Source organism: Arachis stenosperma, chromosome 6 (genome assembly GCF_014773155.1).
Source record: "Arachis stenosperma cultivar V10309 chromosome 6, arast.V10309.gnm1.PFL2, whole genome shotgun sequence".
In the NCBI taxonomy this organism is placed as follows: Eukaryota; Viridiplantae; Streptophyta; class Magnoliopsida; order Fabales; family Fabaceae; genus Arachis; species Arachis stenosperma.
In genome coordinates, this window is record NC_080382.1 from 145,524,143 (window position 1) to 145,596,231 (window position 72,089).

At 31.6% G+C, this 72,089-nt stretch overlaps 7 protein-coding genes across 10 annotated transcripts in view; 5 read left to right on the forward strand and 2 right to left on the reverse strand.

Annotated features, from left to right (window-relative positions):
• The window catches only part of LOC130935491 (LEAF RUST 10 DISEASE-RESISTANCE LOCUS RECEPTOR-LIKE PROTEIN KINASE-like 2.1), a 3,124-nt gene extending 1,277 nt beyond the window's left edge, over positions 1-1,847 (forward strand). Inside the window, exons 3-4 of the mRNA XM_057865256.1 lie at positions 89-112; positions 498-1,847. Of these exons, the coding sequence (XP_057721239.1) occupies positions 89-112; positions 498-1,765 (1,292 nt within the window). The 3' untranslated portion in view covers positions 1,766-1,847. The remainder of the gene's footprint in view (positions 1-88; positions 113-497) is intronic.
• Positions 1,848-2,252: 405 nt separating this feature from the next.
• LOC130935492 (protein TUNICAMYCIN INDUCED 1) lies at positions 2,253-4,608 on the reverse strand. Its single transcript, XM_057865257.1, has 3 exons — positions 4,373-4,608; positions 3,924-4,256; positions 2,253-3,199 (listed from the first exon to the last, which is right to left on the reverse strand). Exons 1-3 carry the CDS (start codon positions 4,490-4,492, stop codon positions 2,450-2,452), a joined length of 1,203 nt encoding a protein of 400 aa, XP_057721240.1. The 5' UTR covers positions 4,493-4,608; the 3' UTR covers positions 2,253-2,449.
• A 13,753-nt stretch (positions 4,609-18,361) lies between these two features.
• Positions 18,362-22,111, forward strand: LOC130936579 (B3 domain-containing protein Os01g0723500-like). 2 transcript variants are annotated; one of them, XM_057866671.1, is made up of 7 exons: positions 18,362-18,542; positions 18,683-18,885; positions 19,493-20,039; positions 20,176-20,321; positions 20,510-21,023; positions 21,289-21,467; positions 21,568-22,111. In XM_057866671.1, the coding sequence occupies exons 2-7, from the start codon at positions 18,796-18,798 to the stop codon at positions 21,883-21,885; spliced, it is 1,794 nt and encodes a 597-aa protein (XP_057722654.1). In that variant the 5' UTR covers positions 18,362-18,542; positions 18,683-18,795; the 3' UTR covers positions 21,886-22,111. The 2 variants fall into 2 exon arrangements, with proteins under 2 accessions (XP_057722654.1, XP_057722655.1); XM_057866672.1 differs by having other exon boundaries at positions 21,292-21,467.
• Positions 22,112-28,192: 6,081 nt separating this feature from the next.
• LOC130935536 (B3 domain-containing protein REM16) lies at positions 28,193-32,044 on the forward strand. The gene is made up of 4 exons (XM_057865323.1): positions 28,193-28,518; positions 29,523-30,198; positions 30,880-31,079; positions 31,491-32,044. Exons 1-4 carry the CDS (start codon positions 28,402-28,404, stop codon positions 31,827-31,829), a joined length of 1,332 nt encoding a protein of 443 aa, XP_057721306.1. The 5' UTR covers positions 28,193-28,401; the 3' UTR covers positions 31,830-32,044.
• Positions 32,045-37,978: 5,934 nt separating this feature from the next.
• LOC130932900 (cytochrome B5-like protein) lies at positions 37,979-42,901 on the forward strand. Of its 3 annotated transcripts, XR_009067559.1 has the most exons (8): positions 37,979-38,206; positions 38,643-38,752; positions 39,086-39,205; positions 39,298-39,341; positions 40,218-40,295; positions 40,449-40,540; positions 40,910-41,007; positions 41,575-42,901. XR_009067559.1 is itself a non-coding variant. In XM_057862354.1 (7 exons), the coding sequence occupies exons 3-7, from the start codon at positions 39,124-39,126 to the stop codon at positions 41,639-41,641; spliced, it is 363 nt and encodes a 120-aa protein (XP_057718337.1). In that variant the 5' UTR covers positions 37,979-38,206; positions 38,643-38,752; positions 39,086-39,123; the 3' UTR covers positions 41,642-42,387. The 3 variants fall into 3 exon arrangements, 2 of the variants coding, with proteins under 2 accessions (XP_057718337.1, XP_057718338.1); XM_057862354.1 differs by lacking the exon at positions 40,910-41,007 and having other exon boundaries at positions 41,575-42,387; XM_057862355.1 differs by lacking the exons at positions 38,643-38,752; positions 40,910-41,007 and having other exon boundaries at positions 38,015-38,206; positions 41,575-42,386.
• A 17,775-nt stretch (positions 42,902-60,676) lies between these two features.
• On the forward strand, positions 60,677-67,137 carry LOC130932940 (probable transcription factor KAN4). Its single transcript, XM_057862406.1, has 6 exons — positions 60,677-61,824; positions 62,279-62,355; positions 63,328-63,364; positions 63,706-63,847; positions 65,856-65,955; positions 66,819-67,137. Exons 1-6 carry the CDS (start codon positions 61,299-61,301, stop codon positions 66,999-67,001), a joined length of 1,065 nt encoding a protein of 354 aa, XP_057718389.1. The 5' UTR covers positions 60,677-61,298; the 3' UTR covers positions 67,002-67,137.
• Positions 67,138-70,442: 3,305 nt separating this feature from the next.
• LOC130934942 (uncharacterized) lies at positions 70,443-71,060 on the reverse strand. The gene has a single exon (XM_057864460.1). The coding sequence runs from the start codon at positions 71,058-71,060 to the stop codon at positions 70,443-70,445; it is 618 nt and encodes a 205-aa protein (XP_057720443.1).
• Positions 71,061-72,089: the final 1,029 nt, after the last annotated feature.

Here is a 72,089-nt window from a genome sequence, read left to right on the forward strand (position 1 = left end):
GTGTCAAATGTGGAAACATGTGATATCTATATTAGTTTTTTTATTGCCTTCACCATGTTGCTAACTTTTCACTGATTCTTTTCGACAGATTTTGCATACGGAATTTTGAAAGGTAAGTTCTGATTCCTTACTATTTATGTACAATTGCATGGTGTAATTTTCCTATTTGTTTGGCACAAGTGTCATGAGGAGTATAAGAGAGATTTAGTTATTTTAGTTAACACTAAGAAAGCTTATTAGTAATATTAAATCATTTATAAGTTGGGTTGGAGTAGGTAAACAAATGAGGCAAATGGTGAATTATCTTTTAAAGACTAATTTGTCAAACTTGTATTCTAGTCTTGTGTGTTCTAAGTCTCAAATGTCTGATTCTTTTTACATCTACATATATTATATGTCAAATAATAAATTCCTTGTACATACTTTGAATAAAGTTTTATATGTGTTCGTTAGCAGCAAATATATTTGGATTGATCCATATTCTTATAATTACACAGGACTTCGCAAAGTGGTAGACATGGATAGTGGTGAACACTTCTCTAAAAGAGATGTAATACCTGTTGTTAAGGTTGGATTATTCATGGGATTGTTTCTGATGTCATACATAATCCTCAAATACTCCATAGGTGTCATGTTTTTCTTTGCATTGTTGATCTACACGTTTCGAAGAAGGCATATATCAATGTATGAAAATATTGAGGATTTTCTACAAGGAAACACTCTCATGCCAATAAGATATTCATATAAAGAGATAAAGAAGATGACGAGAGGTTTTAAGGAAAAGCTCGGAGAAGGAGGATTTGGTGCAGTGTACAAAGGAAAACTACAAAGTGGGCCTTTTGTAGCCATAAAAATATTGGGTAAAGCCAAAGCTAATGGCCAAGAATTTATCAGTGAAGTTGCTACCATTGGTAGAATACACCATGCAAATGTGGTAAGGTTGATTGGATTTTGTGTGGAGGGTTCAAAACGCGCTCTTATATATGAATTCATGCCAAATGGTTCTCTAGATAAATATATATTTTCCAAAGAAGAAAGTGCATCTCTAACTTCCCAAAAGATGTTTGAGATATCTCTCGGAGTGGCACGCGGTATGGCTTATTTGCATGAAGGCTGTGACATGCAAATTTTGCATTTTGATATTAAGCCTCACAACATTCTTCTTGATGAGAACTTCATTCCTAAGGTCTCAGACTTTGGTCTCGCAAAACTATATCCTCTTGATAATAGTATTGTAACATTGACTGCAGCAAGAGGAACGATTGGTTACATGGCCCCAGAACTGTTTTATCAAAATATTGGAGCAGTATCTTACAAGGCTGATGTCTATAGCTTTGGAATGCTTTTGATGGAAATAGCAAGTCAAAGAAGAAATTTGAATCCACATGCAGAGCATTCAAGTCAACTTTATTTTCCATTTTGGATATATGATCAGTTGGCTGCTGAGGAAAATGATGAGATTGAGATGGAAACTTTTATGCATGAAGAAAGAAGTGAGTTAGAAAAAAAGATGTTTATAATTGCATTGTGGTGCATACAACTGAAGCCAAGTGATCGTCCCTCAATGAATAAAGTAGTGGAAATGTTAGAAGGAGATGTTGCAAGTATTGAAATGCCTCCAAAACCTTCATATTGTCCAAATGATGTGATTCAAAGAGATTCGGAAGTTGACTCATCAGGAATAGATGCTTCAAATAATTCTTATGTGTCTTCAAGTTTTGAGGAGGAAAGTACATCCAATCCCTTGTTAAAGTTTTCTGCTTGATGACCAACATGGTTTACTTCTTTACAATCTTGTTTCTTAGTTAAGTAAAAGGACGAGTAGAAACAGTTAAATTTTTAATGAAGCTGTACGTGTGTCTGTGTTTGTTTAGTCAACATTATTCATTAATCAGAATTGTAAATCCAATATAATTATCATACATACAGCAATAAAGAGAACAAACCAAACTTACAATTATAACCAATGCTGGAATATTAATTTTCAACATGTACTATGATAACAATACAAATCTTTCACATGTTAACAATGTCATAATAATACAGTAATAATGATAAGTTACTCTTGCATATTGTATTCATAACCAAAGATATATAGAGTACACTGAAACAGCACATTCAGCACCTTCCCCGCTATAGATATATAGAGTACACATTTCCAAAATAATACACCATCTTTAGTACAAGACTTCTCCATCGTAGCGCTAATCAAAGAATTGTTTTTCAAATCCAATATCACTACAAAAAGCATGTAAAAGCAAATTCTTCTTTCAATTTTTTTCTTTTTCACTTTCTTTTTTGGGATATTTACAAAGCCAATCATGAGTGCATGAGTGATATATTTTACAAGAGTTAGTTAACTCCTTTATCTAACAGCATCAACAGATGAATCTATGAAAAGGCCTATTAAAGTTTTGGAAAAAAATGTTACAACTTACAAGAGCATCTCCTACCACTTCACATCCAATGTGAGAGCTTCTGGAGGAAGAAGAACCGGTCGCAATTTCGTATATGACATATTAGACATCAAATTAGCCCATGAAGCTGAATCGGATTCGATAAAAGGCTTCACTTTCTTTATCAAAACCGGCTTTAGCCTGTCTGCCTCGACTTTCGCCAATATCTCGAACCAAAACCTCTCTACACTCGGTCTTGTTCTCCAATCAGGTAATGTGCGACTAAGTGTGACATTACTCCCTATGTCTCTTTCCAATTCTAGAGGGAACTTTACGGCAGCTGATGCTTTAATGTTTGCTCTCACGAAGCCAAAAAACTGATCTTGAAGAATCTTATGACCAACAAGACTCCTCAGAATTTTCTCAAACACACTTAATTTAGAGCTTAATTTATCAATGGGGCATGCTCGCTTTCTACGTGTATGGCCATGGTAACATTTTTCTGGAAGCAGCTCAACTGTGTCCTCTGAAATTGATGTAGTTTCTATTGGTGAATAACGGTTCCTAGCTTTATAAGCTACTAATGATGCAGACCCGAATATGCGTATGGGAATTAACGGCATGCACATTGACTGCAGAAAGGGCCAAAATGCACTTCTTCCCTTGCTATATAACGCAGTCCCATTTATTCGCAGATCAAGATCAGATGAGTAGAAAAGAGATATTTCTTGTGCTTGTTTTACTTCTATTGTAATACCTTCACCAACAAGGATGTGTTTCAAACCAGTATAAGAAACATTCATCTGCAAAATCAAAAGGTAGTGAGACATCAAAACAGATAGTAACTAAACGAAAAATTCAAAAGATATATGTTAGCTTGCTATTTGCTTAAGAAACAAGAATGTTATGTCATTGATGGCATATAAATGTTAACTCTAACGACATCACTAATGACAGTAAGATTTCTTTGACTTTGAAGCATTAATTGTCACAGATCAACGTCAAATGAAGATAAAATGCTTAACATATGTGGCAAAAATCAAAGTACAGGTTCAATGGTTCATAAATATGAAACAATAAATGAAGCCGTATTTAAAGGTACAACATATCTAAGAAATAACAGCTAGTTACTTTCAATAACAAACACAGTGAAATAATACTTGCACCTTGTTCTTCATCTCAAATTTAAATCCACATGAAGAATATTTAGTTCAAATCTGTTACAGTTTAACATTGCAAAAATGTTTTTTATTGATTTCAATCACTTGCTATATTAGTAAAAGCAAATTACTTAGGAAATGGATTTAATTGGATAACAGTGTAAAAAGATTATCTTTAAACTCTTAACTCCCCTAACAACTCCTTCAAAGTTCAAACTCTATAAGAAAGAGAAACAACAACTTCCAAGTGAACAAGAAAAGAAACGTGAACTACAAGTTCAACTACTTCTGCCACATAGAGATCTGAATAGAACAGCAACAGAAAACTACTAAAAAACTAAAATTTGGATGAGAAATCATATCATACAGGCAATGATAGTGAGAATCTGTGAGTGTCATCAACAACCAACTCAAAAGGACCTTCCAAATTGATTGAATCAAGAACAGCCGTGGAGCTAACACGATGAATCAGAGACCCTAAATCCTCTTCCACCGATTTGGGCTTCCTCCTCAACTTGCTCCAACTCGCAACCTGGTCAGAGAATTTCACAGAAAAATTGCTCTTTTTCCCAAACCCAATTCTGAACTCGAAGTTCTGAAAAGTTCCGAACCTGAACCTGTTCCCAACAGATTCCGAATTAAGAACCCGCAAATCGTTCAAATCCCACTTCTGCTTCAACGATATTGCCTTCAATACATCCTGATTTCAACGAATCAGGTAATTAAAAAAAAATAATTATTTTTAGGTTTTTGTTTATAATGAATAATAAAATAAATGAACAGAAAGGGGGAAGGGAGTGAGAGGGGGTAAGGTACCTGTAAGATGAGAGTGAGGTTGGAAGAGGGGTTTGAAGAAGAAGAATACGAGAAGGGAGTGATTTGAAGAAGAAAGAGGAAGAAGAAGGAGAAGGAGAGTGAGAAACGACGAGAAAACATGGTCGTTAACGGCGGAAAGTGGCTGAGATATGTGTAAACGGTACGTCGTTTTGGTTAGTCGGTTGGATATGTAGATTGTAGTCTACTCTACTCTAAAAAAAATTGCTTCACTATCAATATCATTATCCTAATTTCTCTCAACTTACTTTAAAATAAAAAGGTTCTGAAACTAGTAGTTTTTTACAAGTGGATTAATCACATTTTCTTTTTTCTTCTGATTTTACTAAAATATATTAAATCAATAGGTTTATAGTTATAGGTTTCAAGTTGAATATTATTTTGTATTAAACTAGTTGAAACTTAGTGATATTTTGTAAAAAAATGCTCTATTGCATTAAAAATCAGTAGATATATTTATTTATAAATATTATTCATATTTTTTAACTAAATATTACTAAAACGTGAGTATATTAAAATTATTTGTAATAATATAATAATAATAATTTTTTGTATAAGATATCGAATATATATTTTTGTAAGCAGTAATTAGTTGGTGAAATTTTACATGTAATATGATTGTATTTTGGTAAGTATTCTAACAAAAAATGTAGAGACATTAGATAGTAGAAATGAAACTAATATTTAAAGATTGAATAAAATTCATGCTAGAAGTGATATATCTACTATATATAAATAGGATAAGAAAGTGTGGTGTTCATTTTTTAAAAAAAAAAATTGTATATTAAAAATAAGATTAATGTTTATTTTATTTTATATGTTAATATTTTTAATTATTGTGTTTATTTATGCAATAAGGAATCCAAGTATTCGACTACTCCAAAGCTTAGGCTTTGATAATTTTTATTTTTAAGGGAGTTTTTTTTTTTTTGCAAATTTTAATTTTTATTTAACATGATGAATATGTAAAATTATGATGACACAAAAAAAAATCATATTTGTATTATTATTTGCTACATTAGTAATTGTATAATTTTTATGGTAAAAACACACACTTTTTTATTATTTTTTATTTTTTATGAATTATTTTTAATAACAAAAGTAAAAAATATACTAACAAAATATACATAAAAAAGATCAATGTTCATTTTTGTTTATAAGTGGCTTGGCCCAAAGTCCAAAGGAAAGGAAACTATTGCATTACAATTTTGCTGAACTTCATCCTGCTTGTACAAGAAGATAATGGAATAAACATGAAGGTGGCTGTTCCCAAAATTTAATTTTTGGTTTATGTTTCTGTCTGAATTTAGTAAGAGTATCAGCACAGAAATTTATTTTTTTGTAGATGTGTCTAACTTCAACATCTTTCATTTTTATCAAAAAATTTTTGATGGAACAAATGAGGGAGGAGTTACCATGAATTTCTAGTGACATCTTCTGAATCAGCGTTATAGCACACTTTGAGTCTGATTCCACTACCAACTTCTTAATTCCCAACTCAAATGCTAGTTTAACCCTAGCATACATGCCCCAAATCTCCGCCATTGTAATGGTACAAACTTCAAGATTCATCAAGAAGCCGACAATAGTGTGACCTGTTCATCATGTAGTCTAAAATTGAAGTCATAGTTTAAATAGCTAATTTAGTTCCATAAAAAATCTATAGAAGTCTATCAGATCCAATCAAACTAATTTAAGAAGTTGTGCGAATTAACCTATTCGATTTATTTGGGGCATGGATATCAGAATATATGTCTGACCCAATTTGTAAGGCAAGCAAGACCTTGTAATCCACTACTTCAAATACCTTCTACAATTAAAAAATAAGGATGAAAAAAAAAATCTGCACCTGTGAATATTTCAAAAAATTATCTACGACGAAGGACTAATCAAGACCTATAAAACTCTCTAGAGGGACGAGGATCCGCCCGCAAATAAATAAGAACGAGAGTGGAGATTGAGGTATTCTCATAAGACCCACAAAATTAGGGTTGCACATAGATCGGATAATATCCGTATATCCGCGGTAATTATCCGCATCCGATCTGAATTTTGCGGATATTATCCGATCCGACGGCTCGGATCCGATCCGTACTATGGTAGGATCGGATTGCGGATTTGGCAGTGATATTTGCGGATCTGATCCGCAAATCCGCATATCCGCACATCACATATAAATAGCATAGTTTAAGAAAATAAAACCTAATGTGATATGAATTTTATGATATCTTGTTTTTTATTTTTTATGTTATACTACGACTAAGAATAATTAAAGTTAAATCTTGTGTTATTATTTTTTTTTTGTTATTCAAGAGAACTTTTATAGATAATATTTTAGAATTAAATATGTTTAAACAGGTGAAAAATGAATTTTTTTTTATAAAAATAGCCAAATAGAATTTGAAAACTTGTTTTTTAATTATGCGAATATACCCGATACCCGATCCGATCCGATTCGCATATCGGATCGGATCGGATCTAGCCTGAAAAATTGCGGATATCGTATCTGATTCGATCCGATGAGTGCAGTGCGGATCGGATAGAATTTTAGGCTATATCCAATCCAATCCGATCTGTATGCAGGCCTACACAAAATTTCCATAAAGAGAAATTTAGTTAAATATCCTTGTGTATGTGTATATATGGTTATATCATCCTAATTTATTTTCAACATTTGTGGAAAAAATTTTTATTTCATTTTATTTTAATTTCTGTTCATACCCTGGCCCAACGCAAAGGCCCAGGTCCAACTAAAAGGCCTAATCTGAAGGATTAAGCCTAGCTAAGTACCGACCTCCACGTAAGTAGTCGGTATCAACCACGACTTGGTCTGAAGAAGTCGGATGTGAGACTAGCTGGCAGATAAACACTCATTCAAATGAGTAACCGCCCCTAAAATCTCTCTAACCGCTTCATAAAGCCATATCTTAACCTCCCCAAGATAATGGGGACGGTTAACACCCTAAAGATACGGCACTACTCCAACGGTGGTTATTGGCTCACCACTATAAATACACTGACACCCCTCAGGTATCTCTAGACCCAATACTCTTTAGACCTGCTCACACTCTTGCTAACTTAGGCATCGGAGTGTCTTTGCAGGTACCACCCCCCATTCATCCACGTGAACAAGTCGGACGGAGCCTCCCGAGTTGCAGATCCATCCGGAGTCCTCCTCCTTCACACGTTTGGGCCACCCAACGTCATCCATCTATTTAATCTCCGGTTACCCACCGTAACATTGGCGCCGTTACCGGGGACCCGAGAGATCATCCATTGATGGAGGACATATCCCACGAAAAAGGCCATGCGGAAACAGATTCTGAACAAGAGAACCTAGGCATGGGTAATAACGATGAAAACCTGGCTCTACACCAGGAAGATAACAACCAACACAGAGAGGGTACCTCCGGAGTGAAGAATCCGAAGGTAAACTCCTCAGATGGGCGTGAATCAGAAAAAGGCGGACCATCCCACGTCGCTGAATTGATAGGATTAGTCCATAGCCGCCTGGAACAATTGGAGCAAGAGCGGGAGAAACAGAAGGAAACCGAAAGGTATCTCAAAGAGGAGATGGAGCGGCGAAAAGAGTTAGAAAGAAAACTCTTACAGCTGGAATCCTCCCTCAAGGGTCACCACTCCCACGACGAACAAGAAGACCAACTCTCGGGTGGAGAAGATCCTTTCAGCGAGGACATAATGAGGGCAAAAGTTCCGAGAAACTTTAAAAGCCCTGATATGGACCTCTATGATGGAACCACAGATCCTAAGCATCACCTAAGTAACTTTAAAAGTCGGATGTATCTAGCTGATGCCTCCGACGCTACGAGATGCAAGGCTTTCCCGACCACTTTATCGAAAGCAGCGATGAAGTGGTTCGATAGCCTCCCCCCGAGATCAATCACTAGCTTTGAAGACCTCTCAAGGAAGTTTTTGATGAGGTTCTCAATTCAGAAAGATAAAGTAAAACATGCACCGAGCCTCCTGGGAATAAAACAGGAGGTCGGAGAGTCTTTACGAGCCTATATGGAAAGGTTCAATAAGGCATGTTTGGAGATCCAAGACCTACCCACAGAGGCAGTCATAATGGGGCTAGTCAATGGGCTCAGAGAAGGTCCCTTCTCACAGTTCATATCTAAAAGACACCCCGTTTCTCTAAGTGATGTACAAGAAAGGGCTGAAAAGTACATCAACATGGAAGAGAATGCAAAATTAAAAGACCTGAGTTGGCAACCTGGACCCCCTCCCTTATCTAAGGAGAGGGAAAAGGAAGTCAAGAAGAAGGAAGAACTCGGTCTCGAGAGGCCCAGGAAATATCACTCTTATACTCCTCTAAAAACTTCTATAGTGGACGTATACAGAGAGATTTGCCACACCGAAAGGCTGCCACCCCCAAGACCTATTAAAAATAAAAAAGGGGGAAGCCGCAGCGATTATTGCAAGTATCATAAAATATATAGTCACTCCACCAACGACTGTTACGACCTCAAAAATGTGATAGAAAAGCTGGCTAGAGAAGGTCGGCTTGATAGATATCTCATGGAAAGGTCGGACACCCATGGAAAAAGAAAGCGAGATGATATGGATAGAAGAGATCCACCGCCGCAGACTCCAGAGAGACATATCCATATGATCTCAGGAGGATTTGCGGGAGGAGGGCTCACTAAATCCTCTCGCAAAAGACATCTCAAAAGAGTCTATCAAGTCGGGGAAGAGACACCCGACTTCCCCACTATCTCGTTTACAAAAGAAGATGGGCAAGGGATAATCCCCGGGCACGATGATCCCGTGGTGATAACTATGATCCTAGCCAATGCCCATCTCCACAGAACCTTAGTAGACCAAGGAAGCTCGGCGGACATCCTTTTCAAGCCCGCCTTCGACAAGCTAGGGTTAGATGAAAAAGAGTTGAGAGCCTACCCCGACACCCTATATGGATTAGGGGATACGCCAATAAAACCACTGGGATTCTTACCCCTTCACACCACTTTTGGAAAAGGGGAAAAATCAAGGACTCTGAGCATAGACTTCATAGTCATCAATGAAGGGTCAGCCTACAATGCCTTAATTGGCAGGACTACCATTAATCGCCTTGGAGCAGTGGTATCCACTCCCCACCTTTGCATGAAATTCCCGACTCCAGGAGGAATAGCAACGGTGAGGGGAGATCAAAAATTGGCAAGAAAGTGCTACAACGAAAGCCTAAATCTGAGAGGAAATGGCAAAGAAGTCCACACCATAGAGCTAGGCGGCACAAGGACCAGAGAAGAGCTGCGACCCCAACCGGGAGGAAAAACCGAGGAGATACAAGTCGGAGAGGAGGAAGGAAAAAACACTTACATAGGAGCCAACCTAGGGGAAACCCTAAAACAAAGGTTGGGTGAACTCCTGAGAGCTAATTCTGACCTCTTCGCATGGAAGGCTTCCGACATGCCCGGGATTGATCCCGAGCTCATGTCCCACAAGCTCTCGGTTTACCCAGGGTCCCGACCTGTACAACAAAGAAGACGCAAGCTCGGCCCGGAACGAGCCCTAATAGTAGAAGAGCAAGTACAGGCGCTCCTGGAAGCCGGCTTTATTAGAGAGGTCAAATACCCAACATGGCTAGCCAATGTAGTGCTAGTCAAAAAACAGAATGGTAAATGGAGAATGTGCGTCGACTATACCGACTTGAATAAGACATGTCCTAAGGACCCTTATCCCCTACCAAGTATTGATACCCTGGTGGACTCCAGCTCGGGGTATCAATACTTATCATTCATGGACGCCTACTCGGGATATAACCAAATCCCGATGTATGAACCCGACCAGGAGAAAACATCTTTCATCACGCCGAGAGCCAATTATTGCTACGTGGTCATGCCATTCGGACTAAAGAATGCAGGAGCCACGTATCAAAGGCTGATGAATAAAGTGTTTTCCCCCCATATAGGGAGCCTAATGGAAGTATACGTCGACGACATGTTAGTAAAAACCAAGCAAGAAGTCGACCTCTCACAAGTCTTCAACACTATAAGGTTGCATGGGATGAGACTAAATACCGCAAAATGCGCCTTCGCGGTCGAAGCAGGAAAATTTCTAGGATTTATGCTAACACAAAGAGGGATTGAGGCCAATCCCGATAAATGCAGAGCCATCCTAGAAATGAAAAGCCCGACTTGTTTGAGAGAGGTCCAGCAGCTCAATGGCCGACTTGCAGCCCTCTCCAGATTTTTGGCAGGATCGGCGTTAAAATCCCTTCCACTATTTTCCTTATTAAGGAAGGGATGCCAATTCAAATGGACTCCGGAATGCGAGGAGGCGTTCCAAGAGTTCAAAAAATTCTTAAGCCAACCTCCTATCTTAATCCGACCAATACCGGAAAAAGACCTCGTCCTATACCTATCCGTAGCAAACAGGACTGTCTCATCAGCCCTGATAAGAGAAGACGAGGTTGGACAACACCCGGTCTATTTCATCAGCAAGGTCCTGCAAGGCCCTGAACTAAGGTACCACAAACTAGAAAAGTTTGCCTATTCCTTAGTGATAGCCTCACGAAGGCTACGACCTTACTTTCAAGCTCACACAATAAGGGTCCGCACGAACCAGCCCATGAAGCAAATCCTCCAAAAGACGGATGTTGCAGGCAGAATAGTTCAATGGGCAATAGAGCTCTCCGAGTTCGATCTGACATATGAAACTCGGACAGCAATTAAAGCCCAATGCCTCGCCGACTTTGTGGCAATATACGCAGGAGATCAAGAGGAAAAGCCGACTACATGGGAACTCTATGTTGACGGATCCTCCAACAAAACAGGGAGCGGCGTAGGCATAATATTGGTAGATGAAAGAGGAACCCAGATAGAGGTTTCCTTAAAATTTGAATTTCTGGCTTCTAACAATCAGGCAGAATATGAAGCCCTGATAGCCGGATTAAAGTTAGCAGAAGAAGTCGGTGCTACAAAGGTGATGATATACAGCGACTCGCAGGTGGTGACCTCTCAAATAAGCGGAGAATATCAGGCAAAAGACCCTAATATGAAGAGGTACTTGGAAAAAACCTTGGAGCACCTCGGGCGCTTTGCAGAAACCGAAGTTAAACACATAACTCGGGATCTAAATAGCAGAGCGGATGCCCTATCCAAGTTAGCAAGCACCAAACCAAGAGGAAACAACAGAAGCCTGATTCAAGAAACCCTCCAAGAGCCCTCGGTATCAAAAACAGAAGATAAACAAGAGGTACTTGAGGTAGTCGGTTTAAACCTCGGATGGATGAATCCCTTAGTCGAATATCTGAAATTCGACATCCTCCCTAAAGAGGAGAAAGAAGCTAAAAAGATCCGAAGAGAAGCACAACATTACACTTTGGTGAGAAATGTCCTCTATAGAAGAGGGATATCAACACCATTGTTAAAGTGTGTACCGACCTCAAGAATCGCCGAGGTGTTTGAGGAAGTGCACAGTGGGATCTGCGGAAATCATCTCGGAGCAAGGTCACTAGCCAGAAAAGTGATCCGAGCTGGATTCTACTGGCCGACCTTACAAAAAGATGCCACCGAATTTGTGAAAAAGTGTCAACCGTGCCAGATGCATGCAAATTTCCACGTGGCTCCCCCAGAGGAGCTCATTAGTGTCACTTCTCCATGGCCTTTCGCAAAATGGGGAATGGATTTGTTAGGTCCTTTTCCCCAAGCGCCAGGACAAGTCAAATACTTGATCGTGGGAATAGATTACTTCACACAAGTGGATAGAAGCCGAACCACTAGCCACCATCACCGCTCAAAGGAGTCGCAGGTTCCTCTACAAAAACATCATCACAAGGTATGGAATACCTTATTCCATCACTACAGACAATGGAACCCAATTTACCGACGCCACCTTCAGAAGTCTGGTAGCCAGTATGAAAATCAAGCATCAATTCACCTCGGTGGAACACCCACAAGCCAATGGGCAAGCCGAGGCAGCTAACAAGGTCATACTGGCAGGATTAAAAAAGAGATTACAGGAAGCAAAGGGAGCTTGGGCTGAAGAGCTCCCTCAGGTGCTTTGGGCTTATAGGACAACCCCCCAATCCGCCACAGGAGAAACACCCTTCCGACTAGTCTATGGCGTAGAAGCCATGATTCCAATAGAAATCAATGAGCAAAGCCCAAGGGTAATCCTCCATGACGAGGTCGGAAATATACAGGGGCACAAAGAGGAGCTCGACTTGCTCCCCGAAGTCCGAGAAGGTGCCCAAATAAAAGAAGCGGCATTGAAACAAAGGATGACTGCCAGGTACAACAAGAAAGTCATTCGAAGAACATTTGCCCTAGACGACTTGGTCCTAATCAGAAACGACATTGGAGTCAACAAATCAGGAGAAGGAAAGCTCGCCGCAAATTGGAAGGGGCCATACAAAATCAAAGAAGTGTTAGGGAAAGGTTATTATAAAGTAACCGACCTAAATAGCACTGAGCTACCAAGGTCGTGGCATGCTTGTAATATGAAAAGGTACTACAGTTAAAAGCGAACTCTACTCCCTGATGTACTCTTTTCCCAACTTCATGATTTTTTCCCAAAAAAGGGTTTTTTCTGGAGATGGGTTTTTAACGAGGCATCATAGTAGAGACTAAGGGAAAATAGGCTATCAAGACCCTTAGTAGCAAGAAGGTACCTCCCCAATTAATAAAGATCTTTTTTATTCACAATATCTCTTATAATATCCTTCTTTATTTTTCTAAGTTTTTCTACGAAACGCACCGACTTAAGCTCGACAAAACGTGAAAATCCCATGAACCGACCTAGATGGTCGTCAGGATAAAACGACGAGGTACAAGTCGGCGTAAAGAGGTTATATGAGTTGATCGTGAAAACTCGGGAACGATCCGACTCTTAAGTCGAGACGAGAACCCGAGTAAAACGAACTCGAAAGTACTCCGAGTAGCAGAAAAACGCATCGCAAAAATAGCCTAAGTCACAGAAACTCACTAAAGTGAAGTTGAGTATAAAGGATAATGAAAAGAGATTGAAAAACCTAGGATTGAAGGCTGCATAAAAGCCCTCAAGTTAAAAGGCTCGAAAAACAAAACAAGCCAAAGAAAAGGTTTTCAGAGGAAAGATCAAAAAGGGTTTTTGAAATGTCAAAAACAGAAAAGCATACACGCATAAGGTAACTTAAACCCTTATCCAAAAAAGGGCGTTCACTTTCTTAAAAACCCTTATCCAAAAAAGGGCACTTATCAAAATATTTTGTTTACGGCCTTAAAAGGCCAAAAAGGATTGTTAGAGCTGCACAAAATAAATAAAAGTTTAAAAAAGGGGGGGACTCACAGGCCGAGTCCCCATATAACCATGAAAAAATAAAAGTCATCTTTTTAGAGGAGTAGAGGAAACACCACCACCAGATTCGGGAGGAGCACCACCAGGGCCAGGAAGAGAAGCTGAAGAGGAAGTCGGAATGACGATTGAAGAACTCGGAGCATCTTTGGAACGAGGAGGAGACTCAATAATCCTCTGCCCCCGAGTCTTCAGGTCTGACTCAGAAACGACCTCGGGGACAGGAGGATCAACGATGGCGCCGTCAATAACAACTTTATCAGGATGCAAAGGAGACAGATCCAAGTCAGGAGCGATAACTCTGACCTGCTCCAGAAAAATCCTCCAAGATTCCTCGGCGCCATCGGCAATAGAGTCTTCTAACTCCTCATATGCCTTCCGAGAATTAAACAGGTCAGTTTTCACAGACACATGATCCTTGAATAGGCTTTGGTAGCTGGCCTGTGCCGTCTTCCTCAATTCTGCTTCCATATTACATTGGGCCTGCAAAGTTTTTCCTTTCTCCCGAAGGGTATCCCTCTCCTCCTTTAACTTGGCAATTTCTTTCTTCAACTTCCCCTCATGCTCTTCATATATACGGAGCCTCCCCTCCAGCTCCTCGACCTTCGAGGACGCCCCTAAGGAGCTGAGAGGAGCCCTATCAAAGATATCTAGGAGCTTGCCGCAGACCCCCGCCGCCTTAAGACTCTCCTCGACCATGGTGGTAAGGTGGTTCCGAACAGACATATCATCCATGCCTATGCGGGCGTAAGGATAGATATTCTTTCGGACAAAGGCGAGAGCATCCGCCTTAACCTCCCAAGAAGAGCCAGACTCTAGGAGCTTGCGCTTCTTGGGATCGGGGGCAGGTCGGACGACGGGGGACGGCTGAGAAGGAGTTGAAGAAGAAATCACCATAGGATTGGAAAGAGTTCCAACATTACGAGGAGGAGGAGGAGGAGAGATAACCCTGGCATCACCAGATCGAGCGCGAGACTTAGCCTTAGCCTCCTGGACCCTTTGAAAAGATTCTTGAGCGTTTTTCTTTGCCATTTCTGAAAAAGAACACAAACAGCTAAAGAATCAAACAAAGTCGGAATATTAGGTCAACAAGTCGGGAATTCAACATACTATAAAAAACTACCTAGTTGTGATTGGACAAAGGTCGGAGACCCTTGGAGAAACTTTTTGGTATCCAAATAGGGGGCCCTCCCCCAAACTTCTCGGAGGAACCCCACGACAGCAGCCTCTACCTCATCCAGATCATCCAAACTATATTTCTCGCAAGGGGTGGCCTCCAGCCAGTATAAAGGAAAGCGGGGAAAAGAGTTATCATCCAAGAAAAAGGGATGGTGACCCTCTACAGCTTGCACTTTGAAAAAGAAATTTTTAAAATCATGGAAAGATTCATCAAAAAGGGTAAAAATCCTCCGACCTTGTATGGCTCGGAAGGAAACCCATTGTTGTTTATTATTCAGCCCGCTAAAAGGCTTGGTCATATGAAAAAGATGGAAAAAGATCTTCAGAGTAGTCGGGAAATCCAGAGCAAGGCTAGTAAATTGGTAAATTTTCAAGAAACCCCAGGAGTTGGGATGAAGCTGGGTAGGGACAACACGACAATGCTGTAGAACAGACATCTCAAAATCCGAAAAGGGCAGAAAGACGCCCAGACGGGTGATCATGCACTCATACATAAAGAAGAAGTGGGGGGCCGTTTCGTTGGCTCTCCCATGACAAACCCGATCCTCTAAACTGGGAACTAGCAACTCATATTTAGGCTCATCTTCCTCCGAAGTACAGAGCCGATGATGAGTGCGAAGGTGAGTAATAAACTCCGCATCCACCAACGGCTCTTCCCCCAAAACTGTAACGTCAATCCAATCTACGGAGGCCATTTTTCTTTCTCTAAAGGTAAATGAAGAAAACCTACAAAAGGAAAAAGAAAAAGAAAAAATCAAAAAGGTCTCTAGAGAGGAGAAAAAGAGCCAAGCAAAAGCTACAAAACTATTCCTCTACGAAGTCAAGTCATGCAAAGATGAAGAGAAGAAACTAACCTCTTTCTGAAAATGAGGAAGCAGAAGTCTCCGAAGCCCGAAAGTATAGTACGTCTAAACACAGCACGAACAAAGAAAGAGGAAGTTTGAAAGATTGCAGAAACGGAAAAATGAAAGAGAGGGAAAGTATTTATAAACACGCTAAGGGGCATAATGGTAAAAGCGGAGCAGTCATTAATGAGATTGCACCGTTACCAAAGCCCTTAATGCTTCCCCAACGGACACGACGCTTGAGTTGACGTAACTGTCAGAAACAAAAGGTCGCGAAAATCACGTCGGTTTCTAAGACCCATGTTTCCTCCAAGCAAGTCGACTACGAACCCGAGTTAAGTACTTGAACCCAAACTTTAAAGAAAATTTGGGCTCAAGTAGGGGCACTGTTCATACCCTGGCCCAACGCAAAGGCCCAGGTCCAACTAAAAGGCCTAATCTGAAGGATTAAGCCTAGCTAAGTACCGACCTCCACGTAAGTAGTCGGTATCAACCACGACTTGGTCTGAAGAAGTCGGATGTGAGACTAGCTGGCAGATAAACACTCATTCAAATGAGTAACCGCCCCTAAAATCTCTCTAACCGCTTCATAAAGCCATATCTTAACCTCCCCAAGATAATGGGGACGGTTAACACCCTAAAGATACGTAGGGGTGGCAACACTACCCGAACCCGCGGGTACCCACCCCGCCCCTACCCGTTCGGGGCGGGTAATTACCCGCACCCGCACCGGGGCGGGTTTTAGCGGGGCGGGTTCTTGGGCGGGGCGGGGCGGGGTCGGGTTTAGGTTAAACCCGCCCCTACCCGCCCCGGTATATAATAGATATATAATATATATATTTTAATATATATATATGTAATATATAAAATAATTAGTAAAATGATTAATAATATTGTATCATATTTAAATTTTTATTTTAATTTATGTTATGAATGTAAATAATGGTTATATAATTTTTAAAATTTTATTTTATTTTTTGGATTTAATAATTATTGGGGCGGGTAGGGGCGGGGCGGGTACCCGCAGGAGCGGGTTAGGGTTTAACATTTTACTACCCGCGGGTAGAAGCGGGGCGGGTTCGATGCGGGTTTTTGTTGAGCGGGGCGGGGTCGGGTAGAGCAAAAACCCGCCCCTACCCGCCCCGTTGCCACCCCTAAAGATACGGCACTACTCCAACGGTGGTTATTGGCTCACCACTATAAATACACTGACACCCCTCAGGTATCTCTAGACCCAATACTCTCTAGACCTGCTCACACTCTTGCTAACTTAGGCATCGGAGTGTCTTTGCAGGTACCACCCCCCATTCATCCACGTGAACAAGTCGGACGGAGCCTCCCGAGTTGCAGATCCATCCGGAGTCCTCCTCCTTCACACGTTTGGGCCACCCAACGTCATCCATCTATTTAATCTCCGGTTACCCACCGTAACAATTTCTATGTTAGAAATTTTGTATATGTTAATTATGTTAAATTTGTGTTGAAATTTAAAATATTTAATTGAATTGTATTTAATTTTATTATGATTGTGTTAATTTTTTCTATTTTTTAAAGCTTAATAACAATGGATATTTGACTGGAGGAAAATAAATAAGGTCTCGTGATGGGAATAGGACAAGACAGGGACATTTTACTAAATGAAAAAGGAAAATGGAAAAAGAATTTCTTTTCTATAAAGACTTATTGTCATCCTTATCTATAACTCAGCCATTATCTCAGCATGGGATAATTTCTCAAATAATAAAAAAGAAATTACATACTACTATAAATAAAAAGAGACTAAAAAATAATGACTAAGTTATCACTTACCTCTATAAATATATTGTCAAACTCAAGTATTTTTTCAATTTCAATTCATTTAAGCTTGCTCTAAATTTTTACTAACAAAGACATTCAATGATTTTCTATCAGTGAACTTCACACCATATTTTTTACTTTTTTGAATTTTCTCAGAGTAATGTACTAAGAGTAATGTACTAAGACAAGAAAACTCTCTTCCTCACTTGCCATTGTGATAATGCTCCTATTTAACAGCTTAAATCTCATTCATATATATAGAATTTTTCTCTTCATAAACCGTGACAGCTAATAAAGGTTTCTGCATTTACATAACTCTTCATAAACTGTGATAGATTAGAGAGTTTTATGATTAAATTTTGTCTTTGTAAGTCGTGGTTACCTATCGTAATTTATGGTCATTATTACTCAATCATAAACCATGTTAGCGTACAACAGTTTATATATAAATTATAAAGCGTTACCTACCACGATTTACATAATAATAAATCAAGACATGCGAGTAAAAAAATTATAGTTGTTATATTTGAGCAAACGTTTCCTTCTTTTATTTTATTCAAGTAAATTGTTCAAAAAATAACACTAGTATTAAAATTAAACATTCACCTTCTCGTTTTTTACATGTACAGTAAAACCTGCTACAGTAGCATAGGACGCTGATGAACCATTTACATTTCCATTTACTTACCTCCACGTGGCACAGTGAACCTGGTTCTCACGCGCCCCTGCTGCATGATGCATGCTTGCCAATACCCAAACGTCGTCGTTTCATTTGAAGTGAATTACACGCGCCTGCACTGCATTTTACAAAATAGCAGGCAAGAAAAACTCGATGAAGCAGTATAGACTGTGGCATACCCCATACGATTACGAACGAGACCCAAATGAAAAACAATGAAATAATCAAAGAGAAATGACCAAACTCAAGGTTGCTCCATAGATTTCCCAAAAGGGAAGAATTTTTCTTTTTTAATTTAGAAAAAACAGTTTCACACTTCGTGTTAGGGTTTCTCAATTTCGCTTTGGAACCTAAGGTATGCAATTTTCTTTTATATATATATATATATTTCTGATTTCTATTCGTTTTTCTGTAAATCGTTCGCATTTTGTTCTAGTTGGCTAGATTAGCTTTGATCGTCTTCTGATTTTTTATTTTTTATTTTTCCTTTTTCAGGTGCTGTGTGTGGTTATTGATGTTGAGAAAGATCAACATTGTAGCTTGAATTTTAACAAGAAGAAGAAGAAGAAAGAGCTAGGGATTGTGAATTGAATGTTTGATTTTTGTGAATGGCCTGCGAGAGCTGTGGCTGTGAAGGGAACTTGAATGTGAGAAAGCCTCAGTTCTATGAGTTTTATTCTTCCACTCCTGAGAAGCTGGTAAAATTCCTCTCTCTCTCTCTCTCTCTCTCTCTCTCTCTCTCTCTCTCTCTCTCTCTCTCTCTTTGTTGTTGTTGTTGTTGTTGTTGTTGTAATTGCATGTTTTCAAGCTTCAAAATCATAATTTGCCTAATTATACTCAGTGTTATGAAATGTATGAAACCATCATAAGTTACCCAGTGATACCAAGTGTTATGTAAAATGCGTGAAATCCTAGCTAATTCTGACTTATCTAATAATATACTGGCATGCAATATATTATGATTTAACAAAGTATGTTGTATGCACAAAAAATATTTTATGCATTTTCAAAGAAAGAGAAAAAGAGCTCATATATTGAAAGTGATGCTGGGAAACTAGTCTGTGTTTGTGGATACTGCGGAGTACTAAACTTTCTGAAAAAGTGACCCTTTGTGAGTATTGTTGTAGAAAGTGGTCCTTTGCAAGAGCGGTTATCTAATTCTGTTGTAGTGGTTCACAGTTTAATATCTTCCTACGTTCCCAGTGTCACTGTCTCTAAGCGAGGAATGAAATTGGTTCATCTCATTTATATTGCTGCATTGCTTCTTGGGATTTTGATGTTTGAAAGAGAATTCTCTTGTTGCAGAAAATTCCTGCTGCATTCATTCATCACTTGCAGGGTAGGGCTGATGGCTTAGTTTCAGTAACAGGCCCTAGTGGAAAATCTTGGCCAGTTCAATTAATTAAGATGGAAAATGATATGTTCTTCCATCAGGGATGGCCATCGTTTGTGGGAGATCATCGTCTGGAATGCGGTGATCTGTTGGTTTTCAGATATGAAGGTTACCTAAATTTCACCGTGCAAGTATTTGACAAGAATAAATGTGAAAAACTGGGATTAAATTCTGAATGCAGTCAAAATTCAGGCAACTTTGATAATATAAGAGGTCACAAAAGAGATAGGAGTGAGAAATCCTCTCTGGATGTTATTGTTGAAGGGGCTACAAAGAAAATGAGAGGCAACAATGCCGACAACCAAGAACTTAAGCTGAGTATAGTTGGGAAAGACATATTGCAATATGAGTTAGTAAAACCTATTAGTATGTTCAAAGAAAAAGAAGAAACTTCCAGAGCATGTTCAACTAATGACATTCCATTGCCTTTTCATGTGGGGAATAGCAATGAAGATGAAGGTAAAGTTAATTTTATTTATTTATTTTGAGTCACACAGAAAAGGTCTACTAAAATTAATCCAATCTTGCATGATGAACTGGTACCTTCTATAAAATCCTAAACTCTTGCTTGCTTGAATTGTTCAATTCAATACAGATGCTGATCAATATATTCTGAATGGTATTTCACTATCAAACTTAGCAGCACATGATGAGAAAAAAGTAGCTCGATCATTTACTTCATCTTTTCCATATTTTGTAAGGATCATGAAGAGCTTCAACGTTAGCGGTTCATATACTCTGGTGGGTTGCTACGTTCCCTGGTTCTTGATTTGAGAAGGTTTTTAGTAGAATGTATTATAGAAATTGAGTTTTTAACAATTACAAATATTACTTCTCTCTAACCATATGCATGAAAATATATAATGTGGATGTAAGTTTTACACACATAAAACTCTTCTTGATACTGATTTCTGATTGGGATAATGCAGAATATCCCGTATCAATTTTCAATGGCACATCTCCCAAACTGCAAGATAAAGATTATCCTCCATAATTTGAAAGGAGAACATTGGACTGTTAATTCTGTGCCATCAACAAGAGTGCATACAAGTCACACTCTCTGCGGAGGATGGATGGCCTTTGTGCGCGGCAATAACATAAAGGTTGGAGATGTCTGCATTTTTGAACTCGTGCATGAGTGTGAATTACTTGTTCGTATTGCTGGAGGTGGAAAAGATCTACAAGACCCGGTTGCGAAACCAGATTTAAGTAACCCTAGTGCAGGACATGCTATCACTTGCCATAAAGCTTCAAGATATATGTCAGTGAATCCTAAAGACAACCCAAAAAGCGTAATAAACGTTGATCAATCAGTTAAAAAGCGGTCAAAGGTTGGTCAAGAAGCTGCTTTTTCCATTGAATTAAGGAAATCTGGTAAAAGATCAAATTCTTCTAAGAAAACGGGGCTTGGCAATCGGACTAAAGCTGCCAATAAAAAGTTGGGTAAGTTTTTTTCTTCTCCATTTGTCCAATAGGTTACCTTCTCAACGCTAATTTAATGTAGTTGCTTATCTTCTGTTTCTACAACAAACATTTAGGACTTTGTTTTATTTCTTGAGTACAAGGGATATAATCAACTCCTAGAGTAAATGCTGAACTTTTTTTTTAATTATGATTATTTTAAATTTTTTAAATTTTTATTTGTAGAAGTTTCTACCTTCCATATCATGACATCATGTTGCATTTTGAACTATATTTGAACTATAAGCAGAGACAGCTGCTCAGAAGAGGCATCGTGTTGAAGATGAATTAAGCTCACAAGCTAATGCTGGTTTGAGAATGTTGTTTGCACTCGATGAACAAAGAGTGGCTCAAGCCTTTACATCCCCTTTTCCTAATTTTGTGAAAATCATGAAGAAGTTCAATGTCAGTGGATCATACACTTTGGTGAGTTCTACAAAATCATTTAGCTTCCACTTTCACATGTTCTTTTATAGAGCATGCATTTGATTTCAATGCTAAACCATGAATACCTGTCACATTGTAGAAAATCCCATACCAGTTCTCTGCTGCACATCTCCCAGCCTACAAAACAGAAATTATTCTTCGAAATTTAAGAGGTGAAAGTTGGACTGTGAACTCTGTACCGGACGCAAAAGGCAGAACGGTGCATACCTTTTGTGGTGGATGGATGGCCTTTGTTCGCGATAATGACATCAATTTTGGGGACACATGCATATTCGAACTTGTTGCTCAGGGTGAGATGCGGGTTTATATATCTGGGGTGGGAAAGGAGGGGCTTGAAAATCAAAATGGTCAAGTGAAACTTAATAGATTATTGGCCAACGTTCCATCTACCTGCTAACGTTCTTGTTTGTGAGACAGATAAGTTGATCTTTAAATGGAGATGTTTTTTATGGTGAGAGTTGCAAAAAGATCTTTTGCATGTAGTGTATGTTTCAGTAATTTTGTACTCTTTAGTGGTATATGTTTAACACTTCACCATTCACATCTCAATTCATCATCACCCCAAGATATTTCATATTAGAATATATTATTAGTAATGCTTATTATGCCATTGCTTTTGAGTTCTTCTCAATGTGATTGCCTATTAGACTATATTAATTGCTGCCTATTATGTCATAATCTAAAACTATTGTATCACTGTCCCTGGGTTCATGCAATATTGGTCTCATTCAGGTAATCAAGGTTAGCATTGTTTGATTTTGTCTTTCTGAAAATAGTTTATGCATTGCTTAATCATATTCCATATCGATGGGGTCTTGATTTATAAGTTAATTGTTGCTTTCTTATGTTGGCCATGGTTAAATTATCTTCCATAATCATGTATCAGCAATATAACTCTTGATAATGATGCTTTTTGTTTTCAGCATTTTGTATAAAACTGTTAAAAGAAGTTCACAAAAAAAAAAGAGATTTTATTGTTCACTTTTTTCTTACAGGTTTTTCTAATTTAAATTCTCACGTACAATGATGTGATGTAATTTAAACAGGTTATAAGGTGCTTTTAATACATGTGACGTGTGTGATGTCTAAAGTAGAAGTTTTAGGCATATATTCGTTAAGAAGATTAATCATTTCTATATATATCTCTGCTTGATGCTGTGTTCAACAACTTTTCCAGTTTTCCATCTTGTGATAATTGGTGCCACTAGATTCCATTTTCTCAAAAGTGGTAATCAAACTTGTGTTGGAGAATCATGAAGACTGGTGAATACTATTTACTATCTTAATGTGTTATAGCATCAGTCAATCTCTCTGATTCCTTCTGCCACAAATTCAATTCCTAAAATCTCGAGCCACAAGGAGTATTCAATTTGCCATTTCACCATCCTTGTACTATTCTGTTATGAATCTTATGATTCTCACTTAAACATTTACATTTTCTTTTCTCTAGTCATTAAATTTTGTTAAATATCAACTATGACTGGCTCAGAGACTATATGAGATATGAGACATGCAAAAACATTAGGAATACTATAATTTCATGCAAATGTTTTTTATAATTTTAAAAGATATTGTATTAAAGAGTATCCTAAGGGGCTATTTTTTTGGATATGTAAATTTTATGTGTGTTGTGCATGATTATGGAAGTGGGTGGTGCTAGATATGAGTGTGGGGACAGTTTTTTCTGAACTATGAAGTGAAGAAAATGGACTGTCTGATTTCTTTATTAAAAAGTTTAAGAACACAAATCGGATGGTCTGATTTGTGTGAGAGGAAAAATTGGAGGATCTGATTTGTATTTTTAATTTTTTTATTTTAAAAACAAAAATTGAATGATCCAATTTTAATATTAATTTTTTTTTAATTGTCTAAAACACAAATAGGACCCGATTTGTGTGCTGCAAATTTTTTTAACTTTTTAAACATAAATTGGAGGGTTTCTTGACACCATAACTGCATAAAGCATTCATACATTCTATAATTGCATCCTACACTATTTTTTTTCCATATCTAAATTAAAAAGTGGTCCTAAGGAGTAGCAATGCCCGTTAAATCATTTAAGAATAGAAAATATAAATTTTTTATCCATTAAAAGCTTCAACTTTTTCTTTAATAGATACTATAACTATGAAGTTGCTTAAGATTTTAAATTTAGAAATAGCAATGTTAAAAAGAAAATTGATATCAAATAATATGATTTAGCAATGTTCCTTTTATCAATTGATCATCTGATCTCATCTCCTTAACAAAAACCCTTTCAAAAGAAAAAAGAATGGTCATGCTATGTATATACTAGTAAGTTTTAAGTTACTTATATAAAATATAAGCTCAAAACATATGTTAAAAATATATAGAATACCATAAGTAAAAATATATGGCTGATGTGATGGTTATCTTTTAATGTATATATACATATAAATCAATCATACATAACCATCGACGGACACACATAAAAGAGGCTGAGGGCAAATGTCCCACTTACTAATATATGGGGTATATATAATAGATGCCCCATTACTTTAATTATTTACTTTTATTGTTAAAAATATTTTAAATTTACTCACATATTAAATATTAAAATGTTTTTATCTAGATAAATTTTAGTAGTTTATTTTGTCGTTTAACTAACCATTTATTTTTAACAAAAAATACAATGACCTTTTTTTGGTGCCTTAAAAGTAAAAATACAATAATTCCATCCTACTTACTTATTTATCTAAAAAAATTTGCAGTTTTTTAATTAACGATAAAAAAAAAAAGATGAAAGCTGAATATATTATCTTTAAATTCAAATGAGATACAACAAATTTAATTATGTTAAAAATTAATTATAATATTATACTAAAAAAAAGTATATGCAATATATTATTTTGGCCTTGTATAAATAATATTAAAATTATTATTTAATATTTACATAATATAAAAACATGAAAAAATTAATTATAAATTTATTTTTAAGTCATATTGTATTAGTTACTTTCATATATTAACTGACATGTTTTAGATTAATATACATAATTATGCTTAAATTTTATATTTTATATATACATATGTGTATGTATGCGCATGTTTGTTAATTTTTGCCTCCATTACATACCAACAAAATAAGGCAAGTCTACCTTACATTTTTTTTTTGTATATACTTTTTAATATTTTTATTTTACATATTTTGTAAAAAAGATAGCAGGATTAAAGAAAAGGAATTGTTTAATTTGAGTTTTTATTTTTTATTTTTATTTCCAATATTTTTTAGAAAATTGTGAGGAAGAAAGATAATAAAAATTTTTAAAAAATTATTTTTTGTTATTTTTTCTATTTTTCATACAAAATATTAAAAATAAAAATACAAACTAACAAACCCTAAAACTATATTTTTTATTTCCACTCCATGTTATAACTTTTAATTTTTCCCAAATTTTTTTAAACAGAGATATACTAATAACAAAAAATAAAAAAATTCCACAAAAAAATCTATTGCTATATATTGGAGATATGAAAAGAAATTAGTATACAATTTTTTTCCTCAAAATACCTTTTACCATATAATGTATCAGAAATTATTGGCTCATTTTTTTATATAAAAATCATGTGTGTGTTATGGGAGGTTAGGAGGTAATACATAGTTGTGATGGCGCTATCTTTTTGTAACTGACGGTAAAAAATTTGGACTTTTTTTATTTTTTTGAGGGGAGAGAGAAACACAAATTGAACGGTCCGATTTGTGAGGAGCAATTAACGATCAACATTTTACATAATGAAATTGGACTCACTGATTTTATGCATATGAAATTTTTGTTAATTTCGTTAGAACGCTAATCAAACGGTCCGATTTGAGTTGTTTCAAAATTTCAAATGGTAAAAAGGCGATCGAACCATCCAATTTGTTTGGTTATTTAGCCGAAGTCTCCACTTCTTCTTCTTCTTCTTCGTCTCTAAATATTCATCATTCGAAAACTCATTTTCTCTGTTCTTCCTTTCCATTGTTTCAAAAAAAAAAATAATCAAAGTTGAGAGTGTTCAATGTGAGTATATTATCATAGATGATTGAGTTATGTTAAAATTATATTATTATGGACAAATTTTGTTACAAAAATCTAAAGGAGTGAAATTTGTATGTGAGAATTCATTAGATATTGTTATTCCATTCACATTATCATTTGAAAAACTAAAGAGTGTGATTTGTGAGAAAATGGATTCTCAAATATCTAGGAGAGTGTATTTTGTGCAGATATCCTATTTTTGTATTTAGCGGATTCGTTCAATTTCAAACCAAATATGTAACCGATGAAGCGAGCATGCAATAAATATTTTCAGTGTATATTGAAACTCGGTCAGGAGTATCGTTCATCGAGTTGTATATTGAGTTCGAGCAATTTGAAGCGGACTAAGATATTGAATTGGAAGATTATAATGGTGAAAGCGAGAAGGAGTTTGAAAGTAATTATGAGGTCGTTGATGCAGGTGTAAACGAGGATCAAGCTGACGACATTATAGAGACAGATGTAGCAGATATGGTAAATGCACTAGCAAATTAGTATCCATTTGAGGAACCTACTTTCATACGCTCGTTGGACTTGGATGTCATGCATGCACCAAAGTTTCCTTAATATGTAAATACAGGTATGTTATTTGCACATTTGTATGATAGCTTAATATTATAGATTGATTAGGGTATATGACCAACATATGTGATATATGGAATTTAATTTATTAAATAGCAATGGATAACTTATTTATTTAGTTAAAAAATAGAATAATTACCTATTGATGTATATTTAGTAATTGTTTATGTATATTTTTTAATTTAGTAAATAACATTTGATTACTTATTTATATTTTTATTTGGATAACAACAAATATTGAATTATAATTTATGATTTATACATAGATTTTATGATTTAATAGTTATTTATTTAGCTGAAATGTAGCTAAAATATAAGGTCTGACAAATACAAATGGACCCTATATAAATTTCGATACCAATACATGTAAATATTTAAAGGATGTTGTGAAGGCACTAGAGACGTAACAAGAACATGACTATACCGATTTATCCATTGCATCATCTAAAAAGAGTGAATAACGGATCAATCTTGATTCTTAGGACCAGTCAATACTTTGCCATGTGCTTCACTTAGATCCCGCTCCTGATAAGAAACACCTTGGGGCAAATCAAACTGTCTCATCAATCTATTGGATGCAGGCCACTCAACGCATTCAAAAGATATTAGTGGCACCGTGACACTCCAAATAACTGAATGTTGACGGATATCAACGAAAATCACGTCTATCTCAATGCGATTAACACCATAAACTTCTCAAACAAACTGGACATATTGAAAGTAAAAGAGAATTACACACAAAACAATAGTACAGTTAAACAAAAACAAATACTTATTTATTACAACATACTTGTCCTTCTTATAGATCATCCAACGACCTCTTAAAGTAAGCAAGAGAATGAAATCTGTAAGGTCGATCAGCACGTTCCCAGTTACGCCACCTGACATCAGACAATCCCTTAATTAATTTTTATCGTAAAAATTAAAATACAATGTGCTGTACTTTTTCAAAGCAGATAGTAATTAATTTTACCTATTTGCAATTGGAAAGAGTTGAGAATAACTTAAAATTGGCGTAAAAAATAGTACACAAATCCAAACACAAATAAGCAAAAATATCAGTGAATATTTATAATAACAATTAGCTCAATAATTATTCAAAAAATTTCTAAATTTATTTTATTATACTAACTGATATTTCTAACAATAAATAATAATATTGGAAGGTTATCAGGTGTACCGGGAATATCAGTGTTCTAATTGTTTTAACCGTTGATCTGAATTAAAAAAAAATATATAATATATATTAATTAAAATCAACGGTTAAAATAATTGGAACACCGATATTCCTGGGTACACCTGATAATTTTCCAATAATATTATACGTATAAATCTAATATAATATTTCTACTTAAATCTATTATTATTATTTTTATTAAATTAAAATATTTAATAATAAAAATTTATATAATCTAAATAATCAAATAATTAATAATATAAAATTTCGGTTTATTAATTTATTTTATTTTTAGTCTTCTAGATATTGTTTTTAAATTTGTTGGTGGTGTTGTTCTTTGCTGATCCAACAATGAAAAAAATAAAGAGAGAAGTGGAGTTGAGGGAATGGGTTTCGGATAGTGAGAAGGGTGAGACTTGAGAGTGCCAACACTGGGAGCACTGCATGCAAGCCACGTGTTTTCAATACGTAAATCGGACGATTCAATTTGTGTATCGTTCGATTACTTTTTCTTTCATCAGACGGTCCGATTTGTTCGACAATTCCATCACAGCGGCGTCAATCACCCTACACCCTAATAACTTTGCTATACACCAGCTGCTATCCCATATCAAAATTAAAAGGTTCCACAATATTTTGTTAATTCTAAAAAATAAATCTATAATTTTTTTATTTTAATGTAATATTCTTACCATCTTAACTAATCTCAAGTTTTTTATTATTATTATTATTATTATTATTATTATTATTATTATTTTATAAAAAAAGTGAATATTTATAATTTCGGTAGCATTTCGAAATGGGAACCCTTTTTCTACTTTCTAGTACACATTACACAATATACACACGCACACCGCTTTGATCGATCGATTCGAATTGAATTAGATTCCTTATCATCATTTAATTTAACGTCTTGTGTTTATGTTGGTGGGTTTTACACTAACACTATTCTGCTAGGGTGTCACGTGTTTCTACCTTTTTGGTTTTTGGGGTTTGAGCCCCTCTAAGCTCTGCTTCTCAGCTCTGTCAACTGTGAACAATTCCCGTTAACCCCTCTTTATTTCTTCAATCAAAACTCAAACTTTCCTCTTCTTTGAGCTGAAGAATCCAGATCATGGAAGGATCAGAGATTTCCCATCACAACAGATCTTGGGTTGAAGACATTTATTGGAACCATTTTCAGTTCCTCCATTTCGCAAAGTTTATGCCCAGCTCTTATAATCAGCATCTTGTAAGCATCTTCTTCCTCACGCCTGTAAATCAACGAAAATTACATACCCTTTTAACTCTGTGTAAGGAAATGAGTGATTTTTAATTGTGGGGTGTGGGGGAAATTGAATTTGGGGATTTTAGTTCATGCACGGTGTCTGCATACCCTTTTTGCTCTATTGATTAATTTTTTCCCTTCAATTTGTTTCAACTATGTTATTTGCAATGTAGGGCTTGTGATTCGGTTCTGCAGAAAGAATTTTTGTTTAATTCAATGTTGTTTAGGTTCTGCAAAAAGTGATTCTACAACTAGAAAATTGCTATATAATTGAAAAAGTTTGAAAATGGATTTTTTTTAATTTAACCAAATATAAGAAAGAAAAATTGATTATTTTTTAAGTATTTATTTATTTGTTTTGGTTTTTTGGCTAAATAAACTGAAACAAACACTCCCTTACTTCTCTGAAATTCCAAGTTGCTAAAACACCTTGTTTTGCTTTGAAAGAGTTCTGTGTTTTTGAGCTTGCATTGTAGTAGAGGAAAAACATGCATCATCATTGTAGGTTCCGCCCTTACTATGATCCTCACTGTGAACGGTGACAATGTTTGGATCTTTTTAATTGAAGGAGGAACCAAAGCAAAAGAAAGTAATAAAATGGAGAAGTAGAAAATAATATGTGGGTTGTTCATGCATAATTATTTTGGTGGTTGTTATTCAATCACTAGCTATACTTGAGATATGTAGTGGTAAATGTTTAGGGTTTGAGTTACATTGTGTTTGGAGTTATGTTGCCTACACCAAGATCTTGCTCCCTTGCATTGAATGGAGTGACAAGATCTGGCCCTCCCATACCTGTTAACCTGAATCAAGTTTTTGTTGCTTTCCGATTCATTCATGTTCAGGGGATTTTCGCAAATTCGGCATATATCCAAGCACAAGTGTTGGTGTTGTACCAATGTTAATAAGCAACATATTTTTTTCTTGTCTTCTTTTTCTCATAGCTGGAATTTAAATTTTGACTATAGGCACTTCCCAAAGCATTTTATGGTAATTTGAAGAAGAAGCTGCCAGAAAATGTGAGCCTTCGAGGTCCTGGTGGTGCCCTGTGGAATATAGGGTTGACAACAAGAGAAGATACCTTGTACTTCACACACGGTTGGAAACAGTTTGTGAAAGATCACTCCTTGATAGAGAATGATTTCCTGGTATTTAAGTTCAATGGTGAATCAACATTCGATGTTCTAATATTCGATGGGAAGAACTTCTGCGAGAAGGCTGCTGCTTATTTCGTTCGAAATGTCGGAAACGGGAATCCAGAAAATGGGATTGGACGCTTGACAATGAGAAAAGACACTGAGAACTCTAATGCTGGTGTAGAATGTGCATCGCCTCAGAAATCTGTGCATGTTAACAGTTTCCCAGTGCCAGACGCTGTGCCTGTACGCACCGAACCTCCTAGTGAAAGAAATTTTAATGGCGATGTTGAATTCTCCACCCCTAAAGAAGTTGTTAATGTAGATGGTGATGCCGGTGTTGAAGTTGATGCTAACGGAGTGACGATGTCAGAAGGTCGCACCCGCACTACTGGTAAAAGGATTAGGAAGCCGACTCAAGCTTTTAACCATTTCCAAACTAAGCGGAGACCAGTAAGGGTGACAAAAACATCTAATGCACATAAGGAAGTAGCAAACGTGGTAATCGGTAAAGTTCTACTCTTCAAATAAGAACAGAATACCTTGTGTTTCATTTTATGGATATTATATCTTCAAAAAGCAAAATGTCACAAAGTTTCAAATGGTTAGCAATTCCAACTTCAAGTAGTTGAGCACTGCATTTATTTTCTCTATCAAGTCGATGACTTGAGCATTTGTTTGAAACACAAACTAGTTTTTCTAAAATATTAGACTTTGGTTGACTTCTAAATGAAGCAAATCTCCCTTCAAATATGGTATATTATATTATGTATATTAGATAATTTGCTTGAATCTTAGAAAAATGCCTGTATATTATATGATGTAGTTACATTATGGATTGTGATTTCATATTTTTATTTATGTTATATCCTTCTGTACGTACACCAGTATCCTAATTTTTGCAAAATTTTCATATCCTTTTCCCATATCCATACCTAGTACTGGTTAAGTAGCTTCAAGTGTATGTTGTAGACTTGTAGTCTGAAACTTAACCAGAGTATTATATCAAAACTATACGACATCTGTCTAAGCATTACCCTATTAAGTGGCGTTGGCGAAACTTAAACCATCCGAATAGTAACAGCTGCTCTTTCTTGAGAATTAGGTTCTTTGCAAATGTTTATTTCAATGTGAATTAATATTTTAGCTGTTTTATGATATGATACCTTACTGTTGCTCATATTAACAGATGCAGATGCAGATGCAGATCCTGAACCTGTTTCTGCGGGTAAAAGTGAGGGTGGGAATTATGAATTATATGTCTCACAGAGGAGGCCTGTCACTGAAGAAGAGATGAATAGTACCCTTCAGATGGCTAAGGCAGCATGTACCGATGACAGCCTCTGTGTTGTCATGCGACCAACGCATGTTTATAAGAGATTCTTCGTGGTAATAATTTGCCTCCTCAACTTTCCTTGTTAGGATTTGTTTTTGGTTTAGGTTCTAATGTGCCATGAGTTTTTGCTTTCAATTTTATCCCAATACTAAACCGGTTATTTAAACTTTGGTCTTAATATATACTATCCTGAGTAGCCTTCTTTTCTTGTGAAACTTGGGCCTCTTTTTTTCTGTTTTCACTTTTTATATTTTAATGTTTTTGGTTTCCAAGATTTTGTGAAGGAAAATATGAAACAAAAGATATGATTTATCATATTCATTGAATTCAGCTTTTTTTCTCCAACAATTTCTAAAGAACAAAGGGGAAAAAATGAAATGAAAACAGATCCCATTTAGACCTGGGTGCGATTGATTTTTACTCTATCTATTGCTACTAATTGTTTTATCTTTTGCTGTTACCAGTCGCTCCCGAATAAGTGGATACTGCAACATATCCCTCCACGAACTCAAGACATTATATTGCGTGTGGTTCATAGCGAATGGCTTGCAAAATACAGCTACCATAACCCTAGAAACACCGGAGGACTGAGCGGAGGGTGGAAACGCTTTACCCTGGATAACAACCTGGAAGAGTACGACGTGTGTGTTTTCAAACCCGGAGGCCTGATGAACAACACATTGATCTTGGATGTCAACATTTTCAGAGTTGTTGAGGAGATTAAGCCTTTGACACAAGTGAGAGCTGCAGGATCAGCCAAAAAGAGTGGTAAGAAAAAGGCCTTAAAGGCCATCCAAATATAATAGAACCTCTTGTTATCCCATCTTTGTGGATATTTCATGTTGTCTTGAATTAGTGTAATTTGTTGTTGGAAGTGTAATGTACCTTAAAACAGGTCAGAACTTAGTAGTCTTATGGGAGAGACTTAGTTCCTCATGATGTGTGTATTGTATGCTATTCTCGGATTGTGTTAACTTCTATGTGTCTTCTAATGGTAATTTAGTGTTAATCCTCTCTATTGCAGCACCCTTTGTAGGCCTTTTTAGTCTTTAGGCTCAATTAATTACATAGCAAATCTTCCTATCCCTTTCTTAAGTTACATGTTATATTTTTCACTTCTAGATGATTCAAAAATCAAAGTATTTGTCTATTTGTAATATTTAGGTAGTATTTTTTTTCCCTTTCAATGATACCCTTAATGATCTTAAATGTGGGACATTATTGATACAATAGAAGAGTAATGAATCTAGTTTTTCTGTAGGGTTAATTTTGTTTAACAGAATTTTTAGGATTTTGGCAGATAAATTTAACTTAGGAATCTATTGTAGATAATGGGAATTGTGAAGGGTTTAGTGTATACTCACTTTTTTTTTTTAAAGACCCTTATTCATATATGTATCAATTAAAAACATTTTAACATCTCTAAGACTTTGACACAAGATCTTATATTAAAACAATAAATTATTTACTATTTTAACTAATAATAGATTTACTATTATTATTTATAACAACAACAAAACCTTGTCCCACTAGATGGGGTGGATTACATGAATCTAACGACGTCATTGAATTCTGTCATGTATCATGTTTACAGAGAGACTGTTTACATGTAGATCTCGTTAGACTACCTCATGGATGGTCTTTAGGTATTCCTCTACCTTTTACCCCTTGTCTATCTTCCGTTTTATCTACTTTCCTGATTAGGTGTTCTGTTGGTCTTCTTTTTACATGTCCAAATCACTCGAGATGCGATTCTACTATTTTTTTCACAATGAGTGCTACTCCAACTCTCTCCCTTATATTTTCATTCCTTATTTTATCCAATCATGTATGTCCATTCATCCATCTTAACATCTTCATCTCTGCCAGATGCACCCAAGATACTTCAAACTTTTAAATTTTCGTAGGATGTTTTCTCCAATCTTCAACTTTATATTAGGATTTTGCTTTCTCAGACCAAACTTACATTTTATATATTCCGTCTTGCTACGGCTTATGCACAGACTATACACTTCTAGAGTTTCTCTCCAAAAATCCAACTTCTAATTTAGGTCTTCCCTTGCCTCTCCCATAAGGACGATATATCATTGGCAAAAAGCATGCACCATGGCACAAGCTCTTGGATGTGCTCTATGAGTACTTCCAAAACTAATGTGAAAAGGTATGGACTAAAGGATGATCCTTGGTGTAATCTTATACCAATAGAAAATTTCTCTGTCACACCACCTTGAGTCTTCACACTAGTTATGACCCTATCATACATATTTTTAATTGCACGAATATATGCGATCCTTAATCTCTTCTTTTCTAAAACTTTCCATAAGACCTCCCTTGCCACCCTATTGTACGCTTTTTTCAAATTAATAAACACCATATGTAGATTCCTTTTATTACTAGAATACCTCTCTATCATTCTTTTTAACAGGTATATCGCTTCAGTGGTGGATCTGTCTGGCATAAATCCAAATTGGTTCTCTATTACTTGTGTCTCTTTTCTCAACTTCCGTTCTATCACCCTCTCTCCTATAACTTTATGGTATGACTCATGAGGTTGATTCCTCTATAGTTTCTGTAACTTTGTATATCCCCCTTATTCTTGTAGATAGGTACCAACGTGCTTTTTCTCCACTCATCAGGCATCTTCTTTGACCTTAAAATCTCATTAAAAAGTTTGATTAATCAATTGATGCTTTTTCCCTCAGAACCCTTCTAAATCTCAATCGGGATATTATCAGGTCCTACTGTCTTACTATTTTTCATCTGCTTTAAAACCTCTTTTACCTCGAAGTCTCAAATCCTTCGATAGAAAAGTTTTGATTTTCTTCTCTTGTGCATAATCGACCAAGACTCGAAAGAGTCTTATGTCCTTCATTAAATAACTCGTAGAAGTAGCTCTTTCACCTTTCGTTAATCTTCTCCTCTTGAGCCAGCACCTTATCCTTTATGCACTTAACTTGATCCAAATCTCTCGTTCTTCTTTCACGACTTTTTGCGATTTTATATATACCTTTTTCTCCTTCTTTCGTGCCCAAAGACTGGTAGAGACCCTCATATGTTCTTATTCTTACTTTACTTACTGCCACTTTTGTCGTTTTCTTAGCCACCTTATATTTTTCCCAATTATCTGCATTGCGGCATAAATGACGCTCTTTAAAGCACTCCCTTTTTATCTTTATTTTTTCTTGTACACTCGCATTCCACCACCAAGACTCCTTGTCTTTTGGTCATATCCCTTTAGATTCACCAAATCTTTCTTTTGTTGTTTTTTTAATAACTTCTGCCATCTCCTTCCACATCCCTTCCGCGCTTCCATTCCCATTCCATTTTACCTTTTCTCCTACCCGTCTTAGAAAGCTTCTTTGTTTCTCATCTTTCATCCGCCATCACCTCGTCCTTGAGTTCTTCATAAGATGTCTTTTTCTCAACTTTTGCTCAACGCGAAAATCAATGGCGAGCATCCTATGTTGTGTTGTTAAATTCTCTCCCGATATAATTTTACAATTAATACAAGATTTCCGGTTGAATCTCCTCAACAAGAAGAAGTCGATTTGAGAGCTTGTCATGCCACTCTTATAGGTTATAAGATGTTCGTCTCTCTTTTTAAAACACGTATTTGCGATGAGAAAGTCAAAGGTTGAGGAAAAGTTCAAAATAGTTTTACCCTCGGCATTGATCACTCCGAAACCATGGCTTCCGTGAATACTTCCATACCCAGTCACTTGTCTTCCAACATGACCATTTAAATCTCCTCCTAAGAAAATCTTATCTCTCGAAGGGATGTCTTGGACCAAACTCTCTAAATCCTCCCAAAACTTTATCTTGTGTTGTTTATTCGAACCCACTTGTGGTGCATAGGCGTTAATAACATGAAAAGCACCTCCATTCACCACAAGTTTGATAGAGATGATCCGATCTCCCACCCTTTTGACATCCACTACGTCCTTCTTCCACTCCTTATCCACAATAATACCAACCTCATTCATATTCTTCACATTTCCTGTATACCAAAGTTTGAATACAAAAGTATCCAACTCTCTAGCCTTCGCATCAACCCATTTTGTTTCTTGTAGACACACAATGTTAATCTTCCTTCTTGTCATAGTGTCCACCACCTCCATGGATTTTTCTGTTAGAGTACCTATGTTCCATATCTCAAATCTCAACTTTCTGTTGCTTTGACATTTGCCTTTTATTTTGTGAACTAGCTTATTTACCCTCGTCCGTTCACGAAAACGCGGGAACTATTGTTCATTTAACACTACATCCGGACACTGATGCAGCGGCTCTTACTCATTTAACACTGTACTCGAGCCATACAGCGCGTTGTTTTCGAGTAACGACCTAGCTTTGGCGCAATAACATCTTTGATTCATGTCATGAAGATTCGACTAAATTTTTATGTTGGTTGTCGAAGACCTAACACAACTCTTCTCTTTTATCCGAACTTAGGACTGGCTATGTACTGCAAGTGTAACATAGGTAGAATTCTATTATTATTTAATTAATAAAAATATAAACTAACAAGCATGTTAGTGCATATTAATGTAATGGTATATGTAATGTTGCTAAGCACGTTATGAATGCAGGGATAGAAAAAGGGGTGGTTAATGGTTATGGATGATCCATGTGTATAAAGCTTAAAACACTAAGAGTAAGATATATAAATCATTCATTCATATATATATTAGTTTAAATTTTTTAGATAAGTGGTTTGATGAAAATCATGCAAAGGGTTAAATAATTTACCTTTTCTTAAAGTAATTTGCCTCTTATATACCAACTTATTTCATTGTACATGTCTTTCTAAAGGAAACACTAAAAATATCCTTCTCTTCTATTTTCAAATTGCCATCTAACCCTCCTCTATCCACTTCCACGGTTCTACTCCACACCACCATCCTTTTTTTCTGTAGATGCTCAATCTTTATATTTTGATTACTAAATGAGCTCTTTTGTCTTAAGTTATTTTGTAGGGATAAGTTTTAAGTTTTATATAGATGGATGATTTTTTTTTATTTATTGTTCTTCATTTTAAAAATTAGAATTTTTAGAAGCACTAACTGGTTGTTAATTGGTTCCATAATTGTTTGGTAGTGTGTCTAAAATTCGTTCTAATTGAGAGAAACCAAGGATGGTTAAATTGAACAAAATTATAGACGAAGGGGAATTGATTCTAACCCCTAAATGGTTTTTCAAACGTTCACTAAATTAAAAATTCAATAGTTGGCCATTGAGGAGTGTTTATTTTATTTTATCTTATCTTTTTATGTTTAGTTATGATTTCAATATGTGTATTATTTTTTCCCTTCCCTTTTTTTTTTTTATCTCGGCCCCTCTAATTATTATGATGTACAAATATTGCCCTTTTTCTGTTAATGAAATTTGAAATATATGTTTTTTTGTTTTTGGTAAACAATTTGAAATATATGTTATCCTTGTCATTCTAACAGATTCATATCTTTTGCCAGAGTAGATTCAAGTTTTCAATTTGTTAATCGGGTTAAGCCCACATGAGGCCCATAGGACTTGGTAATGTATTTGCAGGGCTCATCAATAAACTCTTTATTTCTCATTGGGTTTTCTCATATGTAAAATTGAACATACACCATGGAAGATGGAACTTATTAGTTACTAACTTGCTAAGATCCTGGTTAGAATTATTGAAATTATTCAGTGTTATTGGATTGGAAACATTATTCAGTTGGTAACTTTTTTTTGTTCATACACACTCACTCACTCACACCCACTACAGATTTTATCACAATCCAGCTAGAGCTAGGATTCAAACTTGGGATGTAACAATTATGAGGCAAATATATGGGTCATTGGTGCAATGCTTCTGCCACATTATTCAGTTGGTATTTCAAAATATCTGTATGAAATTTTTTTCTTGGGTTATTATATGTGTATGGGCTTTTTGCTAGGTCCGCTAGTAATAAACCCTCAGCCTCAACCATCCATCTCTTCGGAGTCAACATCATTGTTCGTAATTAATTTGGGTTGATTTGATTGTTAATTTATTAATAAATATTAAAAGTTTAATAAATTAATCAGATCCGTAATAAATTAGTCTTTACTCTCATGAATGAAAAAACACGCGAAATAAAAAAAAAAACATAATTGTTAATTTCATAGCAGTTTATTTTTTAGCTAGTAAAAGAGTAACTGTGATATTTGTATGAGCTTTTCTTTTGTCAAAAGAAATAAATTATTAATAAATAGTATACGCTTAAATATCACCAAAAAGTTAAATACACGATATAAGTCATAATAGTCGAATATAGATTTATATAATCATACCAAATACTGTCAACAAAAAAAATAAAAAATTTAACATTACACTTTGTTATCGCTTATCTCAAGGTATAATATTTCTAGATCAACTTGTATATAATTGCAATTGTCATCCAAAATTTTATTATTCAATAAACTAAAAAAAAAAATTGTCTTACACAATTCTATTGTAAAATCGTCAACTTAATAATTTTTAAATTAATTAATTATAATTAATTTTTCAAATACTTAATTACTACACCGTAAATACTAATTTTAATATAATTGATTGCCAATACAAAGTCTTTGAATTTAATGGTTCTTAAATTATAAGTTATTTTTACTCATAGTTTGAGTTAATAAACGTTAAATTGAAAACAAAAACTTTATTAAAAAATATGAAAATTTAGGTGCAATCGACTTCACGTGAAGTTGATAGTTGAGAGCCGTTAGATGAAAATTTAGTCAAATCAATCAAATCATCTAACGGTTTAACTATCAACTTCACAATCGACTGCACCTGAGTTTTCACCTTAAAAAATATTTTTGTGAAAATTATTTCAAGAAAGAAAAAGAAAAAAAAGACTAAACCTCATAATATAGAAAGTTAGAAACATAACTAATGTACTTATTAGTAATCGATTCTATTATTCTAAATTAACCTCTTAAATTTTAGATAATTAATTTTAATTATAATATCAATTTTTTCTTCTACCATTACCACCCACTCCCCTACTCCACTACCCCTAGTCTCTCAGTCTTGTCTCCACCGTCGCTGTTGCTATGTAATCTCTCTCCACCGAGGCTGCAATCTGTGACCTCATTGCCGATCTCCGCTCCTCTCCGCCGCTGTTGTGCTCTCTGCTCACTCAGTCTCGGTCGCTTCCTCTCTACTCTCTGGCCGCCGGTCAGATCTCTTCACCGTTCTCCCTCTTCTAGTTTTGTGTGCCTCTCTCGATAGCTTGAGTTCTGATTAATTGATTACTGAATATTGATGACTTGATCTGTTAAGAATATGTATTAGTTCAATTTTTAAATTTCTAATTTATTAGACTAGTTCTGGTTTTGAGATGAAAATGACGTGTGTGATTAAGCTTGGTTAAATTCATCAGGAGCTCCTCTATAGCCTTAATTTGCTTGTGTATGATTAAACGTTGTTACTTTGTGAAAAAATAAAGTAATTAACATTCTGGAGCATTAATTTGCTTGTCATTTGAATTTAATTAAAGACAAATGGAAGGAGATAGGCCTTAGTTTGCTTCTGTTTTGCTTGCCAGTTAGGTTCACTAATCCATCTTCATTAAACACAATGTAATAAGTGCCTTGCATGTAATTGTTTGCAGTTCTCGATTTATATTTTGTTCCTTTTTTGAATCTTGGACGCACTACATTTCAAATGCCTAACAACTTGTGATACGTGCGCTGTGTAAAAGCATTTGCTACATCTTTACAGGTTATTTTCTTTGAAATTACTTGCTTTCCTTTGATCAGCTGTTTTACTAAATTTGGACCTTAATCAGAATTCAGAATTGTCAATAAAAAGGATGAGTTCAGCTAGGATTCAGCTAATCAGCCAATTTTTTTAAATTATCCTTTTATCCTAATTTCTAAATCTTAAATCTTAAACCCTATCTTAATTCTAATCCTAAACTCTAAAGTCTACACCCTCCAAAAAATGAGGGTTTAAAAAATAATTTACAAATAAAAAAAAGTTACCTAATATTGGCTAATTAAAAGTTGATTCCCTTTTCTTATTCTGTGTGTTTTGCTATTTTGGCTGTTCCAGATTGCAATTACGCAACAAATTTCTATTAATTTCACAAAATGGAGTTGCTGGTTCCACTTGCATTGCTTGTCAGCGTCTTCCTCGCTTTTCTTCTTTTGTCCCCGCGACATCCCAAATCTGGTTACTCTTTTTTCACCTTTATATATATGAAATTTGGTTAATATGCTTTATCGTGGTATGCGAGTATCTGATTTCTTTTACATACTTACCAGGGAGTAAAGGAAAATCAGCTCAGCCTAGCTTAAACAATCATAAGGTACATATTTGTAGCTAAGTGAATTAGTGAAGTGCTTTATTGCTGTGGATTCTGTTATTACATAGAAGTAGAACCCTTAATTAGTTTAATGTTGTTAGTGACTTTGTGGTCACTGTCATTTTGTTATTAATTTTCTTTCCTATGAAGAACAAAAGCCTCTGGGTTTATTAACTAAGAACGTTATGGATCCAGGTGAAACCAATTGAATGTGCTAAATTGTCTTGGCTTCAATTTTTTTATGCAATTATTAATAAGCTAAGCTTGTTTAAGATTTTCTGTCATTTGAAGGGTTTTTCAGAAGAGGCATAATGTAATAGCTAAATCCCACTTTATCTCCGTACGGTTGTATGAATAAAAATTGGTGTTTAACCATTTCTTTCTTTAGTTTAATTCTTTATTTTGTATTTATTTTTTTTAGCAACTTTGAAATTGAGAAAAATTATGAATTGTGGAACTTGAACTTTTGGGTGAGGTTCTTCTTAGCCAGGATTATGGAGTGGAACTGTAATTTTTGATCCTATGCTTCACCTACTGAAATATAGTTCCCACTTTGATCTCCAAAGGAGAACTATCATTTTTGTATGTCATAGTGTGAGCAGAATTTAGTATGATAAGATGAAAATAGTTTTTCCATAAGCTTAATTACACTGGCAACAGTGAAATAATTTGAATGAGCATGAATGTTGAAGCACATGTTGCAAACTGAAAGGGTTAAAATTACTTTTAAACAACAATAAGTTGATTTACATTTCCCCAAAGGTAAATTTTACAGGGGAAGTGAGTGTGTTTCAATAACAATTTTGTGAGTTCTTTAAAAACGCTTTATTTTATTTTTATCTACTTTTTAGAGCATTTTGTATACTCTGTTGTGTCCAGGCATCAAAGTCGTACACTAAATCTGAAGTCTCAACGCATAACAAGAGAACAGATTGTTGGATAATTATCAAGAACAAGGTATGTTATTTTTTTGTTGCTTTATACTTTCATTTATGAATGCATTACTCCTCGGTTTTTTCTTTCCCACATCTAGTCTTTTATTACCATTCTGTCCCATTTAAAGGATACATTGTTTCCTGATAGTATGAATTTGGGGTTTCAATACTCTAGGTATATGATGTTACCTCTTATGTAGAGGAACATCCAGGTGGTGATGCCATTCTAGCACATGCTGGAGATGATTCAACTGAAGGGTTTTTTGGGTATGTGCTTATTCTATTACATACATTTACATTGTTATATATTTTTATATATTTGGTTTCTTACTGAAAGTTTTTTCTAAATTTTCCCTATAATATTTTTCTTGTTTCCTTCTTTGTATATACTAGTTAGACCTTTTCTTATTATACTTATAGGTTTGTTGCTTAGACAAACGTGAAGAGCATAAAATATCTAACCCAAAAATGCTTTTAATATTTATGAAGAGTTAGATTCTTATTATGCATATGTAAAGATCGTGTCCACATAAAATTGTGGATTCATCATGCCATCTTATTATTTAAGAATACTATATTGATATATTTATTGAAGCTGATGGAGTTTTCTGACAAAGTAGCCATGATACATGACAGAGCACAATGGCGTCGTTTGATTCATGTAGCCGACCCCACTTAGTGGGACAAGGCTTTGTTGTTGTTGTTGATGGAGTTTTCTGACAAAGTAGCCATAGGTATTATGCTGTTTTTTCACATGATAACAACAATAATAATGTTAGTCAATAGTTGCATACATGATGACTACAACAATAATTGTGGATAAAAAACATGAGCCAAGCACCTTTTTAGCTTCATGATACACCCTCAGATAGTCTATCAGATTCAAGTTTAGCTCCCTTCCTCTTCATCCCAGATATGTACATCCAAATTTTATCTTTGACATGCCTTATACCTATCAATATGGTTATAACCTATAATTAATTGAGCTTAGAAAATTTTATAGGCCACCATTATTTGTATTTTCTAGCAAAGAATTTTGGTTTTGGCCCTAGGACGTGAATGTATATTGTTATGGCACATACATAGTACTATTAATTATAGTTCTACATCCAAGTTCTGACATACATAAATCATATGGTAGCTTTAAAAGTAGGCTGTAATGGGTGAATACTTTTTCGTCATGCTTATCTCCTGCTTGATTCTTTCACTTTTTGTATTTGGTCAAAATACTTGTTTTGGCAGTGAAGGCAATAAACATTATTCTTTCAAAAATATCTTTTCTCATCACCCTTCAATGACAGGCCACAGCATGCAACTCGAGTGTTTGACATGATTGATGACTTTTACATTGGAGATTTGGAGCAATAGTAGCTATGTTATTGATTTATGGTTTGTGATATTCAAGAGAGATGTCGTTTGAGATTTTTCAATTTTTTATTGCTTGTTACCCCCAATGAGCATAGTGTAGCTGAGATAGTGATGGCATAGTAGCTATAGGGGGAGAGGGAAACCTAAGAAGATTTTGAATGAGTTGATAAGAAGAAATTTGGGCTGAGTTCAAATGTAATTCATGACAGGGCTTAATGGCGTTGTTTTGTCCATGTAGTTGACCTCAACTAGTGGGACAAGGTTTTGTTGTTTTTGTTGTTATCCCCTTACATTTTGCACTTTTTTGCCGATCAATTGTCTTTGTTAGTCATTAATTGAAGCATTTGAACTGTGAAGTAATCTTAGGCTTTGATATCAATTGTGCATTAAGTTGGAGAAATTGATTGAGAAACAATGAATAAGCATGAGCCCATAGGTAAGATACTAAGATGGATCTTGTCATCTTGGAGGATGTGTATAGATTGCAAAGCCATCAACAAAATCATTGTAAATTGGAATTAAGATGATTTAGTGTGTTAAAAATGTAAAATGTCATTTTTACCCTTCATTTAAAAACTACATGTAGAGATGTATAGATGAATGATGGATCTGTTATGTCTATAGATACATATACCTAAGTTAGATGGAGGATTAATAAACAATTATAATTATAATAGTATAGTTTTCACTTTCACGCAACAAATAACTTACATACCTTAAATATTATTTATATTTTAAAATACCAATCTTGACTGGTTTGTTTTCTTAGTTTGTACATATTTTTCAAAGTTTGATTTTCTTATGTTTTCTTGAAGAAAACTACTTTAGTTACAAGTTATAGATGAAGGGATTCACTTAATTAAATAAGTTCTGGACATTGTTCTATTGGATAACTTTTCCACTAATCTAATTGTTGAATCTTATTATGGTTTTATAAGGAAATTTAATATCATATTAAGGGTTGATTAAGGGTTCATCTCTTACAGTAATATTTATTAAGTGCATTGTTTTCCTTTTTGTCTTCTTTCAAGCTTCACACATGATCCTCATTATTAAACAATGGCAAACAGCAAAAAAGAATGCTATGAAAGTTTATGCAGCTACAAATGGATGTGTATGTTATCTCACATTGGTCAATTACTCTCTTGAATTCTTCTGTTTGTTTGCTTTTCTTTTTCTTTAAATTCTTTTTATTTAAAAAATGTTTTCACAAAACTTTGGGCCACCATAATTTTGATCAAAATGCAAAAGCTTCATGAACACTTTATCAGTACATCTTATATTATTATACGTTTGTCCTTTTCTATGTTTCTCACAACAGTAATTAACAATGTTAGTTTGATGTCTTCACAATATATTACATAGTTATTCAATAGCATCTATTTTTTTAGATAAATATTTCTATAATAGATGTAGAAAATTGTTATTTTTATTGAAGTACACATGTACAAAATTTCCGTAAACATAGTGCGTCAAGACTAAATTTAAAAAAGTATATAAATGCTTTTTATTTTATTTCCAATATAAAAATTGAAAACCAAAATTGATTTGGTTTTGTTTGGTATGTAATATATTATATTATGTGGATAGATTTTTCCCTTTTTCAATGGCCATGCCAAAGGGATAAGGGGAAATTTTATTCCATTCTGATTTCTTTTTTTTTAATTATTTTGTAATATGATATGTTGATTGATTTGGGGGGTATAAGTAGTTGGTGTTTAGTGGGTGTTTATGCTAAGTAATTTTGTTAGCAATGTGTGTTTATGTTATAGGAAGAGTTTTAAGTGTACCAGAAACACCGATGTTTTGGTTATTTTAATCATTGATCTGAATTATAAAAAATATATATAATATATATTAATTAAAATCAAAGGTTAAAATAACTGGAACACCGTTCTTTCCGATACAATTAAAATGTTTCCTATACTATATTTAATAATAGAAAAATATATGTTGGCTCAATATAATAAAGAATTAACTACAAACAATACATCTTGTTTACATTAACAATTATTATGTGCTACTCTTTCATTCTAGGAATTCTTCAATGGGCCAAAGCGATTGCTAAATTGAAACAATAATTCTCTTAGCCTTTTCCTTTTCTTCTATACCTTAGTGGATCCAGATTCATGATTTTGCTAGGCTATAGATTCTTATACCGTGTGAAAGCAATAATTAATTTCTACAAAAAGAATACATATATATAATGTGTATGGAACATAAAAAGATGTTAAAAACAAACGCCATGGGGTTGGCTTTATTTTCCTTTGAGCGAAAAGGAACAAACGGTTTTATTCTTTTTCTGTGTTGGTATTTTGGTGTTTTATTTACTCATGGCATGACAATTGACAACACAATAAGTAAAGGAGAATAATAATTCCTCAAAATAATTAAATGTTGTAACAAATTAAAGGTCATTCCATTACTATAGACGAAATATGAATCATTATAAGCCTTGAAGACCCAATCAATATATGAATAAAATTTCTTTAAGTTGTTATTTGTCTATAGTTGATCAATCGATTACTGCATATATAAAGTGAGATTTAAATTTTAATATTTAAATAAAGACATAAGTGATTAATTAGTTGTCCTTTACCAATATGGGTTACTGAAATAGTAGGCAAACTCATTCTCTAATCTGATCAATTCCTAAGAATAAAAGAATACTTCTGTTAAAAGAAGTAGTCACAATTTCTAGAATCGGATTAGTAAACAATCCAATTAACGAAATCTATATATACGTAAAGTAAAGACTTTAAAAGGGGAAAAAAAACTCATTTCTTTAAGTTGATCGGCCTAAATAAAATTGACTAATACATTATACATACTATTAGCTAGATTATTAGTACTATACATACATGTTTAATTACTCAATTAATTTTTATAAATTTATAATTAAATTTTTATATTAAGTAAAAATTTATAATTAAATTCTTACAATTTAAAAGTTTATAGTTCTTAAATAAAAAATTGTAATCAAATTTTTACTAGTTGTTATTTTTCCAAACAAACGTAATAATTTTAAATATTTGTTTTAAATATAATAAAGTATTATTTTAATCCCTAATGTTATTCTATTTTGGTTTTAAAAAGTTTTCAACAAATTTAATATTGTCCCACTGTTGAATTTAAAACAAACAATTAACAGAATGAATAACATAGATGTTAGCAATATTTTTAGTTAAATCATATCTTTTTATTTCTATGCATTTTTGTAACACTTCATATTCTCATCTTTCTTCTGGTACAAAATCTCAGATTCCAACTATAAATCATCAATATTTTAGAATTACAGAAAAAGAGTTTGTATTAGTGATCGTTTGTGTCTTAATTTTACTTACGTATTGAAATTGAACATTATTGGCTCTTTAATATGCTAATTATTCATGTCAAATTTAATGATGGAATAATATTAAATCTATTTAAAACTTTTTAAAATTAAAATAATATGTTTAAAACGTTAAAGATCAAATTAAGACTTGATCTAAACGTTGAGAACTAAAATAATACTTTATCTTTTTAAATATTATATAATTCATTTCACATCAAATAATACAAAAGCATATATTCTAAAAAAATTTACATTTTTTAACAATTTAAGATAAAAATGACCTGATTGAAAATATTTATCAAATATAAAAATTTAATTACAAATTTTTAAATTATAACATTTAATTTAAAATTTCATAAAATTACAAGAACTAACTTAATAATCGAACCTATTATATACAGTAATATATAAATTTCACAAAATGTGAAGATTTAAAGGGTTAGGGATATTAACTACAACTTTAATTTGAAATTTCGATTATAATGATTGATCACACACATATTTTCATTATACCCAATATTTTTTCTTTCTTTCTTATTTCTTTAGGTCGATCTTGTAGTATAGCGGGTCCTGAAGAAAATTAAGAAGATAATAATAATAAAAAAATTGGTGAGATGTCCTATACAAAAACTGAATGCTGGCACATGATTTTCTGCCTTTAGTGGTCCCTTGATGACATAACTATATTCGGTAATGTTTCAGCCACATTTTCTATTTTATTTGCAGCTACATGATTTATATGGGATTTTAATTTAATTAGCATCCTTAATTTTGTAAGAGTATTGACACTCTAATTACTATAAGATGATTTAAAATTTTACGTGAGTTTTTACTCTATTAATTTTATATGAAAACAATAACTGCACATAAATGTTCACCAATAATAAGAATAAAGTTTATCTTCTAGTTGCTTGCAACATTTATACAGATTAATAAAGAATAATTTTAAACCATATAAAAATTAGTCAATTTCTTTACTAAAATTTATTTTAACAAAAGAAAAATCAATTTTGAAAATTATAATACATATATAGTAGTTGAGAGTTGAGGAGCCATAAATACAATTTCAGTTTGGTAGCACTTACCAATGTGTAATCTGTGCCTTTCTGAAAGGTTGGTTCATATGACTATTGATCTTTCACAAACCAAGCCTTGTTAAGGTAGACATTCCTCTTCCTACACCTATGACAAATATTTGCATTTTTGGATATTTCAACATGCAATAATTTTAACTCTTAATAAGTATTTGTTGAGTATATAAAAGTGCCACCTACTTCACCTGTTCACCAACATTCGATTTGAAGAAGGGTCGTATCCAAAATTAAAGATAGTAATTAAGATTCTTGGCATCGATATTATTAATTTTGAATATGAATAATGAGGGTTTCAAAGCCACATGAACTCGTCAAAATCGTACATGTTTCTGGTGAAATGAGTAATTATAATCATGACGTCAGCAGCAGGGGATATATATAAACGAGCATGATGATGATGTGGTGTGGTACCTCTTGAATTTATTTTCTAATCATGCATTTAAACTTGAAAGCAAGCCTCTTATTTCTGTTCATGAATTATAGTTTAAATGGTATAGTCTTTTTATATTTATGTTAATATTTTTTTTCTAATTTTTTGAGTTTAGATTTTTTTTAATTAAAAAAAATAGCTAGAATTAACCATATAGAAAGAAAGAAAAAAGCGTAATATGAAATTTGACATATATATGTTACAAGAGAAATTAAAGATTGAGCTACTAATTAGATTTATATGTGTCAATTCACTTCATTTTGGATAACTTGTCCTTTTTTATATACTTATTTTTTTTAATTTCTGTTTTTATATATTTTTTAATTAATATATCTAGACATATTGTACCGAAACATAATAATAATAATAACAATTTTATTAAGTGTATATTAACATCAACTATTAATAAAATTAGTTATTAGTATAAAATATATATTAAAATATAAAATATATATTAAAAATAAGTTAAAGTATACATGTATTTATATATAAATATATAATAATTAATTTTATAATAATAATAATAATAATAATAATAATAATAATAATAATAATAAAAGGAGTATGTTATATTTTGACCTAATCCACCATAACTTTGTGGTATGCTTTGTAAGATGTGCAAACAGCTGCTATTACATCACTTTCTTTTAATCCATTTTTTATAAAGTAAAATAATTTTTTTTTCTTGCCATAAACATATAAATTTGCTGTGATTTGTGAAAATGTGATCAATGTGTAAGAAAAGGAAGCTAGTTGGCATTTGAGATTGAGTTGTATAATAGCTAAGTAGGTATATTATATAGGCTAATTCTATGATGTTTATAAATTATTGTCTAAATTTTATTTAACTAATTTTTTTAATAAATTTTAATTTTTTAAAAATGATTATTTTTATATTTTCTAATTAAATATTAATTTTTATTTTTTTAATAAATTAACCACAATCTTTTAAACACGGTAGCATTTACCTATTATAAATATATGGGGTTTGATGAGATCAGTGGTATCTATCTTTAATTTTTTTACTTTTGGAAAGGGAATTGAAGGGAGGATATTGACCTGAGTGAATCACTTATTAGTGAATTATTATCTCATCATTAATAATCAAACTTTGAATGACTATTTGCCATTTGCCAACCCTGCACTTCTTTGCCTAAAAGCTGCCATAATTTACAAAAAGGCCAAAGCTGTTACAATTTTTAATACCAACTCTCTCTCAAATATCTTTTTGGGAATTGATATTGATTTGTTCTTACATACTGCAATAGAAGACTACGTCATATTTAATTATTATTATTATTACAAATTAAAGCTAACTATATGTTTTTAAATAATAATTGAAACGAAATATAAAACTAGTAATTTATAGCACTAATTCAAACTTTGACTTTTGGATAGATTTATTCTAATTTAACTCAAAATTTTGAATTCAAAATCTCGATATACATCACCAAGTTAAAATTTGAAAGAGAGAATTTAAATAATAATTACAATGCCTAATTATCTTGAATTTGATTTAAATTGTTTCTAATAGAATAATTAACTCCCATCTCATGCATTTTTAAATATAATTTTTTGAAATATAATTTAATGAATATTATTAAGAAACATTTCTATACATCTAATTAATTAATTAATAGTATCCTAGGTTAAAATTTAAACTTTTCTTCTTAAATTTTATCAATAAAAAAAGAGTATATATATGCATGATTTCAAAATATTTTATACCGTCGTTCAATTACATTTATTTTTTCAACTGATCATTTAAGTAGTTAATATAAAAGTCAATTATTTTTGCTAACGTGACATTATATAATTTAATGCACATATAAAACTACTTTATATTGAGAGTGCATTAAAATCAAATTCGTAGTTATATATTTAGTATTTCTTGAATTAGTAAGAATTAAATTTTAGACCTTTTGTTCTTCAAATTTGCAATACTATATTATAAAATTATAAAGTGTTAAATGAAAAAATTAAAATTATAGTAGTAATAATAATAAGAAGAAGAAAGCATATATATAAAAAAATATAAAAGAATAAGTAATTTGATGGGGAGTAGCATGTAATGTGGTGGAGCACATGAGCCTAAACGGCGTTGATTTCGGTGATTCCTTGCTTTCTTTTTTGTCGTTTTTGGTTTGATACTCAAAGGGAACAGGGCAGGGAAGAAGGTAGTGAAAATTATAACTCAAACTTCGAAGCAAATTAAAACAAACACAAACACATGCTTCCTTCTATGCCCTCTATTCCCACAATCACCTAATATTCTTCTCACTATTAGACAATTCCCTATTACCACCTATTTTCTATCAAATGTCCTCAAATCTCGAGCTCTACTCATTTATTTAATTTGGTTAAATAAATACGTAGATCGAATACTACTGGTTATTTCAAAGTTAGAGTACGTCTTTTATTCTTTTGGAATTTTAATATTTATGAATTAAATAGTCTTTATATAACAGTGAGAATCATACTCGTATTTTTATGAAATATGCACCAATTCTTATGTATCAAATAATGTAACAATCATCTTTGGCTGGAAAATTCAACATTGTTTTTGTTTTTGTTTTTGGTTTTGTAAGTATTCTTGCAGAAATTAAATTTTAGTATTTTTTTTTAAATGGTAACTTTAAAAATTAGTTACTTTCATATACTTTAAATTTTAGTATATTTTTTTCAAATGATAACTTTAAATGATAAATTTAAAAATTAGTTACTTTTAATTTTTTTTTTTCTCTTTTTGTTTCTTACAATATCTTCTAATTCTGATAAGTTGGTGACTAATTTAAAAGTATTTAAATTCGTGATACTTATTTAAGTAGACGAGTGAATTAATTACTCAATCAATTCGAATTAGTTCGTTATTACTTTTTGTTAATATCTTACCTAAAGTTATTTATTAAATAAAAAAATCATTAGCTTATCATGTTTATTAATTATTTATTTGTGTAATTAAAATGTATGCGATACAAATTATTACTTTTTTGTAGGTAAAGTAAAATTACGAATCTTCAAAGACAAGTGACTATGGAGAAAGTGCTCCACGAGATGATGGTATGACAGCAAAATTTTTTCAAAATTTTTGAAATATACTCAATGGTGATGTGTTTCGAGCAGTTAAAAGCTTTTTATCAGGAGACAAAATTTTGAAAGGTTTTAACCACACTCAAATCTGTCTTATACCTAAGATTTCTGATGCTAAAGACATGACTCAAGTAAGACCAATAAGCCTATCCTCAGTCTTTTACAATATTATCTCTAAAGTATTTGTACATAGACTTCAGGGTATGATGAATAGACTAATTAGCCCTACGTAGAGTACTTTTATTAAAGGCAGATTAATCTTTGATAATATCCTAATTGCTCATGAGTGTATGCATTACTTGAAGAACAAAAAAATGGAACTAAAAATTGAAATGGCGCTAAAATTATATATGAGTAAGGCATATGACAGGGTGGAATGGCACTTTCTTTGGTCTATATTAAAGAAGTTTGGTTTTGACTCCCGGTGGATTATGTGGATTTGAGAATTAGTGACAATTGTTTCTTATTCTGTTATTGTGGAAGGACAACCCTATGGTTTCTTCAAACCAAATAGAGGTATTCGACAAGGAGATTATCTATCTCCCTATCTTTTTTCTTTTCTATGCAGAAGGTCTCTCCTTCTTGCTACACAAGGCAGAACAAAATAGACTAATTCAGAGTCTTCAGATACATAGGAAATATCCCAAGGTCAACCACCTCGATGATTCCATCTTATTTTGTAAGGTTAATCTTGAAGCATGTTCAAACATCCTGTATTTATTGAATTCTTATGAAAGCATCAGTGGCCAGAGGGTAAATCTTAATAAATCTGCTGTATTCTTTAGTCACAACACTCTCTCCACTACTCGTACACTACTAGCTAACTCTATAAATATTAATCATATTGGGGCTCAGGATAAATACCTTGGTTTGCCTTCTACAGTCTCTAAATAAAAAAAGGCTTCTTTTAGTATGATCAAAGAGAAGGTTCGGAAAAGAATCCAAGGGTGGAAGCGCAATCTTCTATCGTCAGGTGGTAGACATGTATTGCTTAAGGCAGTGGGAGAAGGTATTCCTATCTATACATTGTCTTGCTTCAAGTTTCCTAATGGTTTAATTTTGGAAATTTACTCTTTACTTTCTCAGTTCTAGTGGGGACAAAAAGGTTCTGAAAGGCGGATGACTTGGATTAGTTGGGTACTATGACTCGCCCACGAAGAGAAAGAGGCATTGGATTTAAAGATCTCAGAATCCAAAATATGGCGCTTTTACGCAAACAGTTTTGGCGACTCGTAACATGGCCTACTTTTCTATTATCCAAAATCCTAAGAGGTAAATACTTTAGCAATAGTAATGCTATAACGGCAGAAATTGGAGTCTTACCTTCTTGGGGATGGAGGAGCATATTAGAAGGCCAAAAGATTGTTGAAAAAGGTCTTAATTGAGCTGTGGGTACTGGAGAGAATATCCGAACCTTTGAGGATCCTTGGCTGCCTCCTCTGTATCCTTTAATGATTTCTGACATACCAAATAGACAGGCTATTTCTGAGTTAGTTCCAAGAGTTAAAGATCTAATTACTGAAGATATAGAAATTGGAATTAGAATCTCATTCAAGAATTATTTCCCCAAGACATTGCAAACAGGATTTTGTCAGTTAAAATTCAGCAGAATAAGGACAAATTCCAATGAGATTTGAACAAATTCAAGCAATATGATATAGCTTCAGGTTACAGAATTGGCTATTTATTTTTACCATCCGCCTCTAGAGCTTTGCCCTAATTATATGCAGAAGAAAAAGTCGTGGATTGATCTATGGAAGTTGAACTTGCCTCACAAAGTTAAGCTGTTTATCTGGAAAGCTCTTCATGGCTGGCTTCCGGTGCTTGCTCAGATTCATCGCCGCATCCCATCTATATCACCTATATGCCTCTACTGTCATGAAGCAACAGATACAGTTACTCATTGTTTGATCGATTGCTCTAGAATTAAAGATATATGGTCTTAGAGTTATCTTCGTGACTGTCTTCCCCCTCAGAGTCCTAACGACTTTTGGACATAGTGGACTGCATCAACAGAGATGCTTAACCCGTTAAAAAATGCTTACCGTAATTCTCAATTGCTTGCCATCATTTACTGGAACTGCTGAAAAGCTCGCAACCAGTTGATTTTTGAAAATTCTACTTCAATGCCGTTTGCCATTCTAGCAAGCTCTGTCAAATTGCTCTGTGAAATCCAAAAAACTCCCAGTTTAGGTTGTCTTCTTCATGAGGCAAATTTTTAGTTTCATTCAATTTGATTTATCATTCTTTCTTCTTTAAGATTTTTCTTCGTTTTTCAACCACGCACTATTGGATGAATACCTTCAGTGTAGTATTTTTAGGAAATCTCCACCTTTTATTATATTGTCCTATTTTTAGACATCTTTATATTTCATTTTTTAATAATTAATGAAATATAACCTACTATTTTTAGGGAGAAAAAAAGGATAAAATTACGAGTTTTATAGTGTAGAATTTATCATTTAATTCTCGTGTAATTTTTTTTTCAAGCTATCATGATGGAAATCAATGTCATACGCCAAAATCATATGGTTTGGAAGATTCAGAAATATATATAGAGATCAGATGCATGTTAGATCATGGATGTGACTCTAAGTTAATATAAAGGGGCAAATCGAACTTTTGTCATGATGAAGTTTGATTGAATAAAAAAAGGAAATGGCACTCAAGTATAAGAATAATATTCACTAGAGATCAATGCAAAATCAAACAGAATGATGAAAACTCACATGTATAATTGTTTTCAGAAGATCACATTGTACATTTTTCTTCAACTTTTAGAATCAAACTTCCATGTGATCCAAAATTCAAGATCTTTTTTCTCTTTACATAATATACACACCATCTATATGTTCTTTCTTTTTCTCTATTCTTTTAATTTTGTTTGATTGTAAGAACTACTCATATAAAAGTATTTTAATATATTAACATGAAATTACTTATTATCCTAAAAGTTTAAATGGTTAAATTAAAGAAATAGATAAACAGTTATTATTCATCAAAAGAAATAATTTGATTATTGTAAATTTGCACACAATTTTATAAAAATTTTATTATATTTAAGCAAATCGTTAACCAAATAGCTATTATAAAAATGATATTTGTACATTAAAATTAACCACAAAAATCAGTCACTATATATTTATGTATAAATATATATATTATTTAATTTATTTTTAATATATATTTTATATTAGTGACTGATTTTGATAGTTAATTTCTATATACATATAGCATAGTTGTAACTATTATATTAATAAAATTTAATTAGGGAATAAACTTTTTTTAACTAATATCAATCAATTTTTTTTAAAATTATTTTTTATTTTAAATTTTAAATTATAAATTTTAATTTTTAAATTCTAATTAAACTATAAATCTCAAGTTCTCAACTCTAAATCTTAAACCTTCCAAAAAATAACAATTACAAAAATAATTTTACAAAACAAAAAAATAACAATTAAATAGTAACTAACTAAAAATTAATTTTCTATAATTATTCATATCAACAATAGACATCAAATTCAAATTTTGTACGACAATAGATATATATTCACTTAGTTAAATCCCTTTATTTTGTCTTGATGGAATTAAATTTGATGATGAAGTTGGGCTAGCCAGTGGTGCACCACCTCATCACATGTCTTGCTTGGTGGAGATACAAATTAATGAAACTTGGATCTGATATGCATATGAGTCAGGTTGGCCAAATATAGTGAAACATAAGCATCACAAGGTCAATGAGATAAATAGTAATTAATTTAACTATACCTTATACAATGCAATATGTAACACCATGTCTCTTCTTGCTTCAATTGCACTTTTATTTACTGCTCAATCATACATGCATGTTCAACAAATCTTATTAATATTCAAATCGGAAAGGGGAAAAATAATATTTATCTGTTTATAAAAAAAGATACATGTATTTTTAGAGTTAAAGAAAAAATACTTGATTTTTTTCATGAATCTAATTATATATTATTGTATTAGTAAATTTTATTATATTTTTTTTATTTTCTATTTAATTAAATAGTTATATAAACAAAGTAACTGAATTATTGGAGTGCATTAATGTAAAATCAAAAATGTTATTCATATATCAAAATTAATTATTAATATAATTTATGTATAAATATATATGATTTAATTTAATTTTAATATATATTTATATTTTAATATATATTTTATATTATTGATGGACTTTAATAATTAATTTTAATATACACGTAACATAATCGATACAAAATTGAGTCCTACATGCATAAAACAAAAATATAGTTGTTGCTTATTGTAACGTAAAGTTAATTATAAGGTAATTAATGGCAAGTTGTTTTAAGTAAATAATTAATTAGAAGAATAAGAAGAAAAGAGCAAGAGGGGTTAGTTCTTGTATGTAAGACAAACACATGGAATATTTATCTCTCCATAGAACGACATGTTGACCGGATATTCCCCCTGATCACAAGCTTATTGTTGAAAATTGTTCATAACACAAATATAATTAATGAATTTAATTAACTATATATTTAATTAATTAAGATAGTATAAATAAACAAAAGCAAAGTTACATTTCCCGGAGAATCTAGAGCGCATCAGGCGCTGACCATGGCTTCGGAATCTATTAACAAATGGGTTGGTTTTATTTAATTAATTATTAAGATAATGTGGCTAAGCTATGATCTTGTTGTCACATTATTAATCAACATATACATAAAAACAAAATAAGAAAGGGTTAGGAGGATTAAGGCATGGGGTAACGAGCATAATTGAAACATACAATACGCCATAAATGCACAATGTTATAATATAATGTTTTTATTAAAATATTATAGCCATGAGCATAAGAAAAATGATATTGTATAGTCATAGGGACAAGAGAATATAAATGAGAACAAAAGAAGAGAACAAAGAAAAGTTAGAGTATTATGACCTAGACATGGTCACGCCCATAAGTCACGTGAGGGAACCCATGTTGACGCCGAGGAATATGGTAATGCCATTGCCAAATTGGTCGTATTCCAATATATGTAATTTAATTCTTTTACTATCATTTAAATAGATTCATATATTTAGATAATTTTTAAATAATTATTTCAAAAATTAGTTATTTTTTAATATATATTTATGTAAATTCTTTCATGCTAATAGTGAATGAAAATTAAATTTTTATTAAATATCTTTATCTTTTTTTTGTTTTTTTTTGCTAATTCGTTTTGAATTTTATTTATTTTATTTATCAAGGATAAAAAGGCTCGGGTGTAGTTACGTTTGTCTCCTAATTGGCGCTTGCTTCAAGAATTGATCCAAAGTTCTCTATATATGATGAGATTGTATAATATAAATTTTTAAATTTTTATCAATACACCAACTTTTTTATAAGTATTTTATTTTACAAGTTTTGGTATGTTTTATACAATTATATATGCTAAATTATCATGCTAAATAATTTGCTCATTTCTAAAAAAAAACATTAGATTTTTGTGGTTTTGAATAAAGTAATAAATAGACAACAACAAAATAAATCTATTTTTTTATGTCTAGAAATTAGGAGAGTATTCATGATTATTTCTCATTTTCTTTATATAGTATAACTTTTTATACTAGCTTTTTTAATTGAATGAGATTTAATTTCATTTATTAGAAGAGTAGTACACACAAACAAAAAAAACATGTTCAATTTTTCTTTAATTTGATTGATATATATGAGTTAGATTCTCAATATTAATATATATAAAAGATTTTAAGGTAGCATTTATTTTGAGGTACGGAGACAAAAATTAGGAGACTGAAATTCAATATCATATTTGTTTATTCAAAGACTGGTATTAAACTTTTTGTATTTCAGTATCTTCAAAAAGTGGGGATACAGGAGACTAAAATTTTTAGAGATAGAAACTAAAATTTTAATAATATTTTATACCTAAATTACCTTCATTTCAAAATTAATTCCAATTTTATCTTTTGTACAATTAAATTAAAATTTCATTCTTGTTTCAGTTTCTGTCTCTCACTTTACACCAAACAGAATACTGTCTCTTAATCTCTGTCTCTCAATCTCAATTTTTTTGTCTTTGTCTCTCTACGAAACACTATTTAATGGTAGGTAATTTTCTAAGTCTCTTGTCAATATTTCTTTTTAAAAATAGAAAAATAATATACCCTAATCTTAGAAATATATATGATAGATAATTATTTATATCAAATTCATATAGTACCATTTTATAGTATACCATAAAAACAATGGATTAACTTATTTTAAGGGAGAGTGTATAATATAAGATATATATGCAATTGGGGTTGGAAATAAATGAGTAGACGACAGGTGAAGTGGGTTTTTCATTGCTTAGAGTATGGGGAGTCAAAATGGACATAAGAATAAGACATGGAATATTTGAACACGGAGAGAGAATATTGGAATATCATAATTATTTACACTCCTACATATATATATAATTAGACAAGAATGATAACGATAGAAAATCCATAAAATTAGTCAATAATAAATTAATGTAGATTTTGGAGGTGTATTTTAATTTTAAATAATTTTATGTGCTAATTTTTCGTTGGTAATTATTGATTATTTTTGTTTATTATTTGTCTAATAACAATCCTACTAATTAGACAAATAGCTAGCGTTGAAATTCTTAACGTTATAACACCTTGGAACCTGAGAGGAACAAACAACTAACACAACACCTACTTCTACCAATTCCCACTTGCACTTTATTATTTTCCCTTTTCACAATAACCCACACTATATATGTACCTACTACTACTATACAATTAAGTATCAATTTGAATAAATAAGTAGTACTACTATTCAGAAGATAGAATTATTATTCTAGGATAGAATAATTGAGCTGTATAATATTAATTGTATTCAAAGTGTCACTTGAAAGAAAGCATATAAAGTGTTCAAATTAAAGCTATGAAATAATTTTTTTAGTTTTTGTATTTATGTGTTAGACATATTTCAGACATGATGTTTAATTGATATTTATTTAATATATGTATTTTTTATTTAATTATGTATTAATAAAAAATATTTGTTTAGATGTATTTAAACATATTTAAATATGATTATGTATTGATGTAGCATTTAACTTTAGAAATAAGCTTAGTAATAGTATGTATATATTATTAATACAAAAAAATCTAAAATGTCTTATATAATTAAAAATAATTATCTTGTTTATTTTAATATTAATAAAATATTAAAATATTATTATAATTTTTTTAAAAAGTTTTTCTTCTTTTATATATTATCCAATGTCTAACAAAAATTTAAAATTAATATATCCGTATATCTATGTTATATCATATAATGTGCCGTATACATATCAGTATATCTTAATGTCATAGTTAGTTCAAATTATGATAATATATTTACTTCATCAACATACTTTTTGAATAATTTGACTGGATTCCATCAAAGTTATTGTCATGGGAAGAGGGTGTGTTTATTTATTAAGATTATATATAGAGCAGTATTATATATTGTTCACGGATGGTAAAAATGAAATTTTTGGGAAACATGATTGTTTAACTAAGAGCAAATATACAATTATATAAAATAGAGTAAAATAATAAATAAATTTTTGAAAACTTACATTTCAGGCATATTAATCTTTAAAGAAAATAAAATATTAACATAACGAGCGTGAACAACTTAATTTAAATTAAAATTTTCTATCTTAATTATAATAAATTAATTTAAGAGTAATATGTTTACATATACTATTTAAAAAAAATTATTATTATTTTTAAATTAATTTATTTAAAGTATAAATTTTTTAAAATTTATTTATCATTTTACTCTATAAAATAATGTTTTGAAAAAAAAATAGAGAAATAGGTTTGGAAAATCATCAATAGTTATATTTGTCCTGAAAATAATAATTATATATGTAACGAGAATATTTAGTCTCTCTCAAAAAAATCTTATAAAAACTTTGGTGATACATACATTTTTTATTTTTTTAAAATATCTCTTCAATAATTTTCTAGTTGAAAATGAAAACTAGATATAAAAGTTTTTTTGTTCAAACAAAATGATTAGTTAGAGTGGGACTTGACCACTAGGGGGTGATTAAAATTTCGGCTATTTATTAATTTAATTTAAATATATAATTTATTAGAATTTCTTAATTAAGTACAATTGCACGGCAAGGGAAAAAAAAAAAAGAAAAAAAAGGAGTATTAAATATTAATGGAGATTTGGTCTAAGGGAAAATGACTAGCTAGCCTCTCTGTGTTTGTGTCATGAATTATATTTTGACTTTTAGCTGAGAGAGGTTTTCACATTACTATTTGACCGTTTCTTCTCAATGGAATATATAACCGTAAAAAATCAAGAAAGATAAGATAAAATAATTAATATTTTTATTCATTATTTGACGTCTCAACTATTCACATTCAAATATATATATTATTTCACTTGAGAGACTCTTTTAATTTGAATATTAAAGTCTCTTTTCAAATACTTTAAATTAGAGGTAGAACTCCTCAAATTTTTTATAAAAAAATTAATAATAATTTTTTAAAAAATAAAAAATAATTTACTTGATTCAAATAAGTTACTATAACTTAAAGTAGCCACGATCATTTTTAATAATAAAAATAATAAAAAAATTGTTAAAAAATTTAATTTTGATTTAATTATTAAAAACTTTAAATCACTAAAAATTCAAAAAATACTATTATAAATTATTTTATATTTTTTATTTGTAAAATTATTTATTTATTATCTTATTAATAACAAATTTAAAAAATAATTATATTTATAAATTTTATTTTAATATAAATATTATTATTAAATTTTAATATTAAATTTTTTATTCCTCTAAAATTTTATTTCAAACTTTGCTACGGCTTTAAATCCTGTAGAGATACCAACTTAGAACAAATAAATTTATCATAATCTCGTGTTTGTGTTCAACACTTCTACTATTAGGAGAGGTAATCCTAGTCACCTTAAGAACACTTAGAAATTTTTTGTCTCTTACATTACAAAAATAAAATTATATTAAACGGCCCTAATATAGTAATATTATTGTCTTTAAATAAAATAGAAAAATATAAATGCGGCGAGATAAACACAACAGTTTACCCGTTAGAGTCGCTAGGCCAGTTTAAGAAATAGTATATAGCAAAAAAATTAAAGTTTTGAAAATTTCGGGAAAAAAAATGAAAATTTGTCTTTTCTTGTTACTGCTAGTCATTAACAAAACTGTAAATAAAATTAGAACAAGATATTTCCATATTACTATTTCTAGAAGAATAATGGTACTATATATCTCTTAATTTGTGATGACGTTGGAAAATACTACATTCATTAATGATGTTAATGCAAAATTTTTCCTTTTACCAAAAAATTCTAGTACTTAAAACAAAATTATCATCAAGTTTTTAAAAAAAATTATCATAAAATCGCTTATTCAAAAAATTTAAATTAATTAAAAAATATATATAAATAATTATATCTTTAATATATTCTCTCACGTAAAAATTTATTTTTTTATTTTTGTTTATCTTATATTAAAATTTATTCTTTTTAAATATTAAATTATTTGGTTATAAAAATTCTGTCATAATATTATGTAACTGCTATTTAAAAATGTATGTTGATAAAAAATATATATAAATAATTATATAAAACAAAAACTATATTTGATGGCTATATATATATAGGCACAGTCCTTGGTGGTTATGTACTAAAATGGACATTGGTCAAGGTATTCCAGAGCTATATGTTTATTAAGAGAAGGTTGATGAAGTGTGATTAATGGAGAGGGTGAGGGTCATGATCAGGGTTTAGAACAGGGATATTTTGGCCCTGCCACTCAATCCTCCTTCATAAATACAAATGGAGAGAATATTCCAATTCAAGAAAAATACATTTAATTAATTAAATTTTTTTAAAAAGGAGAAGAATAGGAACAAAAAGAGGGCAGGGAATTTTAATGGGTCACAATCCATCAACATTAAACCATAGAAACTCAATTCCCATCCCAATATTCCATTGAATAGTACCCTTTTTGGCTTTATTCTCCAATTCCAACCATAGTCCTTGCAGCAACCATTTATATCTTTCTGCTACCTAGCTGCACTCTCATTTTTCAATTTAATGCACTCAAAATTATAATATTAAATTTTCCTGTATTTTCAATAAAATTAGTAAAATAAAAATAAAAATAAATTAAATTAATCGCTTGTCTTAAATAAAATTAATAAGGTCAACTTTTTTTCTATCATAATCACTTATATTGGTAACTATTTTATATATTAGATCTCAATTAGTATGAGTCAAATTAAATTAAATAAGATGTGTGAAATGTTATATATAAGATAATACAAAATTTTATATCTCAATTTTTCTTTTTTTTCTTTTATTTTTTTGTTTTAGTTCATCATCTATATGCACTCCTTGATATAAATGTTAAATTTGGAATAAATTCCCAATTTTATTCCTTAAAAAAAACATGGGCATAAATTGTTTGTTAAGATTTTAAAATAATAATTTTATACACAAAAATAATAATTATTATTATTAATTATTATTATTATTATTTATCATCTGTCATTCAAAAAAATATATTAGTTTTTCTATATAAATTTTAGAAAAAAAGTTCAGTACTTTTATTAAAATTTAGTGAGCATTTAATTATTAAAAAAATAGTACATAATTTTATACCATTAGATATAATTTTACACAATTAAAAATATTAATGATAACTAATTAATGATTATAATCATAAAATATGTTGGCTCTTAACACTACTGATTCAATAAATATACATAGAAGAATTAGCATATTTCTATGTTATAGAAAAAAAAAAACAGTAGTAAGGGACAAATTACTTTCAATAAGAGATTAATTTATTGTGATTTTGAGAAATTATTTTCTCATATATACATAATATATAATAATTTGTTTTTTTATAAGAAGGGGTACTGTAGTTTACTACTACTAAATCTAGAAGTATGAAACAAAAAATCTTGGAATTAAATTACACCTGCAGTGTACTATATTACAGATAAGGGAAAATGGACCTTAAGGCAATAGCCTCTCCTTTTCTCTCACTCCATTATCTTTCTCTTTCTCTTTCTCTTTCTTCTTTCTCTATATCTGCATTCATACATATGCTACTTTCAACACTAATCCTTCACCTTCCATAAATAAACTCACTACCCTTTTTCACTACTACTCCCTCTTCCTCTTTATTAACATGCTTTAATTCATTTATGCACTTCTTTCTTTCTTTCTTTCAAGTTTCAACCCTATATATGTAGACTCACTTGAATCCTTAAAAAGCCTATCTTTTTCTCTCCAAAACCAATGCAAATCATCATTCACTCATCATCATATAATCAATTCAACTTTCAACCATTCTTACTATATTAATATATTTACTTCACCATCATTTTTACTTTTTTAATTCCTATTAATTAATTAATTAAATTAACTACTCTCTCTCTCTCTCTTTCTCTCATCCCCTTTTTTATTTCCTCTTTTAATTTGTGTTGTTTAATTTATATCTCTATATATAATTATTACCACTTCATATATATATATATATATATATATATATATACACTTATTATTTCTCTAACAAACCTAGCAAGTAGAGATCTTTCTCTCTATTATTATTCTCTCTCTTTTTTTTTTTCTATCTATAAATCTATTAGCATCTTGAATTATTCTTCATGTTGACAAATTCTCTTCCATCAATAATGCAAACCTTGTTAGCATCATCACCCCCTAAATTTCAAGGACCAGATTTGTCCTTAAACATAAGCCCTCCATGTGTTAGTGTCTCAGATTCCGAAAACAACAACAACCTCAACAACAACAACATGAACATGAACATGTTCCTAAGTAGTAGGAAGAAAATTGTTTACAATGATATAAGTACTAGTTCAACTACTTCAGATTCAGGTGGTAGTAGTTGTGGAAGTGCAAGTGACTTAAGCCATGAAAACAACAACCTTCTTCATCATCAACCTACATTGACCTTAGATTTGAATAATTACCATCATCATCATCAAGGACTTTCTAGAAGCTTCAACAATCACCACCATTTCCAACCTCAAATCTATGGTCGCGAGTTCAAGAGAAGCTCCAGGGTCATTAATGGAGTCAAGAGGAGCGTGAGAGCACCTAGGATGAGATGGACAACAACCCTCCATGCCCATTTTGTTCATGCTGTTCAACTCCTTGGTGGCCATGAAAGTAAGTAATAATTTCATTATTATTATTATTATTATTATTTGTGGGGAAAAAATGATGCCATGTTATCATTGATAAATTTTATACACGATCTACTAAATTTTAACTTTGAGAAATGGAAAAAAGATTGGATAAGTAATTAAAGTAATTAATAATATGATGATGAGAGTATCTAGCTAATTAATTTTCATTTCTCTTGTATATAATCTCTTTTTTTTTCTTCTTATTATAAACATAACAAAAAAATATAATAATAATAATAATACGTTTTTAGATCAATATATACTTGATTTACAGATGTACTAGATAAAAGGAAAAAAAATAATGATATAGTTTCATCTTTGATGTTAATAAGGTTATTAGTTCTATCCATATATAAGATGAAACTTTTTGAGGTTACGTCTAATTCTAATTCATATTTTTTGGGGTTTGTCATGTCAACATTGTATTATTGCAGGGGCAACACCAAAGTCAGTTTTAGAGTTAATGAATGTTAAGGATCTAACCCTAGCACACGTCAAAAGTCACTTGCAGGTATATATATATATGTGTGTGTGTGTGGCCTTCACTATTCCCATATCTCCATTGTCTCCATTGTTTTTCTTTTTCTTTCTTTCTTATTATGATGATGAGCTATGTATCCGTATTTTTCCTCTTTTTGATTTTCAAATTTAGACACAAATGAAAATTGAAAAGAAAAAGGGACTATATTGTTTGTTGTTTTGGTTAGTTGCCTCCAGTAGTGGGCAAGGTATAGAAACAAGGACTAAGGACAAAAGGGTATCTAGATGGGAAATCTAATAATATTAGCCCTCTGGAAACTTTTTATTTCTTCTCATATATTACTTTTTTTTAATTTAATTTGATAAAATATTTACTTGAATAATTATATCTATGATATATATCTTTGTATATGAATTTTTTTTAGTTTGTGTAAATTTTATATAGATTTTTTTATTTGGAGATTAACAAAAGATTAAACTCTAGAACTTTCAAGTATAAAAACTTTGATATTATGTCATAAAAATTTTTGTCTCAAAAAGTTACATAAATGATCATATTTTAATTTTTTATTTTTATATATTATTTTATTTTAAAATTTTAATTATAATTCATCCCTCTTATTTAATTAATTAATATATTTATCTTTATATTTGAACCTTTTTTTAAAATAATAAATAATTAAGTAAAATAATTTGGTTGCTATACTATATATATATTAATAAAAATATTATTTACACATTAAAATCAGCTACTAAAAATTAATCACCATATATTTATATATTTGTACCTAAATATGTGTAATTTAATTTATTTTTAATGTATTTTTTATATTCGAATGTATGTTTTATTTTAGTAGTTGATTTTGATGGTCGATTTCATTGTAATGTACACTTAACATGATTGATATATTAATTAGATGAGTGTATAATTTTTTTTATTTGATGATAAATACAAGTTAAATCATTATTTTAATTATTATTTTAATTTGATGTGTTCTTGTAGATGTATAGAACAGTGAAGAGCACTGACAAAAGCACAGGTATAATTTCATGAATTTGTGTGTGATCCTTCTCAAAGGGACCCCATATATAAAATATTTTCTTCATATCTTCCAATACTATCATTATTGTTATTCTCTTTGCTTGTGATCTTTAGTGTGGCAGAGAAACTCCATGATTTTTTTACCCCTCTCTAGATAAGTAGCATAGTACTATATAGTAGTGTTTCCCCTTAAAAACAAAAGGTGGTTTTGGAAGAGACATATATATTATAGGACTGGCACTTCAATTAGTTCTCATGTGAATTATTGATAAGCTTTAATTTGTATGTGTCTGATAAAGCAAGTGCATTGGCTTTTAATGTTGATGGAAAAATTTTCAGGTCATGGCCAGACAGATATGGGTTTAATCCCAATGCCAAGGATTAATAATGTTGCTCATTTGCATGCCAATAATGGAGTTTCAGCTTCTCATGATGATAGACCAAATAATTTACCACATCCACCACAAAATTATTCCCAAAGGTGAATAATAATTAATATCTTGTTTGCCTATTTTGTTTTTCAAAAATAATGTTATGCACGTCTAAAAAAATGTGTTTATATTTTATAAACTTATATAATATCATGTTTTCCTCTTTAGAAAAGGAAATTTTTTTTTAAGAAACATTTAATTTTGATGTAGTATTAGTGTAAAATCGTTTTATACGTGTATTCAATCACATAACGTGATATTAGTAAAGTTAACTACTTTTTACCTTGATCACGTGAATGATTATCTAAAAAAACGGTTATACTTGCATAATTGTATAAAATATCTTATACTGTCAGTATATCAAAATTAAAGTCTTTGAGAAAAATAATAAACGTAAAAATTAACAACTTTTACTCACTCAATATATAATATTTGATTTAATATTTGTGTAATTTTTTTCATATTTCTATTACATAAAAATACATAATTTTTCCCATATGTATGCCTTTGATTTTATTTTTAAGATGTATGTGCAAATAACTCCAATAATGCGACAAACATTCTAAGTGTAGTAAAACAAAACTAGAGAACATTATTATTCATCACTTTTTGTTAAGCATCTAATTAATAACGATTTCTCATCCTTGATTGCCTCTTTAATTTGGTCCATGTTGACTTTACAAATAAATTAATGTGAACATAAAAGTATATAAAACTCTAGCAAGTGAATTACCGCTAGTAGTTTAAAATAAAATAAAAGGTAGTAGCATAGCTAGCTAGGTTCAACTATATAGTATACATGCACAAATATTCACAAATGCCTCGTGTTTGGTTTTTTCTTCCCTTTAATACTAGTGTTTGTTTTCAACTTAAGTTTAATTTGCCTTTGTTCTTATCTTTTTGATTTCGGGGTTCAAAGTTCAAACTCCAAAATTAATGACGAGAAACTCTACCAATACATAGATTTTGACGTGCAATAACCTAGGGTTTTAATTTAATTTTATTTAATTTTTCTCCCCATAGGTTTGTGGGTGGTCATTTTCTATATGTGAGCCCTAATGATGCTTTTTTACATTTGATCGTCAATGTATTGATCCCAATGTGTCTATAAAAAAAGTCTAACAATTGATCCAAATCTCAATGTGTGATTTTATTAGTACAATTATTTTTCTTTTTTATTTTAATAAATTTATAATTTCATTGCCAAGGATTGTGTGTGGTTTATTTACTCGATAATTTTTTTAGAGGAATTATTAATAAACATCCTCCATGCATGCTATGAAATATGAATGAAGAAGGACATTATATTGGATAAATTCATGTTTTGCATTCACTTGCTTAGCATAATTTAATTTGATTTTCTAACATATATTAATATTCCATTGGTTTAAGTTCGCTTACCAAAGTTGAAATTACCAATAATAACCACTATCATGATTCCTCTCTTTGATGGATATACGATTGTTTTAAAAACATTCTTTACAATTTATTTTAAAAATATCTTTTATTTTTTTGGTATATAATATATTTGATGTCATTAAAAATTTTAGGTGTAAACACAGGTGCAGTTGACTTTATGTGAAATTAATACCTGAGAGCCATTAGATGATTTGATTGATTTGATTAAATTTTCATCTAATGACTCTCAAATATCAACTTCACATGAAGTCGACTTCACATGAATTCTCACCAAAATTTTAACATATTGTTTTTCTTACCAATCAAAGTTTTATTTTGTATTTCATAAGTGCCAGCTACTCCATAGTAATATTTTGGGAAATTGATGCTAACATTATTTAGATGTTGACCTCTATAATTATTGCTACTATATGTAACCATTAAAAACCTATCTATAATAAAGTGTTAGCAATGCCATTTAATTATACTACACATACAGATTTGGATAATTCTGAATAACTTGGAGTATTGCTTTAATTTGGTTACCTAATTATCTGATGAATTGAGTGCTAAATTGGAGTAACAGTTTAATTTGTTGGTTTATAACAAGTTTTACTATGTATACTAATACTAATAATAATGTTATGAACTCAAAATCAGGTCATGGCAATCATCAATAATGGAGGCAAATACAAACAATAGTAGACAAAAACCCCAACTTGGTTTGACGGATTCTCATACAAAGGGATATGAAACCATGGTAAGTTGAGACAAATTGGGTCAGAAACTGGACCTTTCATGTGGCTTCTAGTGTTGCTATACCTTTCATTACATGTGTTATTTTTTTATTTTAATTATTATTATATATATACTTGGTGATAAATCTTAAATAAAAAATAATGCTATATATTATTACTCTTTCTTATATCATTAATTTATGGGTAAAGTATATTTTTTGTCTTTGAAGTTTGGCAAAAGTTTTAAAAATACCCCTAAATTTTATTTTGTCCCAAAAATTTTCGATTTGCATCAAATATATTCTCAACGGTTGAATTTTCAAAAAAATTAAGACCAATATAACAATAATGTATGAAAATTATGCTTGATTTGCTTGTGTTGAGAGGTTGTTCTTATGAAATTGTTGTTGAATCGGTCTTAAATTTGTTGAAAAATTAATCATTAGAGGTATATTTGATACAAATAAAAAAATTTTGGGATAAAATTAAAACAAAATAAAATTTAAGGGTATTTTTGAAATTTTTGTCAAACTTTAGGGACAAAAAATATACTTTACCCTTAATTATTATTCAATTTTAATTAAATGTGTATATAAATTAAAAAGTAATTCAAAAATGTTGAAGTGATAATAAACAAAAAAACTGTTTTGGATAATAGGATTGTCAAAATGGGTTATATAAAGTTACTATATATTAATTAGAAAATAAGGTTACCCAATTTTACTTAACTAGAAAGTTATTTTTGTGAAAAATTGAAATTTTAGAGATAAATGATAACTTCATATTGGAGGGAGTTCTTAACTAGATATTTTATGTGTGATGATATAAAATTGGACATATATAAATATTGATTATTAAACTAATATATAGATATTATGTTAAATAGGTGGAAGAGCACAATTGTGGGGGCATGTCTAATTGCATGAAGGAGAATAAGTTGGATTCTACTTCATTGTCAAGTTCTGATGAGTTGATGCTTGATCTTGAATTCACCCTTGGAAGGCCAAATTGGGAAAAGGAACATCAAAAGGAGTCATCAAGAGTAGAATTAACCCTTCTCAAATGTTAATCAATTAATTAATTGACTAATCACTAATTAATTTCCTTGTCACTAAAAAAATAGTAGTAGTAGTACTACTACAACAACAACTAGCTTATATATATTATGATGATGAAGCTAAGTAATTATTATTGTTCCATGTGAATTACTAATGATTTTGTATTGATAGTACATCATCCCTTTTTTTATATATAAATTTTAGAAAGAGAGAGATAGATGCATGGAACTAAATGGGATAATAAAATGTTGCTACAAAACATATGCTTGAGTCCAAAGAGTTTCATGTCTTGTCTTTGATGTCATTTTCAGTGCCAAGAGTGTAAGAATAAAAAGGAAGAAGAGAAGGCCATGGACCATGGCTTATACTTAGGCAAAAGAGATCAGAGGACCCATTTCGGAATTTTTATTTTGGACATGTGGGTAAAGTTTTATGCCACACTATCATCACAATATTGTTCTCATCATATTATCTGTACAAGAAAAATTATCACCAATTTTGATGTTAGTGAAAAAAAAAAAAATAGAATTTATTTAAAGGGAAAGAAATTAAAGGGATCTATACACCTCAAAAAAAATATATATATAGTCCGTGCAATATTTTCAATCTTTTTTTTAAGGTAGAAACTCAGGTGAAGTCGACTTCACATGAAGTTGATATATGAGAGCCGTTAGATGATTTGACTGATTTGTCTAAATTTTCATCTAACAGCTCTAAAGTATATATCAAATTCACATGAAGTCGACTGCCATATGTTCTTTAGAAGAGGAGAGTAAAAGGAGTAACCCTAAACTAAAAATTCTTTTTTGTATTTATTTTGTTGAATAATGATTAAGAATTCTAATTCATCTTTTTAATTATCCTTCTAATACTAAAATGAGAAAAAACTTAAATATGTATGTTATTTTTAAAAAAAATAAAAATTTAAAACCTTATTTTTCTATTTAAAATAAATTAAAACTCTCAACAGTTTTTCAGTTTTTCCTCTTTCTTTCTTTTTTTCGGAACCCTCACTCCTTTGGATATTTTTCATTGCTTATTTCTATCTTCTATGAGTTGGCCCATTAAATACTTTCTAGTGGGCCTAATAACCCGTATTTTGTTGATTTAGACACTTTCATAAGCTCTACAAAATGGCCCACAATTGGTATATGAAAATAAATAACATTATTTATACACAAAATATTCGACACTTACATAAAAGTTATAGTTATTATTAATTAGTTATGTATTTAAATTATTTTTTAAATAAAAAATAAAATGTGTTAATTGTTAAAAAATATTAAAATTAAAATAGTTTCTATCATAAAAATAACAAGAATGAAAAAAATTTTACAAATCGAAATTATGTATTTTTGCCACATCATTGAACTGGAGATAATGGAAAGAAAAAAGACAAACAATTACTCCATTAATTCATGAACAACCCTCTATTTACTGAAAAAAAGTAAATATATATAAAATTAGTGGTTGACTTTAGACAGATTCATTTATTTAAATTTAAATAAAATAATAATATGCTTGAGTACTTAGATCACGTCAAAATTGTGATTTTATACATACAGTACAAAATTCAAGTTGCGTACATTTAATCGTTATCATCCCCATTCATCATCATGACGAATCTGAATTCTCTTATAATTCATAGATGTTTTTTGTCAAAAGATAAATAATGTCTGCGCACTCCATGATTATTATTTTTTGTGACTGTGCTTTTCAGTTTTTACAGACAATGAGTTGGAACCCAGAAATTTCTCTGCACCGTGACACTTCATAAATTTCGGTACTACGTAACATCATCACCATTCTGCTAAATTTTTGTCTCTTATTGCTCATAAAGTTTTATACTACAAAAAAAAAATTTCAATATTTTTTTTAGAATTTATTTATATCGTGTCTTAAAAATACATATTAAAATTATAAAAAAAGTTTGTATTTAAAATATAAAAAATTTAAATTTTTAATATATTATTTTATATTTATTAAATAAAAATATTTAATTTTTTTATAAATATTAAATTTATTATATACTCTTAAAATACATATTAGCTAATTTCTTTAAATATAGAAAAGACTTTAATATAACACTTAGTTGTTGTAGTTTCTAATATTTTTTAAAATTATAAGAGTGGAATAATATACCTCTATGGCTCTATGTATTGATAATACGCTTTTTTATATTATATATTTTAATAAAGAGATGTATTGCCACATATTATCTCGCTCCTATAATTTAAAAAAAATATTATAAAATATAATAACTAAATATTATACCAAAACTTTACTGATAACTAAAAAAATAAACGACACATGTTAGCTAAACTTTTTCTTTAATCACCCGTATATTCTGCTGCTAAGGTTAACAATTATAGGAACAAAATAATTGTTTGGCAGAATTTGTTGATGTTAGTCAACAAATTTATGACCTTGCTACATGATTTATTTTTGGCCAAAGAAAAATTTTTTCAGTTGATGATGAAAGTACTGGAAAAATTTCAAGTGTACTAGGAACACTGGTATTCTAATTATTTTAACCGTTGATTTTAATTAATATATATTATATATATTTTTTATAATTCAGATTAACGGTTAAAACAACTAGAACACTGATATTTTCGGTATACTTAGTAAAGTTCTAGATGACTCTATAACTATAGAAAGTGGTACATGAGATAATTAATTAGATGATCTCAACTCATGCATTAATAAAGATGATTATGATCTTGGATTTTTTTATGGTTCAGTAACAATTTGATAAAATAATTGGACTTATACTAAGGTTTTTTTTTTTTTTGGTTGCATTATTGAACAAAGATGAAGTGATTAAAATGTATGTGAGATTGTATTAACTATAGAGTTATAAAGGTTTTTTTTAACTAAAATTATAAAAAATAATTTATTATTACTAAATGTGTGTTTAAATTGAAGTTTATAGATACCATGTTGCATAAAATTAATTTTGATTAAAAGTAAGATGAAATTAGCGTAGTTTATATTTATCAAGTTTTTATATTAAAATGAATTGTAGTAAACTAAGAAATTGTTTAGATTATATTACTCAAAATTATTTTTAGATAAAAAATTATTAAAAAAGAACATGAATTTAAATAGTTATTTGAATTAATCAAGTTTATAATCAAAATTAATATTTATTTATTGAATTAAAATTAGCATAAGAAATCGACAAAATGTATTTTATATAAAAAACATAAATAATTAGTATATGAATAAAATATATTTTATTAAATTTCATTACTAATAATTTATTTAGTATTGGTTTATTTTATTTTTTATTTTTTTTTCAAAGGTAAATTATTTTATTCAATTGGATAAAATAGATATTGTCCATTACTAGGACAGCAATACATGAATTGGGGATCTCCCAAAAGCTCTTTAACGAGCAAAAACGCAAAAGCTTAGAAAAAAGAAGATGAAACACTCCAGCAGAAAAATTAAGGTATGTGGCTTTGTATGTCTTGAAGAAGGTTGCTAGTTGAAGTAAGAATTTGTTCTATTCCTTCAGAATCATGTTCAAAGATGAGCCGGTTCCTTGATTTCCAGATTTGCCAACACATAATCGCCAACATCTGAAAGTCACGGCTGTTGCTTCTCCGCCTCTTGAGCTTGCCTACACTTTCCAACCACGTTCGCCAGAAGGAGAAGGACCCATCTCCACAAACCAACCCAGGTAATGAACTTCTATCCCAAGCCTCCTTTGATTTTTGGCAGAAGAATAAACAGTGACTAATGGTTTCTGGGCTGAGATTGCAGCGCCTACAGAGAGGGGATATTGTGTGGATGCGGCGGTGGAGGTTCTCCAGAACCGGGAGCTTCTCGTGCAAACATCGCCAGAGGAAAAACTTGATTTTTGGAAGTAGGGGCATTTTCCAGAGCTCCACCCATGTGGCTTTGTGCTGCATCAGTTCGGGGCAGTAATCAATTGGAGAATGATAGAACAGGTAGGCAATTTGGTAGCCTGAGCTGACTTCGTATTTTTCGCTTTTGGTTCTAGCCCAAAATAAATGATCATCACCTTCCTCAATTTTTATTAGCAAAATACGATTAGCCATGTCTGAAGAGAAAATACTGTTGATTAATTCCAGGTTCCATTGTTTGCTAGGCATAATTAGCTCATTCACCCATGCTACTTCTAAATTCTGATTGCTGATGACTGAGCTGTGTGAGACAAGGAAAGGTTGGGATGTAGCTACCCACAGATCCTGGAAAACGCAAATGCTGTTCCCATTGCCTACCCTCCAACATATGCCTTTTTCTAGAACTTTGCGGCCCTCCTAGAAACTTCTCCAGCCCCAAGAAGGTTGGTTTTCTGTCTCTGCTCTCATGATATTGCTGTAACGATAGTACTTGCCTTTGAAAATTTTGGACAATAATGATTGAGGTTGCGTAGCTAGTTTCCAGCATTGTTTAGCAAGTAGCGCTAGGTTCTGAGCTCGCAGGTCTTTAAAACCAAGGCCACCCTCCTTCTTTCGTCTAGACATGGTGTCCAAACTAATCCACGCCATCTTTCTTTCTTTTCCTTTTTGCCCCCACCAAAATTGGGTGAGAATACTGTGAATCTCGCAAATTAACGTATCTAGAAGCCTGAAGCAAGAGAGTGTGTAAATAGGAATGGCCTCCTCGACTGCCTTAATTAGTACATGTCTACCTGATGTAGATAGTAAGTGTCGTTTCCACCCCTGGATCTTTTTTCTCACTTTTTCTTTAATAGCCCCAAATGTCTCTTTCTTCGACCGATTAACCGTTGAAGGGAGCCCCAAATACTTGTCCTGTGCTCCTATGTGTCTAATGTTGAGCCTGTTAGCCAAGGCGGTTCTCATTTCCCCCGGGGTATTATTGCTAAAAAACACAACTGATTTAGATAAGTTTACTTTCTGACCACTAAAGCTTTCATATAGAGTAAGGATCTTTAGGATATTATAACAGCCATCCTCCGAGGCCCTACTAAATAGGATAGAGTCGTCTGCGAAAAGTAGATGATTGATAGGAGGGCATCTTCTATTGATCTGGACACCAGAGATAAGACGGTTTTGCTTTGCCTTGTTCAGTAGAAAGGATAAACCTTCTGCGCAAAATAGAAA

Coding starts and splice junctions, on each gene's coding strand:
- LOC130935536 (XM_057865323.1), top strand. CDS start 28,402: ATGGAAGGATCAGAGATTTCCCATCACAACAGATCTTGGGTTGAAGAC. Junction 28,519..29,522: donor GCTCTTATAATCAGCATCTT/GTAAGCATCTTC, acceptor TTTTGACTATAG/GCACTTCCCAAAGCATTTTA. Junction 30,199..30,879: donor AGTAGCAAACGTGGTAATCG/GTAAAGTTCTAC, acceptor TCATATTAACAG/ATGCAGATGCAGATGCAGAT.
- LOC130932940 (XM_057862406.1), top strand. CDS start 61,299: ATGTTGACAAATTCTCTTCCATCAATAATGCAAACCTTGTTAGCATCA. Junction 62,356..63,327: donor ACGTCAAAAGTCACTTGCAG/GTATATATATAT, acceptor GTGTTCTTGTAG/ATGTATAGAACAGTGAAGAG. Junction 65,956..66,818: donor CAAAGGGATATGAAACCATG/GTAAGTTGAGAC, acceptor TATGTTAAATAG/GTGGAAGAGCACAATTGTGG.
- LOC130936579 (XM_057866671.1), top strand. CDS start 18,796: ATGGCCTGCGAGAGCTGTGGCTGTGAAGGGAACTTGAATGTGAGAAAG. Junction 18,886..19,492: donor CTTCCACTCCTGAGAAGCTG/GTAAAATTCCTC, acceptor CTCTTGTTGCAG/AAAATTCCTGCTGCATTCAT. Junction 20,322..20,509: donor TTAGCGGTTCATATACTCTG/GTGGGTTGCTAC, acceptor GGGATAATGCAG/AATATCCCGTATCAATTTTC.
- LOC130935492 (XM_057865257.1), bottom strand. CDS start 4,492: ATGTTTTCTCGTCGTTTCTCACTCTCCTTCTCCTTCTTCTTCCTCTTT. Junction 4,257..4,372: donor ACCTCACTCTCATCTTACAG/GTACCTTACCCC, acceptor CGTTGAAATCAG/GATGTATTGAAGGCAATATC. Junction 3,200..3,923: donor GATTCTCACTATCATTGCCT/GTATGATATGAT, acceptor TTGATTTTGCAG/ATGAATGTTTCTTATACTGG.
- LOC130932900 (XM_057862354.1), top strand. CDS start 39,124: ATGGAGTTGCTGGTTCCACTTGCATTGCTTGTCAGCGTCTTCCTCGCT. Junction 39,206..39,297: donor CCCGCGACATCCCAAATCTG/GTTACTCTTTTT, acceptor CATACTTACCAG/GGAGTAAAGGAAAATCAGCT. Junction 39,342..40,217: donor CTAGCTTAAACAATCATAAG/GTACATATTTGT, acceptor TGTTGTGTCCAG/GCATCAAAGTCGTACACTAA.
- LOC130934942 (XM_057864460.1), bottom strand. CDS start 71,060: ATGGCTAATCGTATTTTGCTAATAAAAATTGAGGAAGGTGATGATCAT.